The 72,089-nt window shown below is 42.3% G+C and overlaps 1 protein-coding gene and 1 long non-coding RNA gene across 2 annotated transcripts in view; one reads left to right on the plus strand and one right to left on the minus strand.

The window, feature by feature from the left end:
• Nucleotides 1–6,352: 6,352 nt before the first annotated feature.
• LOC140121989 (uncharacterized) lies at nucleotides 6,353–40,142 on the minus strand. The gene is made up of 5 exons (XR_011854234.1): nucleotides 40,071–40,142; nucleotides 39,026–39,218; nucleotides 34,966–35,055; nucleotides 7,462–7,525; nucleotides 6,353–6,703 (listed from the first exon to the last, which is right to left on the minus strand). It is a non-coding gene; the product is annotated as an uncharacterized lncRNA (long non-coding RNA).
• A 31,849-nt stretch (nucleotides 40,143–71,991) lies between these two features.
• Nucleotides 71,992–72,089, plus strand: part of GCLC (glutamate-cysteine ligase catalytic subunit) — a 21,055-nt gene continuing 20,957 nt past the window's right edge. The window contains exon 1 of the mRNA XM_072142287.1: nucleotides 71,992–72,089. This exon is cut by the window's right edge and continues 52 nt beyond it. Within this exon, the coding sequence (XP_071998388.1) occupies nucleotides 71,992–72,089 (98 nt within the window).

The following is a 72,089-nucleotide window of genomic DNA, read 5'->3' on the forward strand; positions in this document are numbered from 1 at the left end:
GGGACCTCCTGTTACTTCCAGCATCTCCCAATGCTTACTCTTGCAGTGTATATTATGCATAGGGTACCTGTCTGCTTTCCTCAGTTGTTCCAAACCAATACCTAATAAGTCTACTTGAGGGCCTCATGGCGGAGGGTATAACAGTACGTAAAAAATAAATTTATAAACCTTTGTCCATACGGTAATACTAGTACATGACCACCAGATATGCAGTAGAGATCCTTTAGGTAGGGTGCATCTCCATTAAACAGGAGATGAGTTTGGAAACATTTTGGAGAGTCTATAGGGGATAAGGTACCATCTGTATTCTGTTTTCTGGCAGTCTCCAAGTAGTTAAAACATCTAGATGCCTTACTACTGGTAATTATGGCTGTGCTCCACTGTTCATCTGTAAAATTGTGCTGGAATTCACTTTCCCATTTTTCCCTGTAGGAAATTGCAGTGTGGGTACGGAAGTCACCCAAGGTCGAGTAGGCTATTGAGATGCCCTTTTTACAGGGAATTGGGGATACGAGGAACTCCTCATATTTTGATGGGGCTAATGCATTGGAAACTTTACACTTAGAGAGAAAATGTCGCAGTTTTAGATATTTATAGAATTCCCCTTTGGGAAGTTGATATTGCAGAGATACCTGTTCAAAGGAGAGTATCTTCCCCTCTAGGAGGTCCCCCACCTCCTTAGCTCCTCTGGACACCCAAAGGTCAAAGTTTGTCTGTGGGATGATATGGTTCAGAGTGAGGACAGGGAGGTCCTGGGCCCTCATTGATAATGCCCTAGTGTCCGAGAAAGTTTCCCTAAATGTAAGAATTCCTGCTTTCATGGGGAGTCTAAAGTGTGAGTATCACATAGTCCACTTTAATGTTTTCAAGGAGGGAAAACCTGACAGGAAAACCTGAGGGAAAACCTCTATTGCCATCCACAACTTATCTGAATCATCTGTCCACCAGGCCTTGAGTTGATCTGCTAAGACCGCCTGATAGTAACCGATGGGCACCCCAACCCCCATTCCAACATTAGTAGGATAAGGACGCTCAGAGAAACTCTTGCTTTCTTCCCTTTCCATATGAAGGTGGTCAGAAGCTTTTGGATAAGTTTTAGTGCAAATTTGCACATGGGGATGGGTAAGTTTCTAAAGCAATATAAAAATTTCCCTGCAGCGATTCTGCCCAACCAAGACATGGGAAAGTTATAAAAGGATTGAAGATCTTGTGATACAGTTTGGGATAATGTATTGAGGTTTGTTAGAGCAAGTTTGCATTACCAGCTATAGTGCATAGATGGTAATGCTTTGTTTCAGACTAAAGGGGTTTATCAATGCTTGTCTGTTGTTTCAATCAAATTAGTTGAATTAATGTTACAATAATATACTTGTCTTCAGCTTTTAAACTCCCGTCAAGTACAAGTAGCATAAAATTGGCCTCAATATAAGAATGAAAGAATTTTTTTTTTATCTTTACGCTAATGAGCTTCTCTGTAAGGGGTTTGCTCGTGTTTATGGATGCTTATATTTTCTCCTCCAATTTAGGCCTATCACACTCGCTAACTGCGTGCAACTTTAACTCTCGCTTTATTACCCAATTCTGGGTACTCCCCACCCCCATTAGTTATCTGCAAAATGCCAGGTACCAAGCTAAAGCCTATTCTGCAGTCCCATTGACTTTAGACTTTGTATATAAGATGGTGGCTGATGGCATTATATAAGCTCTTATACATCTTGTGTCACCCCCTTCTTCCTCAAAACTTACCTTTCTGTATGCAGAGCTGTGTCGTTAGTCCCATGAAAGTGACCAGTGAGGAGTGGTTTCAACTTTCCCAAACCCTTGGGAAACCGCTCCATCATGCACTGATTTCAAATTTAAAGGGAACCTGTCACAGGTTTCAGAAGCTTATAACACCTGCAGTGCAAATATTCTTTTCTGCCTTTTCTAAGCATTTGCATTACAGTATAATTGTGTGTTATAACTTACTCTTGGACCCTGACAAAATCCTGGGATAGTTATAGTGGCTGGACGTTTGGATGCATTTCAAAAAACAACATGTGCCTTGTCTGTGTTACTCACTCCTCAGATCTTAGTCCCCACCTTTGTGCTCCTGTACAGCTCCTCCTCCTGCTCCTTCTCAGAGGTCACAGCCTGGTCAGCCTGACATTGGTGGGGGAGGCACAGGTACAAAGATGGAGGCAGCCTGCAGTTCAAAAAAGTCACATTTGTCAGGATGCAAGAGGAAGTTATAACGCACAATTCTATTGTAGTGCAAATGCTTAGAAAGGCAGATATGCATTTATGAACTGCAGGTGTCATGGGCTTTTACAATCTGTCTTTAGTGAAAATGAGGTCCCTGGTGACAGGTTCCCTTTTAAAAAAAATTTAAAAACACAGATTTTTCACTCTCCCATAGACTTCAATGTAAAAAAATTCATGCAAAAATTCAAGATGACCCACAAGAAAAGTAACATGATCATTATTGTATTTCCTGCACTGTGCAACAATTTCTGCACAGATAAAAAGGTATCATCAACAATACTTTTTCCAAAAAAAAATTCCTTCGTCAGGGATAGCGTTCTTTGCCTCCCTACCTCCTAATATAGCTTCTTGCCAGGCTGCTTGCTGTACTCCCAGACAATTTCAAAAAGTAAAAACTTCAATTTCACTATTTAAACCACCACAAATCCATTTGTTTTCTGCTTTGGATATCTTATTAATACAATTAGGGCCGGTTCTAGACAAATTGGGGCCCTGGGCAAAACTAAAAGTGGGGCCCCAAAATAAAACAATTTTATGACAAGTCAGTAAGTGGCTCCCTTTAGTATGGTAAAACAAACTGTAATATGGAAGGCGATAAACAGATGATTGTATGTTTGTATGTTTGTGTGGTTTTCCTCTGGGTCCTCTGGTTTCCTCCCACACTACAAAAAATTACTGGTTGGTTGAATAGATTGTGAGTCCCATGGGGACAGGGACTGATTTGGCAAGCGCTGTGTAATCTGTGTGCGCTATATAAAGAATTATTAATTATTATGATAGAACAGTGATGGCGAACCTTTTAGAGACCGAGTGCCCAAACTCCAAACCAAAGTCCATGTAATCATTGCAAAGTGCCAACACGTCTATTTAGCCTAAAATCACACCATACCACTCTACAAGGGACATATAACACTGCTACATGATGACCATTACCAGTACAACAACATAAAAACCACCATACTGATAATAAACAGACAACTAAAGAAAGTCCAACATCACTAATTATATCACCAAGCAGGAGCAAATACAGCGGAGAACACTACCCCCATCCAGTGAGGAACACTACCACCATCCAGTGAGGAACACTACCCCCATGCAGGGGCAATATGAAGGATTTTTGAATTCGGCAGGGGATGTGTAGGGTAAAGTGTGTGTTGTGTGGTGGAGGGTGGGTCTGTGGCCACACACACATACATACATATACACACTTCCCTTGGTCCAGAACTCTGGGCACCTGTGCCATGCTGTAGTAGTGCACCCCAGGGTCACTGGCAGCATGGCACAGTGACAAGAGATCTGGACCAGGGGCAGAATATATGTGGCCACAGACATGTGTCATACAGGGCACTTTGGGACACTAAACAATAAGCACCTATAGTTGTTTAGTGTCCCAAAGCTGCCTGACTGCTGCCTGTGTAATGCACACAGAGCAGCTCCTGCCCTCCTGCTGCACTTCTCTGTACTCACTGGGCACCAGCTGCTGTGTGCTCCAGGCAGTTCCCTCTCACTCTCCTCGTGTTCCCGGGCTGAAGGGGGAGGGGAAGGGGGAGGGAGTGGAGGGGCAGGCACTGACCTGCTACTGTGTCTCTAGGCAGCACTGTTGAGCAGAGAGCAGGTCTGATGCAGCCCACAGTAAGAGAGATCGCTGGAGCTTTTCCTGCCTGGCCAGTTCTACAGAGACGGCAGTGGAGATGGGGCGCGTGCCCACAGAGAGAGCTCTGCGTGCCCTCTCTGGCACGCGTGCCATAGGTTCGCCACCACTGTGATAGAAGATAAATATGAAAGATGATAGAGATTTCTAGATGCAGAACTATAAAGTAGATCATATATACTGTAGATGGATATGAGAGATAAATACACTAGAACAGAAATAGAAGATTGATTGATAAATAAATAGAGAAAAAGCGAGATATATAAATGTTCAGATAGATATATAGACAGGAGAGAGATGATAAGCATCTTCACCGGCTAATTCAACAGTCAGGTATTTCTGGATATTTTGTCGCATTGACCAGAGCAATTTTTACAATTTTGGCGTTTAAAATTAAAATCAAAATAACAGCAAAAAAAAAAAAATTAAAGTAACCCAACAAACCACATATTTTCTGAGGGCAGACACTTGCCCCATTTTCAAAATTGCATTAAAGAGTTTATAGACATAGGCGCCTTCATGCAATTTTGATTCAAACTCAAACATTTTATAAAAACAAAATAGTTAAAATGTGACCTGTTTGAGCTGCAGGCTGTCTCCATCTTTGTGCTCCTGTACAGCTTGTCCCTCCTCCACTGATGTCAGGCTGACCAGGCTGTGACCTCTGAGAAGAAGCAGGAGGTGGTTCTAGACAGGAGCACAAAGGTGGGGGCCAAGCTCTGAGAAGTGGGTAACAGACAAGCCACATGTTGTTTTTTGAAATGCATCCAAACCAAAGTCCAGCCTCTGTGACTACCCCAGGATTTTGTCAGGATGCAAGAGTAAGTTATAACAGACAATTATATTGTAATGCAAATGCTTAGAAAAGGCAGAAAGGCAGATTTGCACTGCTGGTGTCATGGGCTTTTACAATATGTCTTTAGTGAAAAATGAGGTCCCTGGTGACAGGTTCCCTTTAAACCTGAATATCTCTGGATCCATAGCACCTAGAAACAAAATTCAAGATTCATTTGAAAGAAGAGATTCTCCCCTTCCAGTGGGCCGTGGGCAATTGCCCACTTTGACAACCCATAGCGCCGGCCCTGAATACAATTACCATGTCTGATGTGTTCTATTCCAAAGAATATTGTGCCTTTAATTGAACCTCCAGGGTTTTCCTGCGTAATGTAGGGATACTGGGTGATTTTTTTTATCAACATATATCATTGCATGGGCACCTAAGCCCATATATTACCCCCTTTGTGTGGCAACTTAGACACTATACTAGACTCTCTACTTAACGTCTGAAAGCCAGACCAAACTTGACTTATGGGGAAAGCTATACTATGTGAAATACTCACCGAAATAAAAAAGAAAAAAACATTCCTAGTGTGTGCCATGTATTCTGATTGGACACATAAACTGACCAACATAGGAAAAGGACACAGGGTTAAGGAAGGAAACATTGGGCGCCCTATATCTTTGTCCTGTCATCCAGAAACCATCCGCAGATAAGAAATATCAAGTGACGGGGTGTCACAGTAACCTCGTAATTGTTAGTGCTAGATTGTGAGTAAATGTTTGGTCAACTGATTGACCATAAACCATTTACTGCCTCTCATACTGGAAGGGAACCAACTATTTAAGGATTGGAGATCAAGGCCCTCCAATGCCTGGTGAAAATAGAGAACACTGTTAGCTGACAATCCAAACATTTTTGGATCCAGATTCGGTATAGGGCAGGTTGGATCATGCATGAGAGAAGAAAGTGGGCCAGGTATAGTGGTCAGATCATGTCTCCACAAAATTATGTCCCATCACAGCAATATTACCCTATAGAGGTGTTCACACCCACCATCAAATGGGAAATTATGGGACTGCAGTCTCATGGCCCGGTCACTAGATGGAGCACGAGTTTCACTCTGATTCCAATCCTCAATCAGAGCTGTGTGTGTCTAAGACGCATGACGTCATAGTGTGTATGGGCAGAGCGCACAGATTTGGCTCTCCTAGCATTACTTCTGAGGGATCCCATGGAGAAGAGGAGTTGCAAAGGATCTACCTACATACTGGGGGGCAGTGTGTGCTGGACTACCCATATACTGCAGGTATAGTGTGTGCTATAGTGTGTGCTGGGGCTACCTATCTCCTAGGGAGGAGTAGTGTATGCAGGGCTACCTATCTACTGGGGTTGGGGGCAGTGTGTGCTGGGCTACCTATTTACTGGGGGCAGAGTGTGCTGGGGTTAACTATCTACTAGGGAGGGGTAATATGTGCTGGGCTACCTATCTACTGGGGTTGGGGGCAGTGTGTGCTGGTCAATCTATCTTATGGGGTGGGACGGGGGGAGTGTGCTGGGCTACCTATATACTGTGGGGACAGTATGTGCTGGGCCACCTATCTACTGAAAGGCATGTGGTACAATGATGTAATAAACATAAATAATAAATACTTTTATTGGATAGACGTATTTCTCTTAAAATAACTTGCTTCACAATTTGCTTTTAACCCCTTTCCAACATTTGAAGTAATAGTACTGCATGGTGGGAGGTGCGTTCCTGCATATTGCAGTACTATTACATCATGCTTCTGGCACCGGCTCCTGGATGGCAAGCGTTTCTAGCACCCGTGATCACAGGCATTAATTGCTTACAAGCAGCGTGCAAGGTTCCTGTGCGCCGAATGGCCCAGTGCCCCAGGACTGCGCAGCTTCTTCTGGCTGTAACACACTGAGCATGCTCAGTGAGTTACATGATACATCTTTATTACACTGTATTAGGTGAAGAAGAACTTGAACAAGCAATCAGAGTATCACTTGTTCAAGCCAACCTGTAAAAGTTAAAAAAACGTTAAAAACACTTAATAAAAACATTTTTTAATAAAAAGAATTAATTAAATAGTTAAAGTCCCATAAATACAAACATTCCCTATACATATCCTATAAAGTAAAAAAAAAAAAAAATCACCAAAACCCCCCACATATTTGGTATCGCTGCATCCCTAACAATCTGTACAATAACTCAGAAACATTATTGGACCCGCTTGGTGAGCGCCGTAATAACAAAACCCGAAAAACTCGCCAAAAATGTACATTTTTCATAAAATCCCTTCACAAAAATGTTCTAAAAAGTGATCAAAAAAGTTATGTGCGCAAAAATTGTATCACTGAAAAGGACAACTCAACACGCATAAACTAAGCCCTAAACCAGCACTGTCAACCAAAAAATATTAAAGTGATATCTGAAAAGATGGGGATGCAAAAATAAATTAGGTTCTTCTCTGTATTTGTTTTTCTTCAGTAAAATTGCAAAAATATGTAAAAAAAACTATATAAATGAGGTATCACCGTAATTGGAGTGATCCATAGAATAAAGATAATGGGGGTCATTTACTAAGGGCCCGAATCGCTATTTTTCATCGGGTTTCCCGATTTGTGCCGAATTGCCCCGAGATTTAGCGCGCGGGATCGGATTGTGGCGCATCGGCGCCGGCATGTGGGCAATGGAAATCGGGGGGTGTGGCTGTCGGAAAACCTGATGGATTCGCAGAATTTCTTTAAAAAAATGTGTTGCTTGACACGAGCTTACCTGCACCCAAGATAGGATGGTGAACTCCTGCCAACTCCGGCGGACTTCAGCGAAGCAGCGGCACCTAGTGGACATCGGGCACACTACCTTAGTGAATCGCCGGAAGACCCGAATCCTCTACTGAGAACGCGCCGCTGGATCGCCAATGCACCGGGTAAGTAAATTTGCCCTAATATGTTATTTTTATGGTATGGTGTACGGCCCCCACAAAATACAAGAAGAAAGGAAACCAAAATTTACTATTTTTTTTCCTACATACATTAAAGAGTTAATAAAATCTCATAAATGAGCTAATGACCCACTAAAATAAAGTATTTGTAAAGTGCATCTAATGTTGCTAAAAATAAGCTCTTATTTGTCTAAATGCATAATCTGCTCTGAATGGCACAGATTCCCTTCAATGCCCTGGCATGTGCCCATATAGCAGTTTACCAACACATATGGGGTATTGTTACACTCAGGAGAATTTGGGTATCAAACTTTGTGGAGCGTTTTGGTGTTTTAGCAACTAAGAATTTGTACATTTTTTGAAAAACACATTGATTTAAATTTCAAAATTGCATCCAATTTTGTTTTATCCCCTGTAAAACAATTAAAGGGTTAACAAACTTAAAGGAAACCTACCACTTGAAGTGGCAGATATAAGAAGGACATACCGAGCACCAGCTCGGGGTGAGCTGGTGCCGGAGCTTATTTTTGTTAGTGTTTTAAACCGCTGTATTGCGGTTTAAAACACTTTTTTAACTTTATAGCCGAAGCAGCCGAAGTGCTCCTTCACTTCCTATGTAGCCGCGCGCATGGTAAGCGCCGAGCGCGTACCTCCCTGCGCCGAAGCAGCTTCGGCTATAAAGTTTAAAAAGTGTTTTAAACTGCGATACAGCAGTTTTTACATAAATAAACGCAACACATACCAACAAAATTTTTCAACTAACATGAAGTACTAAGTGTCACGAGAAAAGAATTTCAAAATCAGTTGGATATGTTAAAGCACTCCTAAGTTATAACCACTTATAGTGACACGGGGAAGATTTGAAAAAATGGGCCGTGTCAGGAAGGTGAAAATTGGCTTCGGCGTTAAGGAGATGCATTTCTTCTACAGAACCACCAGATGTCACTATTTATCAATGACACATTGGGGGTCATTTATTAAGGGCCCGATTCGCGTTTTCCCGACGTGTTACCCGAATATTTCCGTTTTGCGCCGCTTGTACTTAAATTGCCCCGGGATTTTGGCGCACGCGATCGGATTGTGGCGCATCGGCGCTGGCATGCGCGCGACGGAAATCGGGGGGCGTGGCCGAACGAAAACCCGACGTATTCGGAAAAACCGCCGCATTTAAAAACCGAAAATGTGTCGCATAAGGACCGCTTACCTTCACCTGGTCCAGCTCGGTGCATTCCGGCGCGATGAGTTTACTTTCAGCGCAGCAGCGCCACCTGGTGGACGGCGGAAGAACTACCTTATTAAATCCCGGCCGGACCCGAATCCAGAGCGGAGAAGCCGCCGCTGGAACGCGAATGGACCGGGTAAGTAAATTTGCCCCATTATCACCTTATTGCTGCCCTGTTTCACCATAGCCTTTATATATATAACAAGTTTCATTATCTAACACTATAACCTTGTCAATAATTTTTTAAAATTAATTATCATATTAACAAACCCAGGAGCAATATCTGCAAGGATTATGTATGTCCGTCTGCCATGGGTTCATATGTATGTTCTCATTTTCCTTTGAAATATTGAACCCCTATGAGATCTGCACTTGTCACATGTTCTACAGTGGATTTCATGTATTATATTAAAATGGATGAAATCATTCGCTAGTTTGCATTATGCATTATTCAGTAAGTGGATGTAAATGTGCAAATTCTGCAACATGCCTAAAATCCTCTTCAGATAATTTACAATGAATATTAACTCCTTAATGACTTGGTCATTTTGCACCTTTCTGACGTGATCCTTTTTTTTTTATCTGACATGTCACTTTTTGTGGTAATTACTTTGGAACGCTTTAACATATGCAGGTGATTTGGAGAATGTTTTTTCGTGATACATTGTACTTCATGTTAGCGGAGAAATGTTGCCAATAGGTTTAGTATTTATTTATGAAAAAATTTAAATTTGGTGAAAATTATGAAGAAAAATTATGTTTTTGAAATTCAACATTTTACTTTATTTTGGATGTTAGGAGGCTTATAACTTTAGGTGCAATTTTTAAAATTTTCACAAAAATTGTCAAAACCTAGTTTTGGAGGGACTAGTTAGAAGTGACTTTTTAAGACCTATATGATCGAACTCCCCCCACACCATTTTAGAAACTACATCACTAAAATATTCAAAACAACCTTGGAAAGTTTGTTAACCCTTTGAGCATTTCATGAGGGTCAAAAATAAATGAAAGTGAAATTAAGGAAATGTAATTTAACAATATTTTCTTTCAACACTAAAATTTTCACCTTCACAAGGGGTAAAAGAGGTAAATGCATCTCATAATGTTTGGTGCAATTCCTCCTAAGTATGTCAACGGCCATCTTGTCACTGTACTGTATGGGCACAGGGTGGCACTTGGAAGGAAAACAGTGCTGTTCAGTTTTTGGAGGGCAAATATGGCTAAAATACTTTTCATGTGTCAGGATGCATTTGGAAAGCCAAATGGTACCAAAACAGAGGAGAAGCCCAACAATTGACACAATTTTGGAAAGTACACCCCTTGGAGAATTTAACAAGGTGTAATATGTTTATTTGCCCCAACAGGTGTATGATCATACTAGGCTCCAAAAATGAAAAAAGCTCCTGAACATAGAATTGGGAGTAAACACAGAGTAAAAACAGTAAAGGGAAAGAGTGATGTTTCATTTAGAAGCCAAATCTGACAGAAATCCTTTACATGTGTTGGAGAGCCCTAGTGGTACAAAGCAGTGTAGAACCCAAATAGTGCCCCCAATTTTGGAAAGTACACTCCTTGGGGAATTTAGCAAGGTGTAATATATTTATTGAATAGGTATGAAGAAAATCGCGGCACTCACCAGGAACGCTTCAGTATTTATTCATAACAACACAGGTGGTACAGGACGCCGGCATGCGGCAAGGCGACGGGCCGTTTCGCGCTAGACAGCACTTTCTCTAGCCTCTGACGTCATCCTCCCGGGGCATGCGTGTTTTAAGCGCCGGCCCCGGAAGGTCGTCATGGATACATGGCAACAACAAAACACTATGTTAAAAACAACACTATGTTAAAAACAACAGCATATAAGGGAATGCAGTTTGCAGGCAATAGTACTATGTAATTAAGACTGGAATGGCTGAATTAGGTCAAGTTAAGGGTACACGTACATTCTTGGGTTTTACAAAAAAACGCTCAAATCGTTGCGGTCGTTCAGACCCAAGGCGCCCATGGCGTTATACCTAAGAATCCATTTAGCTTCGTGGCGCAATAAAGCTTTTTGGCGATCCCCACCTCTTAGATTATTGTCCAGCCTTTCTATACCGACGAAGCGAAATGGATTCGGTTAGTTGGGGTGGCAAAGTCTTGCATTCTCGATCAGCCGCGGACAGCCATTCCCAGTCAAAATGGAGTTAAAATGTTCTCTAACTCTGATAAACATACTTCTAATTGAAACAGAATTGAATATGAATCAGTCACCACAGAGCTCTGTAAGGCCAAGACCGAATTAAGATCACGCCTTTCAGAGAGTCAATTTCAAATATTCTCCAAAAAACTGGAGAAAAAAATGCTTTTAACGCAAATAGAAGTGAAAAATCGCAAGAGAGACAAGTTCCTCCGCGATAAACAAGATTTCGACGAGGGGCGGATTTTCGACTGGCAGTCCAATAGTAGTACTAAAAGAAGAAGAGGAGGGAACCGCAGGAGAAACACCAGAAATAGAACCAATACAGACTTTTGGACAACGGAGTCCGACTCCAGTCCATCTGACGAAGCAGGACCGAGCAATAAAGACACCGGCCTTTTGGGCAATGAAACCACTCCAGAGGTTCCTGTCCCTTTAGGCGATGTACCCGCCGGGGCAGGATGAGGCGGTCGAGGAAGAAAAAAACGGAAACAGGTTTCCTGGCGCTAGCCGAAACAGGTGACTCTTGTACTAACCGGACTGTGGTTAATCTTACTAACACTCCCCTTAACAATAATGTAGTTTCTTTGCTCTCTAAGGGGTTAAATTATGCGATACCTAATGCCTTTGATATGTGCAATTTTGAAATTGATTTATTTAAAGCAGCACGAAAACTCAATTTGCGTAGGTTTTTCTATGACAAACCAACATCTGAGGTAGAACGCAGGCCTGGCGAGATCCCCAGCATCATTGTCCCTCTAGGGTTTAGTCCCCCCGACACCACCCCAAACATTTCGGAAATCCGACTTTTACATGACCTACACCACATGCCTGACATTGAACCTGTATATAACCACACCACACAGGTATGCATTGAAGAGTTTAGAGGGGGGCTCCCCTCCTCTTTTTGCCCACCCTTGCCGGCTGGTCATCCCATAGACATTTTCGTCCAATGCGTCACTGAAGACGTTAGAGCGCTGATTTATCCTACCACCCCTGACAATTTGTCTTCTAGTGAAAAAATAGCTCTAAAACACCTTAAGGCGCGGGATGACATAATTCTAAAACCAGCCGACAAGGGTGGGAACGTGGTGGTTATGACGCGAGACTACTACCTAGCGGAAGCTAAACGCCAGTTGGGGGATGACTGTACTTATAAACGTCTCGACCAGAATCCTACCATTAAGTACGCATCACACCTTCAGACTTTACTTAGGCGTAATGTCGAAAAAGGGGTCCTTTCTAAGAGAACAGCAGACCGTTGGTTTCCAAAAAATCCCACTTATCCCGTGTGGTATTTCCTCCCTAAGATTCATAAGACCCTTTGTGATCCACCGGGACGTCCCATCGTCGCCGGTATAGGGTCTATCACAGAACCCATCTCTCAATACTTGAATTGGTTATTACGCCATTGTTAAACGATATCCCGGCTTACCTGAAAGATACCACTACTTTTCTCCTGGCCATCGAAGATTTAGTATGGCAGGACGGTTTTCAACTTGCATCCATTGACGTTGAAAGCCTGTATACCCGCATCCCGCAGGACCTTGGCGTTGAGGCTGTCCGCCTGACTCTGCGGAATGCAGGTAAAGATGCAGACTATATCGAGTTTGTTAGCGACGCACTCACCTTTGTCCTTTCCCATAACGCGTTTATGTTTGATGGCTCTTGGTATGCGCAGAGAGTGGGAACGGCAATGGGTACACCCTTAGCCTGTACATTGGCCAATATTTTCTTGGCAGTTTTTGAATCCCGCTTTGTCCACTCTCTGGGCAACCCATTCATCAGAAATATCCGCGTTTATCTTAGATATGTGGACGATATTTTTATTGTTTGGGACAGGTCACATAACGAATTCCCTTCATTTGTCGACTATCTAAATGGCACTAATGACATGAATATGAAATTCACTTCCTCATTTGGGTGCGACTCTCTTGACTTTTTAGACGTAAGGATTAAAACAGTGGATGGCATCCTGCTTACGAAAGGTTACAGAAAACCAACAGCGACAAACTCACTTCTGCATCACGACAGTTTCCATCCCCCACACGTCAAATCCGGCGTCCCTTTCAGACAATTTCTTTGTCTCAAGAGACTTAACAGTGACAACATAAGGTTTAAACAGCAAGCGCAGGAACTCGCCACACGGTTCTTAGAACGCGGGTATCCAAATGAGGATATACAGACCGCCCTAAAAAAAGCCGAGGCTATTCCTAGACGAAGTCTGTTCTCCAATGCTAAGAAACATAGAAATGATGGAGATAAGAGATTTGCTTTCTCCTTTGAATTTAATTCTAACGATGGCGCTATTCGTAAAGCTATTAATAAGCATTGGAACATCCTCCGTCAGGAACCAAAACTGGCTGAGCTCACGGCCCCACATTGAGAACTGAGCTAGTCCAGAGTAGATACTCCGTTCCGAGACAAAATTGGCTCAGTAAGGGTGCTCCTAAGGGAAACTTAAAATGTGGGCACTGCAATTTTTGCAGGTATAATTTACAAGCCAAAACTTTGAACCTAGGAGGCGTAACAATCGACATTAAGAGCTTTATGACCTGTAGAACGACGTTTGTAGTGTACGTCCTCGTCTGTTCGTGCAATAAATTTTACATCGGAAAAACAATTAGAAGTATGTTTATCAGAGTTAGAGAACATTTTAACTCAATTTTGACTGGGAATGGCTGTCCGCGGCTGATCGAGCACGCAAGACTTTGCCACCCCAACGAACCGAATCCATTTCGCTTCGCCGGTATAGAAAGGCTGGACAATAATCCAAGAGGTGGGGATCGCCAAAAAGCTTTATTGCGCCACAAAGCTAAATGGATTCTTAGGTGTAACGCCATGGGCACCTTGGGTCTGAACGACCGCAACGATTTGAGCGTTTTTTTGTAAAACCCAAGAATGTACGTGTACCCTTAACTTGACCTAATTCAGCCATTCCAGTCTTAATTACATAGTACTATTGCCTGCAAACTGCATTCCCTTATATGCTGTTGTTTTTAACATAGTGTTAGTTTAATCACGTATTGTAATGACTATGCACCTGCATGTTTTGTTGTTGCCATGTATCCATGACGACCTTCCGGGGCCGGCGCTTAAAACACGCATGCCCCGGGAGGATGACGTCAGAGGCTAGAGAAAGCGCTGTCTAGCGCGAAGCGGCCCGTCGCCTTGCCGCATGCCGGCGTCCGGTACCACCTGTGTTGTTATGAATAAATACTGAAGCGTTCCTGGTGAGTGCCGTGATTTTCTTCATACCTATTCAAGATTACACTGTTTTCCTGCTGAGCACCACCTGTGGCTTCACCTTACTGCAATATATGCCATACGTCACCTCAACGGAACCGGGGCTCAATTGTGTCGCAGGGTGTTTGGGGGCAGTGCCAGAGCCACTTTCTTCTCTCCTTTGTGTAATATATTTATTATCAAGTGGTATGTGAGCATTTAGAACATACAGGTGGTTTTCCAAACATGATCTGCCATGGATGCCCAAAATACAAATTGCAATTATTTCTGGAAAATTTGGTGCCCATTATGTCAGCTCTCTGATTAGGAAGCCATGTTTCCTGACGTAAGAAAGACCCAACATGTAATTCTAGCCAGAAAATACAACAGGTCTCCAGAATTATAAAGCCCTGTGTCTATTTGAGCAGAACTTGGGGAATCGCAAAGGATGTGCTAACAATTTCAGAGGCTTGGAGGGCAAATAGAAAACCTAAAAAATACTGTCCAGGTCAAAGCCAGACATGAAAGCAAAAATACAGACATATGCTATATGGCCAAGACTTAATATTTTATTAATGTTAAAATACACCACAACGCAGAAGAACATCATAAAAACAGATTTACTTATTCGGGTCCGGCGCGATTCACTAAGATCGTGCGCTCCAGTTCCTGCATGTGTCGCTACTCCGCCAAGGTCCGCCGGAGATCACCTGCTTCTTCCTGGTGCATGTGAGTGCTTGATCTTGCGGCACAAATCCTTTTTTAAATTCTGCGGTTTGTCCGAATCCGTCGGGTTGTCTGACGACCCGCCCCCTGATTTCTGTCGGCGTGCAAGGTGGCGCCGATGCGCCAAAATCCAATCGTGTGCGCCAAAATCCCAGGGCAATTCAGCGCAAAACGGAAATTGAAGGGAAACCTGACGAAAATGCGTCCGATGGACCCTTTGTAAATGAGCCCCATTGAGTCTTGGTCATATAGCATATGTCTGTGTTTTTGCTTTCACAACTAAAATTTGATTACTCGGGAGTTGTATGATATATCCTGAAGTACTCTTTCTTGCAGAGGCCAGAATTGTCAGGGCAGGTCTCGCAGTGGTATATATGTCCTTCCTAACCCCCCTTTTGCAACATCATTTCTCAGTCCTTCCTTTAGAAGCAGTCTGGGGGAATTCCCTGGGAAAATGTTGTCCTGGCACAACATGGGGGGCATCTAATCCAGAGGTACAGGGGCCCTGTCCTTCCTGTCCAAATATTAGTGCCTCAATCACCACCTCTTGAAAATGGGGAAATGATACGTCATGACCTGCACATTGGAATAGCATGTAAGAGGTGTATAGTGCCATCTATACAATGTACACAGACATCTTTGTATACCATATCCTCATTTTCCATAGAGCACTGTACGGCTTCAGCACCTGATCTGACAGATTAACCCCACCCATGTATTTACTGTAAGCCAGGATGCAGTCTGATTTGGGGGAAGTGGTAGTGGTTCCGCATACATGGATGAGGGTGCTGGAGTCCCCACGAATTGTGGTCAGAACAAGGACATCCCTTTTGTCCTTATGCTTGACCAACATCATGTTCTGATTGCTGAGTGCTTGATGTCCCCCTAAGTGGCTGCTTAACAAGGGATCCAGTGAGACCTCTCTGGTTTTTGCATACAGTTCAGCACGCTGCAGTATCTCTGGAACTTAGGGATTTGAAAAGTGTAAGGCTAGTATAAAAGTTATCCACATAGAGATGTTAACTCTTATCCAGCAGTGGGTGCACCGGATTCCACACAAGTTTCCCAGTAGCTCCTAGGACAATGGGGTATTCTGGAGAGCTAATTTGTGTGTCATTTCCTTCATAAACCCTACACCTGTGGGTGTTCGCTGGTACTCTTACACAGCTTGTACATTTCGATTCCTTACCTTGCCCTCTTAGGTGGTAGGTACTAGCAGAGTTTTAACCTACCTTTGAAATGTACTCTCATCTACACAAATGTTTTGTAAAGGGGTGTATGCCAAAATGGTCAAAGGGGGGCATTGTGCATTATCGTTGTAAAGCAAAAATTTGTGAATTGCCTCAAAGCGTGGCCGTGTCAATTACAGTACATTTTAGTAAATTGGACTACTGTAGAAAACATCAGTACTCTAAGGGCCGTTCCACCAGGGCCGCATCTGAATGCGGCCCTCTTTAAAAGCGGCATTTTGCAGCTCCAATGTGGGCGATTCCGGCGCCCGCCGGCGCCTGAATCTCCCTTCAGATAAATCGCACCTGTCTCTTTAAGAAACAGGTGCGATTTACATGCGGAACGGTGCAGCGCCTTTACGGCTGCCGGCGTCGCTCCATACAGTGCAGTGACACAGGCGGCGGATGATGACGTCACGCGCCTGTGTCACTCAGCGGAGCCGTGGGTGCCAGAAGATCCGCGTGAATATGGGAGCCGCGCGCCGTGGGAGCACCCTGCCGTGAGGTAAGTATAAGTTTTATTATTTTTATTGTCCAATTATTAATTAAATATATATATTAGGGGGCGATTACTGCTGTAACGGGGGGGGGGGTGTGTCTTCTATATATACTTTTTTACTGGGGAGGCTGTGTACAGTTATAAGGGGCCAGATCCCATTTTTCCTGGGGGGGGGGGGGGGTTGTATATATTTATATGAGGGGCCAAATTCTTATTACACTGGGGGGGAAGGGGCTGTATATATTTATATGGGGGGCCAGATTCTGTTTATTCTGGGGGGCTGTATATATTTATATGGGGGGGCATACTCTGTTTATTCTGGGGGGCTGTATATATTTATATGGGGGGCCATACTCTGTTTATTCTGGGGGCGCTGTATATATTTATATGGGGGGCCAGATTCTGTTTATTCTGGGGGGCTGTATATATCTTTATGGGGGGCCATACTCTGTTTATTCTGGGGGGCTGTATATATCTATATGGGGGGCCATACTCTGTTTATTCTGGGGGGCTGTATATATTTATATGGGGGGCCATACTCTGTTTATTCTGGGGGGCTGTATATATTTATATGGGGGGCCAGATTCTGTTTATTTTGGGGGGGCTGTATATATTTATATGGGGGGCCAGATTCTGTTTATTTTGGGGGGGCTGTATATATTTATATGGGACCAGATTCTGTTTATTCTGGGGGGGGGGGGGGCTATATATATTTATATGGGGCCAGATTCTGTTTATTCTGGGGGGCTGTATATATTTATATGGGTCTGGATACTGTTTATACTGGGGGGGGCCTATAAAAATAAATTATATATATTCATTAGGAGGTGCTATATATTTACATTAATCAGGGTAGTACTCTATATAAATTCACATGTAACATAATAACTGGGTGGGATATATTATTCATAAGATACAATAGATTACTTTGCATCATGTAAAACAAATGTTTGGGGGGGGGGGTCTGTATTAATAAATAGGGGGCGTTGTATATTGATTGGTGCTGTACATGCTATAATTCCAGTAGAATATTTATATATAATGAAGGGATGTTTTATATGTGTGGAGCGTGCGGACAGTTGTGTTGTGAGGAGTATATATTATTTAGGAGCGCAGTGTTGTTATCCAGGAGACTTTATACTGTAAGTGACTGTGGTATTTTTAGGGACGCCGGGTGGAGATGCTGCACGGAGCTGAAGATATCCGGCCGTGAATTCACCTTTGATACATCATGGATTGGAGAACCCGGAATAAAGTCCTCCTGATGGAAGAGATTGTCATCTATAAGGTACTAGATGCCACTAATGACTCCCAGATCCTGTAGTCAGTCACACAGTGTCAGGGAGCTGTCTGTGGGGATGTTAATTGTTAGTAAAGTTTTCAGCATTTTCTGAACAGGGAGCAGGGGGGGGGGGCAGCATTTTAATATTCGCCTCCGGCAGCAAATATGCTAGAATCGGCCCTGCGTTCCACACTTGCGAGTGTGATGCATTGAACTCGCATCACACTCGCAACGCATGCTGCTCGGATCGCTCGGCCCGAATGCTGAACACCGGGGTCCACCTAGAAAATGATGTGGGGTTTTGTGCAACAAATTGGTGGGCATATAAATTTGTCTGTGACACCATCAGATTTATGAGATCCTCAGAGAAAAAGACTTTGAAAAACTCTATTTCAGTGAGGCCATCAGTTTAACCCCTTAAGGACGCAGGGTTTTTCCGCTCATTTCTCGCTCTCCAACTTCAAAAATCCATAACTTTTTAATTTTTACGTGTACAGACCTGTGTGACGGCTTATTTTGTGCGTAACAAATTTTACTTTCCCGTAATGTTATTTATTTTAACATGCCCTGTACTGCAAAGCTGAAAAAAAATTCCAAATATGGAAAAATTGAAAAAAAACGTGCGTCACGTTCTTGTGGGCTCAGTTTTTTCGACTTTGATTGTGCACTCAAAATAACGCCTCAGCTTTATTCTTTGGTTCGGTGCGATCGCGGTGATACCAAATTTATATAGGTTTTATTGTGTTTTAATACATTTTCAAAAATTAAACGAATGTGTACAAAAAAGAAAAAAAAAATTTGCCATCTTCTGACGCTAATAACTTTTTCATACTTTGGTGCACGGAGATGTGTGAGGTGTAATTTTTTGCGAAATTAGGCGTTTTCATTGCTACCATTTTGAGGTCTGTGCGACATTTTGATCATTTTTTATTTCATTTTTTATGTGATGTAAAAAGGTGTAAAAGTCGCATTTCGGACATTTGGGCGCCATTTCCCGCCTCGGAGGTCACCGCCGGCCGTAACCATTTTTATATTTTGATAGATTGGGCATTTTGGGACGCGACGATACCTAATATGTTTGTGATTTTTACTGTTTATTATGTTTTATATCAGTTCTAGGGAAAGGGGGGTGATTTGAATTTTTAATATTTTATTAATTTTTTTTATTTTTTAAACTTTTTTTTTTCTTTTTTTTTCCCACTATTTCTTAGACCATCTAGGGTACATTAACCCTAGATGGTCAGATCACTCCTACCATATACTGCAATACTTCTGTATTGCAATATATGGCATTTCTGCAGCACATTCATTACAATGAGCCACTGGCTCATTGTAACGAATCTCCAGAAGCCATGTAGCCTCGTGTCAAAAGATGGCGGCGCCCGCACGCCACTGTCTTTTGAACGCCGCCGGTGACTTTGCCGACCGCGGTTATTAGCGGTGGGGGTTTTCTGCAAAATGCAAAAACCCCCACCGTAGTAAGGAAGCCCGTGAGCCCTCTTCATACAATCCTTATACCTCTGCGCGCAGAGCGTTAAGGGGTTAAAAATGAATTCCTGAGCTGCTCACAAACTCAGGAATTAGGGGCACATAATTTTCAGGGGTAGGGTCCATGAAGAAACATTTGTGGGCTGGGGATCATGCTCAGTGGTCCTGGGGCACTTTCTTGAGGGCTCCTTATCATCAGAGGAGGAAAAATAAAGGATTGGGGCATCCTCCCCTTCAGAATCAGTCTCAGCAAGGAAGGCATGAGCCTCCACTGCTGAAAAAGATCTATGAGATGAATGGGACATTTTTATTGGGGTGTATGGGGGGGGGGGACTAATTTTAAGCTTTAATGCATGTAAACTTTAATCAAGGGGTTAGGAATAAATGTTGTGCTTCAACACGTGTAAACTTTATTCAAGGGGGTGTTTATGTTGTGCTTTACCACATGCAGGGCTATGAAACAATAAACCGTAACCACTAGTACTTTTAAATAAAATATATAGAGGACCAGCACTCTCCATCCCCGAGGTGCGTTGTCCGACTAGGATGAAGTCCGGCGCGATTCACTAAGATCATGCGCTCGATATCCTGCATGTGCCGCTTCCCCGCAGAGGTCCGCCAAAGTTCACCATCTTCTTCCCGGTGTATGTGAGTGCATGTCTTGCGACACAATTTGAATTTTAAATCCCGCGCTTAGTCCGAATCAGTCAGGTTGTTCTTATCACAGCTCTCCTTTAAAATATTCATAAGCACTGGTAAAATGAAAGCTAAGCTGTGATTGGTTGCCACGAGCAACTAGATAAATCTGCTCCTATGTATTTTATATTCGAATAAAGACATCGGGGCATATTAATCATACGCTGCATTTTTGCACCGGCATACATCAAGAGGCTTCCTGCTACACTTTTGAAAAGTTGCCGGCAACAGCGAGTGAGCGGGCGCGAGGACAGTAACGCCCCGTGCCTGCCCACTCTCGGCCGGCCACGCCCCCCTTAATGCCCCTTCATACCCCACTGGCGTGCAGGTGGCAAAGATGGCAAAATAATCGCAAGTGTTAGCAACAAGCTAGCATTTGCAATTATTTAAGGGCCTCTGCGACACTGGCATGGTGCAGAGGTCCTGATAAATATGCCCCATCACCTTAAACGAGAACTCCAGATTCCTTCGTGACTGCTGGTCATCTACATATTTTATTTGGAATTACTTGGCGGTCATTTCTGGACTATTTCTAGTACACCAGAGGAATTACTAATGGTCCGTCTTTCCGTAGGAGTGCTATCAGACGGGTGGGCTGGCGTTTTTTCTACACTCGCTGTAGTCTTTCAAAGCGCTAGTACTTTTACTACAGGAAAAAAAATTGACAACAAAAAAGCGACAAAAAAGGAGCAAGTGCTGATCAGCTATCAGTTGTGGCAGTGCAAACACACAAGATGGATTGTGGGAGTGCAAACTCTACAAGAAAACCCCACCTTTTTCACACCAAAAAACCAAAAGCGACGATAAAGTAGCAACCACTGATCAGTGCTCTGTCGCAATGCATACACAAGATGGATTGTGTGTTTGCAAAAAAAAGAGAAAACAGCAGTATAAAAAGTTACTGCAGAAAAAAAGGGTAGTGTGCGAGCAAAAGTGCCAACTAGTGATGAGTGTCACCAGTGGCGTAACAAGAGTCCTCTGGGCCCTGGGGCAATATCTCTAATGGGGACCCTCACCATTTACAACAGACTTGCATGCATGAAAAGTTAGCTTACATCATGCATCTGCTATAATAAAAAAAATAATGCAGCAGTATGTGTTATTTTTTACCTTAAAATAGTGAAAGAATGACAAAAGGGAACCCTCAATTCATGCACATCTACAGTCATGGCCAAAAGTTTTGAGAATGACACAAATATTATATTTTCACATGATCTGTTGCCCTCTGGTTTTTATGTGTGTTTGTCAGGTGTTTTTATCACATACAGAAATACAAGTGCAATCATCTTATTATTAGTAACAAAAGCTTTTATTGACAGAATGAGTTAATGCCGCAAGTCAATATTTGCAGTGTTGACCCTTCTTCTTCAGGATCTCTGCAATTCTCCCTGACATGCTCTCAATCAACTTCTGGACCAAATCCTGACTGATAGCAGTCCATTCTTGCACAATCAATGCTTGCATTTTGTCACAATTTGTTGGTTTTTGTTTGTCCACCCGTCTCTTGAGGATTGACCACAAGTTCTCAATGGGATTAAGATCTGGGGAGTTTCCAGGACATGGACCCAAAATCTCTATGTTTTGTCCCCTGAGCCATTTAGTTATCACATATGCTTTATGGCAAGGTGCTCCATCATGCTGGAAAAGGCATTGTTGATCACCAAACTGCTCTTGGACGGTTGGGAGCAGTTGCTCTTGGAGGACATTCTGGTACCATTCTTTATTCATGGATGTGTTTTTAGGCAAGACTGTGAGAGAGCAGATTCCCTTGGCTGAGAAGCAACCCCACACATGAATGGTTGCTGGATGCTTTATAGTTGGCATGAGACAAGACTGGTGGTACCGCTCACCTTGTCTTCTCCGAACAAGCTGTTTTCCATATGTTCCAAACAATCGTAAAGGGGATTCATCAGAGAAATTGACTTTACCGTAGTCCTCAGCAGTCCACTCCCTGTACCTTTTGCAGAATATCAGCCTGATGTTTTTTTCTGGGGAGAAGTGGCTTCTTTGCTGACCTCCTTGACACCAGGCCTTGCTCCAAGAGTCTCCGCCTCACAGTGAGTGCAGATGCACTCACACCTGCCTGCTCCTCATTCCTGAGCAAGCTCTGCACTGCTGGTAGACCGATCCTGAAGCTGATACACCTTTAAGAATGGGTCCTGGGACTTGCTGGTCCTTCTTGGGCGCCCAGCCACCTTTTGGGCAAAAATGGAACCTCTTTCCTTGAATTCCTTGATGATGCGATAGATTGTTGACTGAGGTACAATCTTTCTAACTGCGATACTCTTCCCTGTTAGGCCAGTTTTGTGCAGTGTAATGATGACTGCACATGTTTCTTTAGAGATAACCATAGTTAACAGTAGAGAAACAATGATGCCAAGCACCAGTCTCCTGGATTAATCTCCAGCCCTGTCCTCATCAACACCCACACCTGTGTTAATGGAGAAATCATTGAAATGATGTTAGTTGCCCCTTTTAAGGCAGGCCTGCAATGAAGTTGAAATGTGTTTTGGGGGAAAAAGTTCATTTTTTAGGCAAATATTGACTTTGCAATTATTAGCTGTTAAGCTGATCCAGGGCCGATTCTAGCATATTTGCTGCCTGAGGCGAATATTAAAATGCTGCCCCCCCCCCCCCACTCCCTGTTAAGTAAATGCTGAAAACTTTACTAACAATTAACAACCCTACAGACAGCTCCCTGACACTGCGTGACTGACTACAGGTTCTGGGAGTTATTAGTGACATCTAGTACCTTATAGATGACAAGCTCTTCCATCAGGGGGACTTTATTCCGGGTTCTCCAATCCATGACGTATCGCGGCTGAGTTCATGGCCAGATATCTTCAGCTCCGTGCAGCATCTCCACCCGGCGTCCCTAAAAATACCACAGTCACCTACAGTATAAAGTCTCCTGGATAACAACACTGTGCTCCTGAATAATATATACTCCTCACAACACAACTGACCGCACTCTCCACACATATAAAACATCCCGTCATTATATATATATATATTCTACTGGAATTATAGCATGCACAGCAGCAATCAATATACAACACCCCCAATTTATTAATACAGACCCCCCCCTAACATTTAGTTTAAATTATGCAAAGTAATCTACTGTATCCTATAACTAATATATCCCACCCTGTTATTATGTTACGTGTGATTTTATATTCAGTGCTACCCTGATTAATGTAATCATATAGCACCCCCTAATATACATCCCCCCAGCTTAGTAATATACAGTATCGCATATACAGTTCCCCCGCTCAGTAATATACTGTATCCCATATACAGCCCCCCCCCCCAGCTTAGTAATATACTGTTTACCCCCCAGCTGAAATCTGGCCCCATATAAATAAATATATCAAACCCCCCCGACAGTATAAAACAGTTATGGCCCCATATAATATATCAAACCCCCCCCCCCCACAATATAAAACAATTATGGCCCCATATAATATATTAACCCCCCCCCCCACACACACACACACAGCTTAAAACAATTGTGGCCACATATAATATATCAACCCCCCCCCCCCCCAGTATAAAACAATTATGGCCACATATAATGTAAACAGCACCCCCCCCCAGTATATGACAATTATGGCCCCATATAATATATACCCCCCCACACAGTATAAAACAATTATGGCCACATATAATGTAAACAGCACCCCCCCAGTATATGACAATTATGGCCCCATATAATATATACCCCCCACACAGTATAAAACAAATATGGCCACATATAATGCATACAGCACCCCCTAGTATATGACAATTATGGCCCCATATAATGTATACAGCCCCCCCCCCCCACACACACACACAGTATAAAACAAGTATGGCCACGTATGCGACCCCCCCCCCCCCACACACACACACAGCATATGACAATTTTGGCCCCCATTCCCCCTTATCAGCCAGATTAGAATTAATGAAAGTGCATGAAAAATAATAAAATCCTACTCACCTGCAGGCAGCTGCTCCCTCGGCGCGCGGCTCCGGTCTTCACGCGGCTCTCCTGTGAGCTGCGGCTCCGCGCAGTGACACAGGCGTCGTGACGTCGTGACGTCATGACGCCTGTGTCACTGATTAGAACGGAGCGACGCAGCAGCCGGAAAGGCGCTGCGCCGCTCCGCATATAAATCGCGCCTGTGTCTTAAAGAGACAGGCGCGATTTATTTAGCTGGTGGACGATTCGGGCGTTAATGGACGCCCGAATCGCCCACTTTAGAGCGGCGAATTTCGCCGCCCTGTACAGGGACCCGCAATCTGCCGCCTGAGGCGAGATTTTCATCTCGCCTCATGGCAGATGCGGCCCTGAGCTGATCACTCTTTATAACATTCCGGAGTATATACAAATTTCCTATATAAAACCTGATGACCAGTAGAGTCAACAAACCAGTAGAGTTTGTAAAAATTAACATTTGCATCATTCTCAAAACTTTTGGCCATGACTATATTGTTAATGATAGCAAATGCAACTGCCCCCAGTGCACATTACCAGTGTGCAGGTTACTCAGTGACTACAGTGCAGATAAGACACGGCTTCACCGTTGGGTACAGAACATAGTGACTTTGCCTGTCTGTTACTTATCACTGCTACATGTATAAACATACTGTGCCCCTAAATAATGCTTCCCCCTCACACCACAACTGACCACGCTGTGTTCCCCACAAATACATTTAGGACCGATTAAATACTTTTATTTTATGCAGTGCCCCTCGTAAGTAAATTATAAATCACAGGACATCTAATTAATAATAATAAAATACAATTACTAACTTAGGGGCATTTTGTATTTTAATTTATTACACACTAGTAATCAAGAGCCCCCATTATAATATTATAAATATTGGCCCAGATATATGAAAACTGGTGCCTTCTGCCTTAGTGCATTTTGCGCAAGATAATCCAATAGTGTTGAACTCTCTTTGTAAATCCAGTCTGTTTTCAGGATGCAATACAGCTGTACATTTTTCTTGGTACTTTGCTTCATGCTGTTGCGACAGAATTGTGTCCCATTCCATTAATAAATGTGCCACAAAATAAGCCCCACCACCCCCCTGTAGGGGTACAGTTTTCATTAGTGTCGGACAAAATGCAACCATGACAGAAAAATGGAGCAAACAAATGCATGTGCAAGATCCAAAGACACTTTTTGTATTTAAAATAACTGCCTCGACAGAATGATAAATTTGACCCACAGTATTCACTGAATAAAAGAAAAACGGGACATAATAAAATATAACTGTTATTCACTAATTTAAAATCCGGGGATACTATATACAGTATAATGTGATAACTTCAACCTGATGGAGAGCCCAGATTCAGCACAAGGCTGAAGTACATTATACTGTATATAGTATCCCCTGATTTTAAATGAGTGAGTAAAAGTTATATTTTATTATGCCCAATTTTTCCTTGGTTTTTAACAGAGAAAAATAGGTATTATAGCCCCCTAAATAAATTAATTCTCCCAAATATGTTATAAAATTATACTGCTCTCTTATCAGTATTCAGAAATTGGCATAATAACCCACTACAAATATGTTGTGAAGCAGCTGAGCAGCTTCTAGTTGATGTTTCTTCCATGGTCAGGTGTTGTGGCAGCATCCAGAAAATCAATTTTGAAGTTAGAAGTAAATTGGTTTTATGAAGTCAAGGAGGCAGAGAATTTAACTCTAAAGTTAAAGGACACGTGTCATCAGGTCTCTGTCACTATTTCTGTCACCTCTACCTGTTGGAGCAGCTCACAAGGATTCCATCCCAGCCTTTATCTAGTCAATTCATACATTTATAATTATAAAATCATCTATTCTTTATTATGTAAATGAGGCTAATCACATGGTCAGAGGCAGTGATGTCACTCCTGTTACCCCTCCCCTCTCCTCCCCCTGCTTATGTCTGTGTGTAATGTATAGTAATGCATTGCTGGTGTCTGTGCTTTACCTGCTGACATGCTCTCCCTCCTAATACAAAATACGTGAATCTGATATGTTCTGCCATAATATGGCTGCCTGGAGCTGTTGTATCTCTCCTATACACACACAGGCTGCAGGGGGTGTGGCCGCCAGCACCAGGAAGCACATGGAGGAGCCATTATACCATTATAACTCACATCATTATACAGGCTGTCAGTCATGTGTATAGGAGTATCTCATACACACAGGCTGCAGGGGGCGCCAGCACCAGGAAGCACATGGAGGAGCCATTACACAATTACCTCACACTATTATACAGACTGTCGGTCAAGCTCGGGAGAGGGGGGAGGGGTGGGCTGTGCCACCCACTCAATAAGCTGGACAGCTTGAATATGATAATGACTCATTGGACATCTCACAGGTCATTTGCATAAAGCTTTAGCACCTCATTGCTTAAGTTTACAGCCATGTAGAGAGACATTGAAGGGATAGAGGCAATGCTTTCTAATGGCAGTTTATGAAAATATATTTAGTTTAGGGGGTTAATTTGCCTGACGGGTTCTCTTTAAGCTTTCCCTGCCTTAGAACGCCCCCTTCGCTGTAATTATGGTCCTGGGTTAAGGGATATCATTGACCAAATCTCCTGAAGTCCACTGCATATTGCCAATAACAGGGGAGGAGGTGTTCAGAGGCAGGGAAAGCTTCAATGTTAAACTCTCTGACTTGATAAAACCAATTAACATCTCCCTTTAAAGTTGATTTTATGGATAATGCCACCAAGCTGGGCCATAAAAGAAACCTCATCTGGAAGCTGTTCAGCTGCTTGACAACATACTGCTATTAGATTTTAGGCCAATTTCTGACAACAGGTTCCCTTTAAAATATTATAATTCTGTTACGGAAGTTAAATTATTGAATTTGTATGTAAGTCGGAACTGTATGTTTTATAATTGTAGCCCCAGCCAAACTATTGGATTTTAAAAATGTTGGATTGTCATCAGAACCAGGATTAACAATAAAGCTTTATTAAAGATACCTCTGATAACTGTTACAGCTGTTTATTGTAGCCCAAGGCAAAAGTACAGTAAGTTACCAACATCTAGAGGTCCATTTGTAACTAGGGGTCGTCTGTAAGTCGGGTGTTCTTAAGTCGGGACTGCCTGTATACAGTTAAGGACACCCGACTTAGAGATGACCCCTAGTTACAGACAGACCTCTGTGCCCACTGTGACCTCTAGGGCAGCACTCTGGATGCTTTACTTTAGTCCCAGGCTGCAATGATTAGCTGTAAGGTGTCTGTAAAGTTTTATTGATAATCCTTGTTCCCATGACCGCACATAATTTTGAAAATCCAAATGTCACAGAAACAAAAAATTTTTTTCTGGAGTTACAATTATAAAATATCCCTGTTCCAACCTTCATACAAATTGCTGCAGACTCAAGACATTACTTTCTATTTCTCTCTCTAATGTCTTTCATCATTGGGTGGTCAGGATCGAGTACAAGTTCTGAGGGTTTATTTGAATGAATACTTTGGTGACTGGGCTGGGTAAGGTGTAATTTTTGTAAGCTGAGCTGACGTTGTTATTGATTCTATTTTGAAAACTGTAAAACCTTTTTAACCCCTTAAGGACGCAGCCATTTTGTAGCTTAAGGCTCAGCCCGATTTTTTGGATTCTGACCTGCGTCGCTTTATATGGTTATAACTTTTGAACACTGTTACTTATCAAAACGATTCTGAGATTGTTTTTTCCCCACATGTTGTACTTCATTTTAGTGGTAAATTTTGGCTGATAAGTTTTGCGTTTATTTACAAAAAAAAAGAAAATATGATAAATTTTTTGAAAAATTTGCCATTTTCGAAATTCAAAATCATTGCGTTTTCAGGCAGATAGATTTACCACCTAAATAAGTTGCTGAATAACATTTCCCATTTGTCTACTTTACATTTTCATAATTTCTGAAATGTCTGGATAATTTATTTTGATGTCACGCGGCTTACAAATCGAATAGCGCTTTTCCAGATTTTCAGAATTGACTATTTTGGGGATAAATACAGTTTTGAATGAAATTTTACATATTTAGCATCAAAACCCCCTATATAATCTACCCATTTTCAAATCTGCACCCCTCAAGCTATCAGAAACCGCTTTTACGAAGATTGTTAACCCCTTGAGATCTTCATAGTAATTGAATCAAAATGGAGGTGAAATTTAGAATGGTCAAATTGTTCCCTTATACGTTCATTTAGCACTAAAATTTACACATTTCCAAAATATAAAAAGAGAAAACCCACCATACAATTTGTTCTGCAATTTCTCCTGAGTACAAAGACCCCCCACATGTGGCCGTTACTTGTGTTATGGGGGCACAGCGAGGCGCAGAAGGGAAGGAGCACCCTGCAGCTGCCAGGATTTTAGTTTCCTCATTGGCCCCTTTTGAAGGCTATAAAATTTTCGCTTTTTCGTTATTTGGGCCATGTGATGCCATTTTTTTTGCGCGATGAGATGCTTTTTCCATTGTTACCATTTTGGGGTTGGTATCACCTATTGTTGAAAATTTAGGAACTTTTTTTGAGGGCAGGAGTAGAAAAGCATCAATTCTGTACTGGATTTTTTACTCTTTTTTTTTGGTGTTCACCGTATAGACTAATAATCATGTTATCTTTATTCTATGGGTCGATACGATTACGGGGATACCAGACTTGAATATATTTTCTTACGTTTTACTAAATTTGTAGAACAAAACCCTAATGTGGGGAAAAATCTATCATTTATGTATTGCCGTCTTCCAAGTGGCATAACATTGTTACTTTTTTGGCTACGGAGCTGGTTGATGGCTTATTTTTTGCGGGACATGTTGTACTTTACACCAGTATCATGTCGGAGTACACATGGTTTTTTGATCACATTTTATAGCATTTTTTGTGGGATTGAATAGCTAAAAATCATAATTTTTGGAAGGTTTATAGCAGCTTTTTTTACGGCGTTTATCGTGGGGGTTCAATAATGAATTACTTTTATTCTACGGGTTGTTACGGACGCGGTGATACTATATATGTGGGGTTTGTGTTATGATTTAGACTTTTTTTTTAGTTATATGTCTCTTTATATGTTTTGGGGGTTTTGGGCATTTTTAGTGATTTATTACTTTATTTTTTTATTGAATAACATTTTTTTTTTTACTTTTTCACTTTTATACCATGGGACATGAAGGAGCAATCTTCTGATTGCTTCTTCATGATAATATTCTGCAATACTCATGTATTGCAGAGTATTATCAGTGTCAGCCTATACACTTGCATAGGCTGGCACTGTGCCAGTAAGATGACGTCACAGACGCCATCTTACCGGCAATTCTTGCAGGTAACTCTGGGGTCCAGATCGGACCCCAGAGTTGCTATAGCAACGATCGGCGCCCCCCGAAAACGGTTCGGGGGGGCCGATCGTGGGGGAAAGACCCCCCAGAGGCATGTTAGATGCCGCGGTCGCGCTGACCGCGGCATTTAACGGGTTAAGCACCCGCGATCGGAGTCAACTCCGATCGCGGGTGTTACACTGGGGTGCCGGCTATCAGTCACAGCCGGCACCCCGTGTTTCCCGATGCCGGTTCGGCTCAGATCTTGAGCTGAACCGGCATGGGCTCAGCGTCCGATATATCGGACGCTGAGCGCTAAGTCATTGAGCTCAGCGTCCGATATATCGGACGCTGAGCGTTAAGGGGTTAATCAAATTCATATGGGTGGAAAAAATTATCTAAGGCTACATTCATACACAATGTGTGCCTGCCGTAACGTGGCACGGTGGGCACAGGGCGGCGCTTGGGAGAGGACACACCCCTGCCCCTCTCCATAGATTAACATGGGGCATGTCGCCGTATTCCCAGAAAAGATAGGACATGTCCTATCTTTTCACTGCTACGGTACGGTGCCACACGTGTACTGCACCGTAGCGCTACATACGGCGCAGCGTGCCCATTGCCGGCCTATGGGGGACGTATATCCGATGTATACACGTCGCCATATATACGTCCCCCAACAGCCATGTGAATGAGGCCTAACAGTATAAGTTGAAGTATCGCTATGCAGTGAATTTAGGAGCTCTATAGACCCGGCAGTCACATGAAAAACAGGGTCGGGTTAACCGCGGCATTTAACATACCTTTGGGAGGTCTTTCCCCGACAATCAACCACCCCCTTCCGCACCGTCTTCGGGGGGAACTGATTGTTGCTATGGCTGACACAGTTAATACCCTGCAATACATCAGTATTGCAGAGTATTATCATGAACAAGCAATCAGATTGCTTGTTCATGTCCCAGGGTGGAAATAGTAAAAAAGTTAAAAAAAAATGTTATTCAATAAAAAATAAAGTAATAAGTATATAATGCCCCATAACATATAAAGATACACATAATGCTTAAAAAAAGTCTAAATCATAACACAAACCCCACATAGTATCAACGCGTCCGTAACAACCCATAGAATAAAAGCATATAATTATTGAACCCGAAAATCGAAGCGACACATGTCAAAATACAAAAAACGTGGCTGAGCCTTAAGCCATAAACTGGCTACGTCCTTAAGGAGTTAAAATTGAAAAAAAAAAAAAGTAAAACATGGCTAATCCTATGCACGATGGCTAATCCTATGCAATGATAATAATAACATAGAAATAGTACAGTTTTGGGTTGGTTTGCTTGTCATACACAGCTTTGTATTCCCTGCCTAATCTCTGAAATAAAAGTTGTGTTTGTCTAGCATTTACCTTGCATTAAAATAAAAAGGGCAAACCTTGATTTTGGCACTGAATTTTACAATAACAATGAAGTATGTAATTTTCTTCTTATTAGCCGGAAGGGTGCAGAGTTCATTTAAGTTAACTTATTTAACTTATGGGATATGTTATAGTAATACACTTAATAAAAATGCCCAGCAGATAACATAAAATAAGGATAAAATTACTTTTGTATAAAAATATGTATGGTTAACTCTTTAAGGCAATAAAAGGGGTTGTCCGAGACTGTATAAAAAAAAATGGTGGCCGGGAGGGGGCTGCTTAAAAAATAAACATTTACTTACATCCCAGCGTCCTCCCGACATCCTGCAATGCCATAGCTCTGGTCCGTGCCTCAGATAAAAAAACAGAGTCACATTCCGCTTCTACGCCCATGCGTCGCTATTTCGAGCGTTGTATATGCGGGGCAGATGGTCATGGCCAGCCACCTCTGCCGGCCAGAAGCTGGATGCAGGGTGGCTTCCGTGCCTCTGTTTGTTTACATGCTGCACGGCCTGGAGCGATGGCATCGCGGGATGCCAGGAAAGAGTTGGGACGTAAGTAAATGTTTATTTTTTTAAGCAGCCCCCTCCCGGCCACCATTGCTTTATTCTATACAGTATCGGACAACCCCTTTAAGCTTCCAATAATGATAATGGTCACTTATTAGAATGAAGTTAATTTGATGATACATAATTTCAATATTTAATTTAAGCCTTCTCTTATGCATTTTCTTGTTCTAGTGTTTGTACCATAGATAATTAAAAAAAAAAAAAATCGAATAATGTCTTTACCAAATGAGGGTTACTTAAATACTTAATCCTTTAAACCTAATGTGACAAGGGTAAAATGTTTTAAAGTTGTGACTTTTTGGCTCCATATCTCAGCATCCACTACAACTTACAAAGAGCCTGCCATACTTTTATAGAAAATCCTCTTGGTTATCACATAAAGAAGTTGGATTTGCAACTATTTAGCAAATGCTTAGTTATGCAGTTGCTTGGTGTCAGGGTTCGGGTTCAGTGAACCCTCTGGACCACCATGGAAGGTGGTACTAGGCGACTCCTGTGACCTGAATCTAAGTGGCAACTGGTATTCACCAGAGCCTGCCGCAAAGCGGGATGGTCTTGCTGCAGCAGGGTGCCACCAGGTCGTTCCACATGTGCGACTAGCCCGCAGTGGCAGCCGAGGTCGAGGTACCTTGATGGAAGACAGTCTCGTGGTCGGGTCCAGACACAGTGTCAGGGCAGGCGGCAAAGATGCAAGGTCAAGTCCTATCCGGGGTCAGCAACGGGAGGTCAGGCAGATGGGAATGGGAACTCAGGCACTCGGGAGACAGGAACACAGCAATGGAGGAACTCTGGTAACACAGGAACACGCAGGGACTCTGGTAACACAGGAACACGCAGGGACTCTGGTAACACAGGAACACGCAGGGACTCTGGTAACACAGGAACACGCAGGGACTCTGGTAACACAGGAACACGCAGGGACTCTGGTAACACAGGAACACGCAGGGACTCTGGTAACACAGGAACACGCAGGGACTCTGGTAACACAGGAACACGCAGGGACTCTGGTAACACAGGAACACGCAGGGACTCTGGTAACACAGGAACACGCAGGGACGCTGGTAACACAGGAACACGCAGGGACTCTGGTAACACAGGAACACGGAGGGACTCTGGTAACACAGGAACACGGAGGGACTCTGGTAACACAGGAACACGGAGGGACTCTGGTAACACAGGAACACGGAGGGACTCTGGTAACACAGGAACACGGAGGGACTCTGATAACACAGGAACACGGAGGGACTCTGGTAACACAGGAACACGGAGGGACTCTGGTAACACAGGAACACGGAGGGACTCTGGTAACACAGGAACACGGAGGGACTCTGGTAACACAGGAACATGGCAACACAGCAACACAGGACTCAGGAGCAGGAACACAATGTAATGCAGGAATACTCAGGAATTGTCGCAAGGAAGCTTTCTCAATGGCATAAGCAAAAAGATCCGTCAAGAAGTGTAGGAAGAGGTAGGATTAAGTACTTTTCCAGAAATTGGGCAGCGCCAATTAATGGCACGCTGGCCCTTTAAATTTACTGAAGGTGGCATGCCCACTCTAGGAGACGGGGGCGTGCGCGCTGTGCTGCCAGAGCCGCCGCTGGATCGCGGCGAGTGACTTGCCGGGGGACCGGTGCAGCTGAGATAGGGCACGGGTGCGCCTGCGACCCGGGCGATGGGTCGCAGCAGCACCCGTGACATTTGGCAAGTAAATGCATTGTTATTATTTAGCCCATCACGGTGGAACAATCTTTTTCTTCTTGTATGCAACAAATTACAACCTGTTCTTGCATTCCCTTATACCTCAGTGTATCATTAGCTTGATTCCTAAGTGAAAGGTCACTGGTCTGAATAGAGGAGCAGCCATAAAGAAGATTGAACACAGAGTTTGGAGTGGCAAGATAGACTGGGTTTTAACGGGTCTTGAATATTCAAAAGAAAAGATGAATAACAGATCAAGATATTGAAGTAACTGTCAGGTTCAATGAGGGAACCCTGTTGATTTGGTATTATTTCACAGCCAAAGGCATTGGGTACATGATCAGGATTGATGGGAGTCTCTTTACTGAGCTATATGCGAGTATCCTACAATAGGAGTTCTGCATACAGAACTATGGGTATGAAAAATATGACAGGATGTTCCAGCAGGACAACAACCAGAAGCATTAAAGGGGTATTCTCATCTGGGCATTCACATTCAGTTTCATTAATTTGCCATATGTAAACATTTCTTCAATTGGATGTTATTAAAAAAAATGTTCCTGTGTGAAGAAAATTTCCCATAAATGTAGTCATATGGTCCCTTAGAAACGAGATAGCTTCCTCGGATATGGCCACCTCTGCTGGAGGGATTGCACAAAGAAACAAAAGGTTATTGCATATGAAATATCCGGGAGTTACTGCATGTCGCACAGCCGTCCTGTGGTAATGATTGCTGAATCCTGGTGGTCCGGCTGGACTCTATAGCGCAAGTCTGGCCACCGCTGCCAGAGTGTGACGTGGTCGTATCCGAGGAAGCTATCTGGTTTCTAAGGGACAACATGGCTACATTTATGAGAAATTATCTTCACACAGGAACATTTTTTTTTATTAACATCCAATTGAAGAAATGTTTACATAAGGCAAATGAATTTATTTTAATGTAAATGCCCAGATGAGAATACCCCTTTAATTATGATTGGCAAGGAAACGGTTCAATGACAATGAAGTAGAATTGCTGAATTAACCCACACTGTCCCTAGACAACTAACACTTGTAGGTAGAGTTGAAAAAAGCACCATCATTGGGAAAGTGTAGAAGAGACCTGGGATCAAACTTTGCTTGAGATGTGCTTGAATCTGATTAACATGCCTAGAAGGATTCATGCTGTGTTCAAAGCCAAAGGTAGATTACAATAATAACAATAATAAAAGTAATAGAATATTAAAAATCTGTTACATGGGAAGAATCAGTATAACTAGGCATATGTTAAATAGTTGCAAGTCAAATTTATATGTGAGATAGCTAAAGCAATTGTCTAGAAAATGATGGTAGTCTCGAGTTCAAAACTTTAGTGGATGGTAAGATAAGAACCTGAAAGTCAAAAGTTCAAAAGATTTTTACACGCTTGTTTGTCACTGTACATCTATGGTAAGATTTTAGAAAACCTTATGCACCTTTTATAACATTATATTCAGTATCGGTCTGTCTATAAAGAAATATGATTGATCTAGAATGTTGAATGTTGACAACAGGTTTTTTGTTTTACATGTTTATATTTAATTCTACAGCAATTCGCAATATTTGTTTTACTGCAGAGGGTATTCTACAAAGACGACTACATCTTTCTCTTCTGTAAAATGTCACTGATGAAAACACTTCGGTCTTGTCTCTAATACCCATCAGACATGTATAAAGTCAGTCATGATTTTAAAAACTTTATAATGACATATTGATAAAATATATTGTTTTATATATATACATATATAAATGTAATGCAATTCTATTAAAGAACAAATAGTGTATTTTACCATTCCATTTGGCCTTTGTGACAGTTACATTGAACATTCTTGTATTCTGGATTATTTCTTCCAACTTTTCAATTGTTCAATGCTTCCCTCCTGAAAAATATGATAAAAATATATTGTATTGTCATGGGGAAAAATACATACTGTATGATATGTGTCTCATGACATTAAAAAACTTGTATGTGCACATTCACGAGGCATCAAAGTTCACTTCCAAACAAACATTTTCAAGTTCAAAGACCAATATCAATTTGACCTGAAATAAAAGGACAGGGAGTGATCTGGAGCCAAGATACTACCACTAAAAGACACCAAAACTAGTACAAGATTAAGTCCTGGGAAAATAGAAACAGACATTTCTTTCTGGTAATGGATTGATGGTTTCATTAACTTCACGCAGCAACATTTCTCACTACTAATTTATCTTTGAATATGCCAAATATGTATGTGATGGTAAAATCCCCTCTCTGAACCTGAAGAGTTTGACTCACAGAGAACAACAGCTTTGATGGCCAGTATACCGGTTAAAGTATTCAAACATGTTTTAGAATCTCAGGGTCAAAGGTTAAGATCAATAATAGGAATCATATATACAGCTGAAGAAAAGCTGGTTTTCAAAGCACTGCTGACAGCTAGCCCTAACAAAGAACAGGGTGAGAAAATATGATTTCTAAAATAACTAGGTACATGTAAAAGCTCTTTGAGAAAACCAGCTGAAATTGCATAGAAATTGGTAATTTATGGGGGTAGTCTTTTCAAATGAATACAGGGATCAAAGGAACAAGCCTGGGAATTGCATGTTATGTAGCAGCACAATGTATAAGGTGTAAGGAAGTGTAAAAAAGAAAATGACACACGCTTTTCCAAAAACGGAAAAGTCCCCTAAATTAAATTCAGTGTGTGAAATTGCCTTTAGCAGTCACCTAATAAGTGTATTGTGTAATATAAGTAATTTGCTCTCAGTATCACTATAACTGTATTGTAAAGGCCTTAGCTCAGTGGTGGTGAACCTTTTAGAGACCGAGTGCCCAAACTACAACCAAGTCCCACTTATTTATGGCAAAGTGCCAGCACAGAAATGTAATATGTGATTTATACTCCCTTCTCTGTCACAGTTGTCATTCATATCAGTTCCCTGAAGACACTAATAAAGCAGATAATAGAAGAAATTTGGATGATCATTGTAGCTTCCCTCCAGGGTCCCATAAACAGGAAGAATTGTCAGGGCCGGAGCAGGAGCTACAATGATAATCCAGATCTGTCCACACCTTCCCACTGCTCCGGTAGTCCCAGGTAGTCCTGTCACTTTATAATAGCTCTGTGTACAGCAAGTCCTGGGCTGTCTGGGACTGCAGGAAGATACCTGGAGTCATCTCTGGTGATGGCCTGAGTGCCCACAGAAAGGGCTCTGAGTGCCACCTCTGGCACCCGTGCCATAGGTTCGCCACCACTGCCTTAGCTTTATGAACATTAGTTAACAAAATGCATCATGAAAACAATGGTATATACAATCTTTTTGATAAATTGCACTGTATGTACCCCTACCAGCACCTTTCTGATTGTAGCAGGGTAACTACAGGTATAGGGTAATCGTAGTGCTACTATATAACCTAATTTTCAGATGACACCATATCTATAACGGAACACTTCCCAGTCTGAATAGGTGGACACTGATTACCATTGTTCTCCATCCAGAAGGGATTTCGGTGTATTTGAGACATTGTTATAGCGTTACATTGCTATAGGGTTGCCCCTAGGCCAAGGCAATCATTTACCTTTTTTTACATATTTAACATAAATTGGTATTTTACCATAAACATTAGTGATATGTGTTCAAGTGTGTTGTATTGCAATGTATGCATTATTTCTGATTTTATATGTACCAGTTTTCACTTTATTAAGGTATTTAGAAGTACACCAATACCACGATAGCTGGGCGAGTACAGGCAGTCTCCGGGATTGTTTGTAAGTTGGAACTGTATATTTTACAATTGTAGCTCCATTTAAAAAATGTTTTTGCCCCAATGACATGCGTCGGCTGATGTCACGATGCCTGCAACGGAGTTAGGGTTTTTCAGCACATTTTTTGTGCTGAAAAACTCGGCTTATACGCGAGTATATACGGTAATTTGCTACCAGCATACTCAATTGATAAGTATCCATTTAAGAAAAAGACGGTGCCTGAGATTTTGTTTTCAATTTTGGATTTTTTCTACAGAATGGCACACGGCTTAGTCAGAGCACATCTCTAGTAGGTTGGTACTTATTCTCAGTGCCTCTTCTATCCAAATTCACTACAAGTCTTCTCTCTACTCATCTTTCTATATGTCACTCAGTTAGCTAAATGAACGTGTCCATTTTGTGGGTGACAATCAGTGGGTCACTTCCCCGCTGATGTTTATAGAAACTTACTGCCCGGGAAGCAAAAACAGACAGGAATAGGACCTGTCTTATCTTTTGCGGTGCAGGCAGTCGGTACATTTTGTTTGTGCGGCTAGCTCATGGCCAAAGCACAGGATCACATGTACGAGGCCTTATTCTGAGGCTCCCAAATCCATGTGAAAGTGGATTCCATTGCGCTGCATTGCATCTGGATCAGGAAAAAAAAACTTTGCTATAAAAGTTTAAATTAAAAGTTTAAATTAAAGATTTCAATTAGTTTAGGCAAATTAATCCCCTAAACTAAATATATTTTTATAAACTGCCATTAGAAAGCATTGCCTCTATCCCTTCATTGTCTCTCTACATGCCTGTAAACTTAAGCAATGAGGTCCTAAAGCTGTATGCAAATGACCTGTGAGATGTCCAATGAGTCATTATCATATTCAAGATGTCCATCTTATTCATGAGTTGGAGGCACAGCCACACCCCCCAGTGCTTGACTGACAGCCTGTATAATGATGTGAGGTATAATGATGTGATGGCTCCTCCATGTGCTTCCTGGTGCTGGCGCCCCCTGCAGCCTGTGTGTATAGGAGAGATACAACAGCTCCAGGCAGCCATGTTATAGCAGAACATGTCAGGTACTGGTGTAGCTTATGTCTGTGTTTCACACATGTGTATTAGGGGGGAGAGCAGGTCAGCAGATAAAGCACAAACCCTAGCAATGCTTTGCTTTACATTACACACAGACATGAGCAGAGGAGGAGAGGGGAGGGGTAACATGAATGACATCACTACCTCTGACCATGTGTCCAGCCTCATTTACATAATAAAGAAAAGATGATTGTATAATGATTTAATGTATGAAGTGACTAGATAAAGGCTGCGATGGAATCCTTGTGAGCTGCTCCAACAAGTAGAGGTGACAGAAATAGTGACAAAGACCTGATGACAGGTGTCCTTTAAGTTACAATTTATAGAAAAAGTAAAAAAATATTAGATAAAAGTTACCTCCTTAAGTCTCTAAATCTTTAGATGATATCGTAAATAACACTAAGATAAATGCACACTCTCACGTTCCCACACTCCCTTAGATGCTTTTTTTGTGCCAAACAGGCTGCTCTTGAAACTGAACCGTAGTACTGAACACATATTTGCCTGTCCACTTGGCACCACATGCCTGGCCTGGTACTGCATACCTTCCCTGCTGACCAAGTCTTGCCTGTCTCCTTGAAACTGCAGGCCACTGTCTCTTGTGTCTAAATGTCAAGATAACCATACACAAGTTAAAAGATGAATTCTACAGTATCACAGTATCCCCCAGGTCAGGGGTGCACAACCTTTTGGGGTCCAAGGGCCGCATTGTCATACCTCTACCGTTCAGGGGGCCACACTATTAACCAAAACCCTAGATGCGCCAAAAACTGCAGTTCTGCCCCCTATGTACAAGAATATAACTACTGTAATACTGCGCCCTAAGTAGAAGAATATAACTGCTATAATACTGCCCCCTAAGTACAAGAATATAACTACGATAATACTGCCCCTTGTGTACAATAATGTAACTACTATAATACAGCCACCTAAGTACAAGAATAATATAACTGCTACAATACCGCCCACTATGGACAAGAATATAACTACTATAATGAAAGGGTAACCGGTATAAGTGCTCACACACCTGGACATGTAGTCTGTAATCCAGTCTCCACTAGCCTAGTCCGCCAACCACGGACACAAATTGTGAAGATTCAAGTGCAAAAAATGGCTCAGCATCAAATGGTGAAAATCCAGTCTTCTTTATTTCATTTAGATTAAAAAGTCCATAGCAAACACCAACGCGTTTCAGGAGTCTTCCTTAGTCATCATCCGACCTGTCACAATAAAGAATGGATGTGCACCATTATATCTATATTGTCCTGCACATTGTCCAGCATGTATATAACACATACTGTGATGTATATATGCAGTATCTGTGATGTGTATAAGGTGTCTGTATACACTGTATGTGAGCATGTTGCATATGACACTGTATGTGTGTGTATATGTGATGTGCACATGAATGTATTTATATGTGATTACAACTCGCATGTGTGAGTGTACTAATATGTATATTTTTAAGTGGGAAGGGGGGCCCCATGCAGTAGCCTGCTAGGGGGCCCTGTCTCTCCTAGTTACGCCACTAAATGCATTAAACATTTATGTATAACATTAGTATAACTTTTGTCAAATATAATTCATGCTTTCTAACCCCTTTTTAATTTCAGAGTTTAAAAACACTTTTAATAACCCTGTATTTTGGAGTTGCAGATTAAAGGTAATCCTCAACTTGATAACTAGGAGTATGTATTGTGAGACACTGAAGGGGTTAACTGTGGATGGGCGGTATGTTTCCCCTAGGTTTTGCTTCTATGCAAGGCCTTAGTGCTGAGGTGGGTTTGTCCAGCACCTTGGACACAGGTGATGGGTGCAGACTAATGAGCCTGCATAAAATGACTCAGCAGAGTTGAGTGTGTTGTCTCTCTGTGGAAGGAGGCTGAGAGGACACAGCCCTGACATCTGTGTCTGGAGCAGCCACGTGAGCTTTGTATAGTGTGAGTTAGTGGACTATTTGTATAGTTAGTACCCTGACGGATAGGTTTTTGTTTGTTTATTCAAATACCTGAATGTAAAGGCTGGTTTATTTTTGCTGCAATAAACGCAGGCGAGACCTGTTTGGACTGTACCTTGGTGTCACTGTCTTGAACTGCATCACAGCACCCCGCTACCACGGTCTCTACCGGGCCAAATCTTCCACATATGGTGCTTCGGATTGCGGGCAGTTCAAAAAGACATACACCTGAAAGGCTCGCTACATCCTGCAACATTGCATGGCCTGGGTGAAAGCAGCAGGCAAAGTGCAGGATAAAGCCAAGATGGAGGACTTTATTAAATACCTGCAAGAGGAGGCCAGAGCTAATCGGCAGCAGCAGCAGGAAGAGTCCCTGGCTAATCGGCAGCTGCAGCAAGCCATGCTCCAGCAGCAGGAGGAGAGGTCCCGCCAGCAGCAAGCCATGCTCCAGCAACAGCAGGAAGAGTCCCGAGCCATGTTTCAGCTGATAATGGAGAAGTTTTCTGGCATTATGGCAGCACCGCGAGCGACGACTACTGAGGGGTCCCATACTGGTCTACAAGGGTACCCGGTTGTCCAGCGTTCCGCACGGGCTGCAGTACAAAAGGCGTTACAAAAAATGGCGACAACCGACGACGTGGAGGCGTATCTCACAGTGTTCGAGCGAGTAGCTGAGCGAGAGGAGTTACCGGCTGAGCAGTGGGCAGATGTCCTGGCACCGTTCCTGACCGGCGAGTCGCAGAAGGCTTACTACGACCTGAGTGAAACGGAGGCCCGTAAGTACCCCCAGCTAAAGGCGGAGATTCTGTCTCGTCTTGGGGTCACCGTTCAAGTTCGCTCCAGCCGGGTCCACCAGTGGGCTTACTCAGAAAAATTACCCCCACGCTCCCAAATGCATGACCTGATCCATCTTGTCCGGAAGTGGCTACAACCAGAGGACTGCACCCCCGCACAGATGGTAGAGAGAGTGGTCCTCGACAAGTTCACCCGTTCTCTGCCATCTCGGCTCCAACGGTGGGTTGGACAGGCCGGTCCCACAAAAGCTGAGGAGCTTGTGTCCCTAGTAGAGAGGTATCGGGCTACGGAGGACCTTCTACTTACCTCTCCGACACGAAGCAGTGCCAGTGACAGGGTCACCAAACCAGCTGGTAAGACTGCTACTGCGGAAAAGGGGAGACATGTCAGGTTGGGAGGGGGTTCATTGGGGGGCGTGGATACCCAGAAACCCAGTGAGGCTCGTGACAGAGGTCATGGCCGTATCCAGTGCTGGCGGTGCCATGAAATGGGCCATATTGCTGCCAACTGTCCACTGTCAGTGGAGCCAATGGACTGCAACCAGACCCGGCGAGTGTCACTGTTCGCCCGGCCAGTTCTGGCGGCTGAGTCAGTCACGGATGCAGAACCCCAAGTATGCATGGTCACAATCGGTGGTCACACAGTGGAAGCCTTGCTAGACTCAGGAAGTCTGGTCACCCTGGTGCGGGGAACTTTGGTTGATCCTGGACTATACAGTGGGCGGAGAGTGGGAGTGTTGTGTATACATGGGGACACTCGCGAATATCCCACTGCTGTCATCAACCTACATACCCCTTGTGGTACTGTTACCCATGAAGTGGGGGTGGTGGGGACCCTTTTTCATGAGGCTATTATCGGCAGAGACTTACCGGTGTTTTGGGACCTCTGGAGACGAAGACCCACCTCAGGTGCTGTTGCAGATAATGGACATCAGGTATGTCCGGCCTTGGCCCCTGAACCCTTTGAGGCCGATGTACACACACCAGCAGTAGGGGTGACCCCATGTGATGAATTCTCTCCCCTAGAGGTCCTAGCTGGTGAGGTCGAGGGCCACGAGGAGGTGGCCGACATGCTGGACCTTGAGATTTCCCGTGAAAATTTTGGGGCTGCACAGCTACAGGACCCTACCTTGGTTAAGGCACGGGAGAATGTTAAGGTGATAAATGGGGTACTCCAAATACCAGGGGCTGATAAAATATACCCCCGAATGGTGATTATTGGGGAACTGTTGTACAGGGTCAACCAGATACGGGGTGAGGAGGTTGAGCAACTTGTAGTACCCCAATCTCACCGTAGGCTGGTGCTAGAGTTGGCACACAAACATGTGCTGGGAGGGCACTTAGGTGCTGAGAAGACCCGAGAGAGGATCCTGCAGCGATTTTTCTGGCCCGGGGTGTGGGAGGAGGTAAACCGGTATTGTAGCTCCTGCCCTGAGTGTCAACTTACTGCCCCGGTCTCCCACTTCAGGAGTCCTTTGGTCCCGCTACCAATCATAGAAGTGCCCTTTGAACGGATTGCAATGGATCTGGTTGGCCCCATAGTCAAATCCTCCAGGGGGCACCAATACATCCTAGTTATCCTGGACTACGCTACGCGGTATCCCGAGGCGATTCCATTAAGGAACACCTCCTCCAAAAATATTGCTAGGGAGCTGTTCCAGGTGTTCTCCTGCACAGGCCTCCCCAAGGAAATCTTGACTGACCAGGGTACCCCATTCATGTCTAGGGTAATGAAGGAGATGTGCAAGTTATTACAGGTAAAACAGCTCCGCACCTCTGTGTATCATCCTCAGACAGATGGCCTGGTCGAGAGGTTTAATAAGACCTTGAAGGGGATGCTTAAGAGGGTGGTCAGCAAAGATGGGAAGGACTGGGATTGTTTGTTGCCCTATTTGATGTTTGCCATACGGGAAATCCCCAGTCCTCCACGGGTTTCTCACCCTTTGAGCTGTTATATGGCCGTTCCCCACGTGGGCTTTTGGATGTAGCCAAGGAGACCTGGGAACAGGAGAGGACCCCCCACCGTAGTGTGATAGAACACGTCTCCCTTATGCAGGACCGCATAGCGGCGGTAATGCCCCTTGTAAAGGAGCACATGACAAGGGCACAAGAGGCCCAGTCTAGGGTCTACAATAGGTCAGCCAGACTCAGGACCTTTAACCCAGGCGACAGAGTGCTAGTTCTGGTGCCCACCGTGGAGAGCAAGTTCTTGGCCAAATGGCAAGGACCATATGAGGTCATGGAGAGAGTGGGGAAGGTAACCTACAGGGTATCTCAGCCGGGGAGGAGGAAACCCGAACAGATATACCACGTGAACCTCCTAAAGCCGTGGAGGGAAAGAGAGTCCCTGATGGCCATGGGAGTAGAGAAGGCGTCTGTCTCCAAGAAGGGGACACCGGAGGAAGGTGTACCCGATGCCAAGGTGCCTGAAGTACGGATCTCGGAGTCCCTCTCCAGGGCCCAGATTCAGGAAGCGAAGGAGTTTGTGCTCCGAAATGTGGATGTGTTCTCTAAGTTACCGGGACGTACTTCAGTCATCAAGCATGACATCATAACCGAACCCCACATCCGGGTACACCAAAAACCCTACCGGGTCCCTGAAGCGCGCCGGCTTGCCATATCCGAAGAAGTCAGGCAGATGTTAGACCTGGGGGTTATCGAGGAATCTAAAAGTGACTGGTCGAGTCCTATTGTGTTGATTCCCAAACCTGATGGTTCCCTACGGTTCTGCAATGATTTTAGGAAGTTGAACGAGGTGTCCAAATTTGACTCCTATCCCATGCCCAGGGTTGACGAGTTGATAAAACGACTTGGACAGGCTAGGTTCTTCTCCACCCTTGACCTGACGAAAGGGTATTGGCAGGTACCCCCGACTGACAGGGCTAAAGAGAAGACCGCTTTTGTTACCCCTGATGGGCTTTTTCAGTACGTGGTACTCCCCTTTGGGCTACATGGGGCTCCCGCCACATTCCAGAGGTTAATGGATCTCGTGCTAAAACCTCACCGGAGTTATGCCTCGGCCTACTTGGATGACATCATAGTCTATAGTAACGACTGGGAGAGTCATCTAGCCAAAGTACAAGCAGTGGTAGACTCCCTGAGGGCAGCAGGGCTGACAGCGAACCCCCAAAAGTGTGCACTGGGTCTGGAAGAGGCCCGTTACCTGGGGTACCGTATTGGGCGAGGGGTCATCAAACCCCAAGTAAATAAAGTAGAGGCGATCCAGCAGTGGCCACGACCTTTGAGCAAGAAGCAAGTGAGGGCTTTTCTGGGCATAGTGGGCTATTATCGCCGATTTATCCCCGATTTTGCGACAATAGCGGCACCCCTGACTGACCTGACTAAGGGTAGCAGGGCAGTGATGGTAAAGTGGAGTGAAGAGGCTGAGGGGGCGTTTCAGCGACTTAAGACGGTTTTGTGTGAGGGACCGATACTGATCACCCCTAACTTCACCAAGACCTTTATTGTGCAGACTGACGCTTCTGACGTGGGCTTGGGGGCTGTCCTGTCCCAAGTAGTGGGGGGTGAGGAACATCCTGTAACATTCCTGAGCCGCAAACTCACACCTCCTGAAAAGAACTATAGTATAGTTGAGAGGGAGTGCTTGGCGATCAAATGGGCTCTGGAATCCCTGAGGTATTATTTGGTAGGGCGGCAGTTTACGCTAGTGACTGATCACTCTCCCCTAACCTGGATGAGTCAGGCCAAGGAGAGGAACGCCAGGGTCACAAGGTGGTTCCTAATGCTCCAGAATTTTAAATTCACGGTGGAACATCGAGCAGGAAAGCTGCATGGGAATGCCGATGCCCTATCCCGTACCCACTGTCTGATGGCCAAAAGTGTTCTTCCCCACAGGGTCAAACAGAGGGGGAGGGTATGTGAGACACTGAAGGGGTTAACTGTGGATGGGCGGTATGTTTCCCCTAGGTTTTGCTTCTATGCAAGGCCTTAGTGCTGAGGTGGGTTTGTCCAGCACCTTGGACACAGGTGATGGGTGCAGACTAATGAGCCTGCATAAAATGACTCAGCAGAGTTGAGTGTGTTGTCTCTCTGTGGAAGGAGGCTGAGAGGACACAGTCCTGACCTCTGTGTCTGGAGCAGCCACGTGAGCTTTGTATAGTGTGAGTTAGTGGACTATTTGTATAGTTAGTACCCTGACGGATAGGTTTTTGTTTGTTTATTCAAATACCTGAATGTAAAGGCTGGTTTATTTTTGCTGCAATAAACGCAGGCGAGACCTGTTTGGACTGTACCTTGGTGTCACTGTCTTGAACTGCATCACAGCACCCCGCTACCACGGTCTCTACCGGGCCAAATCTTCCACAGTATATTCAAAGCTTAGCAAAATGTCACATAAAAGTACCTGTAGAGACATTTTAGACTCTTTTATCATCATATGACATTAATTATACATTTTTCTATGATTTAGCTGTCTGTAGGTATATTTTTTCATGGGTACATATCATTTATTGAGTAGTAAATATTATAGTTGTAAAGGGCATGCAAAAAAAATTGCATTACATCGTTATTTGGCATAGCTGGTGACCACAGGAGAGGGAACAATTCATGGATACAGCAACCAGTAAAAACATTATATTCACCACAATTTATATCATGTACTTTTCTAATGGGCCTTGAGAATCAAAATTTTCGTGGAATTGCCATTTTAATCCCTTAATGACCGCCCTATTGGGATTCTACAGCGGTCATTAAGGGTACTTCTTCTGACGCGACGCCTTTCTACGGCGGTGTGTTAGAAGAAGATTTCTGGACATCGGGTTTAGCTGGTGCCGGTGTCGAGCTGTGAAATCACAGCCCAGACCCGACACTAACACCGGGGATTGGAAAAACTCAGGCATGACCGCAGCATGTAAGTGTCCCCACCATGGATAGGACCCCGCCCCCGGTCTGCTTACCGGGGGATCCGATCCCTTCTGCCGCTGCCCCGCGGTCCGTCGGCTTCTGTCCCTGCCGGGTTCAGCCTCCCGGCATGCCCAGCATGCTCAGTTACTTACACTATAAACTGCAATACAAGTGTATTGCAGTGTAAAGGCTTGAACAAGCGATCGGGTCAAGAAGTTGAAATGTAAAAAAGTGAAAAAAAAAAGATAGTCATTTTATAATATGATTAAATAAATAAAATAAAAGTCCTAAAATCTCCCCAGTTACACATAAAATGCAAATAAAGTATATAAAACACAAAAAAAACGTACATATTTGGTATCACCGCGTCCATGTTAATCTGTACAATAAATGTAAATCAATATTGAACCTGTTCGATGAACGACGTAAAAAAAAACACGAAAAACTTCCCGTAATATACAATTTTTCATCAAACACCATCACAAACAAATTTCTAAAAAGTGATCAAAAAAAGTTACGTTTCCTAATATGATACAATTGAAAAGAACAACTCTTTTTACAAAAAATAAGCCCTCAACCAGATCTGACAACAGAAAAATACAGAAGTTTGGCCCTGAATAGTTGTCGATAGTAAAAAAAAATTAGATTTCCTCCAATATTGGTTTTGCTCAGTAAAATTGAGCAAAGATAATAAAAACTAAACAAATGAGGGATCACCGCAATGGTAGTGAAACAGAGAATAAAGATATAATATTAGTTTTTCATTACAATGAGCGGGGGGAAAAATTGCTAAAAATCCAAAATAAAAATTGATGATTTTGTTTGTGTCCCCCGTGAAATAGTTAATAAAATCTCATGAATAAGCTATAGACCCCCACAATTAATTATCTATACAGGCGGTCCCCTACTTAAGGACACCCGACTTACAGACAACCCATAGTTACAGACGCACCCCTCTGCCCACTGTGATCTCTGGTGAAGCTTTACTATAGTCCCAGACTGCAATGATCAGCTTAAAAGTGTCTATAATGAAGCTTTATTGATAATCCTTGGTCCAATTACAGCAAAAATTTTGAAACTCCAATTGTCACTGGGACAAAGGGAAAAAAATTGTCTAGAACTTCAATTATAAAATATACAGTTTCGACTTACATACAAATTCAACTTAAGAACAAACCTCCGGACCCTATCTTGTATGTAACCCGGGGACTGCCTGTACATTGTATCTGATCCCGCAAATAATAAGCCCTCATATGTTCGCATTACCAAAAGAATAAAAATTTATAGCTTGTACAATGTGACAATACAAATCTGCTGTGAATGGCGCCTCCATTCATTCTATGCCCGGCCGTGCGCCCATACAGCAGTTTACCACCACATATGGGGTATCATTACACTCAGGAGAAATTGGGCATCAAATGTTGCAGAGCGGTCATCATTTAATTATTATGAAACGGTCAGTTTTGGCCTAAATTAATGTATATTCCTAAAAAATTTAAAAGTTTCTAAATCACAGGTCCATATTGTTTTAACTTATTTGAAATACTTAAAGGGTTAATAGACTTAATAGAAGTTGTTTTACATACGTTGAGGGGTGAAGTTTCTATAGTGGGGTAATTTATGGGGTTTTACTATTATTTAGGCCTTTCAAAGTCACTTGGAAGTTGAGCTGTCCCTCAAAATGTGAGTTTTGGGGATTTCCATAAAAATGAGAAAAATCGCACCTAAAGTTCTGCGCCTCATAACATCCTAGAAAAGGTGAGGATGCATAAAATATCATCCAAACATAAAGCAGACATTCTGTAAATGTAGTTTTCCTTTCTAGAAAGCAGATCATTATAAACTTGGAAAATGAAGAATTTTTACGAAGTTTTGCCAAAGTTTCACTTTTTTCAGACTGAAACGCAAAACATCACTTTAATTTTACAACTAAAATGAAGTGCAATGTGTCACGAGATAACATTCTCAAAATCATCTAGATATGTTAAAGTGTTCCGAAGTTATAACCAATTATCGTGACACAGGTCAGATTTGAAAAATCAAGTCTGGTCATTAAGCTGAAAACTATTGTCGGTGATAAGGGGTTAACCTTTAGGCGCACCGTGACGTGACTGTCCATCACAACAGCCATACAGCACACAAGGATGCATAGTTACTTTGTGGTGCTTGCACAGACTCAGAAGCTGAACCGCAAGATTGTAACAGGATTCTGGCACATATTGAAAGTCATGTAGAAGGCCCCAGCTTTACCATTGTTAACCCAATATTAAATTCACCACTAATTGAAATAGTTAACCGCTGATGTCTGCTCTATGATAGAGTCCTGTGAATCTAGGTCTGAGCCCTCTCCATTCAGACTTAACCACACCATGGATTATTATATATCTTACATAAGGATTTGAACAATATATTGTTATATCTCATCATTTTGTGAAATATATATGTGATTTGTTGTAAAAAATCCAATTTTGTTTCATTCTGTCCTTACTAGTCTAAACACTGGTTTACTCCTTTCCTAGCAGGTTTAATTGACTTTCACCACACCAGTCTATCTACTGTGGACTTTGATCTGGTTTGCAAAAAGCTAATTAAATGTGATAGACAGAATCTTCATCCACTCACTTTTGTGCCATGTCATGTTTGAGAATGGACCAATCATCTTCTGTAACAGGACTCTTACATCTTATAAAAGGGTTGCTGGCTAATTTCCACTTGTTTGCTATAGTCTTTTTTCTGAGCTAGCTGCCATTCCTTTTGACTTCTGTACTACATTTTTGTACTAAATTTGTAATCCTTGTTATAATTATTAATTAAAGAGCTCCATTAATTTCATGGTGCTGTACAATCAATAAGGGATTTACATACATTACACTATAACCTGAACAAATGCAAGTACAAAATACAAAAAACTACAGAGATCTGTCAGGGTCGCTAGGGAGAATGCTGGGACTTCTGGTTCTTCTGCTGGTGCCAGCAGCGTCCCCCGGCGCGTATCCGCGCAAACTCCACCTCTCGTCCCGGGCAGCGGCTACTGAGATCTCGCGCTGTCTAGGAGTTGTTTTCTGTACTGCTGGGACTTGTGTACCTCTGCATGATGCCTGGTTGTTCTGCACCATGAGGGGTTAATTCCCAGAAGCTGTCCAGCTCCTATCAGGTTCTGGAGGTGGAGTTCTGGCTGCATAAATTGCAGCTTCACTAGTCACCTGTGCCAGTGTTTGAAATCCCTTCTCCACTCGCTCAGCATTAGGTTTGACTTGCTCTGTATCTGTATCGTTGTTGACCTCGGCTCGTTTTTGACATTTGACTCTTTGCCTACTGATTTTGCTATTGACGTACCCTCTCGTTGTGACTCCGGCTAGTTAACCATTCTTTGTGTTTTATGTTTGTCAGTCTGTTTGTGTTTTCCCTTCCCACACGTAGCAGTGTATTTCGAGTCTTCAAGTAGTCGCCCCACGGTTTAGCATGGGGGGCTATAGGAAGGGACAGGGGTTGGGGCAAGCTCAGGGCACACTATCCCCTGTCGTTTGTATTACCCAATCCTAACAGATCTGAAACAAGTAGAAGAAGCATCCTGCCCGTGAGAGCTCACAATCTACATGGGAGGGTAGATGGAGACACAAGGTGTAGGAGCAGAGCAGTGCAGTTATTGTGTGTTGTAGGCAATCCTGATGGATTTGCAGGTTACGTTTGAACGTTTGGAAGGTGGGGGGCAGTGGGACATTTTGGTTCTTACCCTTGTCGTTGTTTGTTTTCTCCTGCCTTTGTCTCCGTGTTTGCACTTTGACTTAAGAAGGGATTTTTGACATATCTGTTGGTTTTGTAAGACTAGCCTTTTGAAGGGACTATAACTGACTAAAGTGTATTAACTCTTTCAGGGACTAAAAACAAACAAAAAAGGCATATATTATTAATTAAAATTTGTTGCAGTTCAACATATAACATGAAAAAAATTTTTTAACCTTATTCTTAATGAATAACCATTTTTATACTTGTATCTGTATATTTTTTGGGGAAATCATGTTTTTGCCCCAATATTTTCTAAAAGCGAAAAACTGTTTTTACTGGCTCTACTAGTTGAGAATTTACATTATGTAGTTAAAGATGTGCATATGATCTTATGATAATTTTTTATTTAATTTTCGGGTGTCCGGTGGGGATCACAAAACCAAGGATTAGTTTTTAAAGCCAAAATGTTAGGTTTTACCCCTTGCAGGATTTAAGACAAGGTTAAAAATGAAAGTACCAGAAGACTTGCCTGTAAGACTACACTGACATAACCAATATTCCACTGTTATGCCCTGTTAGAGGAGCAAAATAATGGAAATAATGGCAGACATTAACTATCATTGGATCCATTGGATTTACATTAAGGAGCCCAACATTTAACCAGACAACTATAATACAGGGACAACAAACACAGCGATGTCACACTCCAGGCAAAATTAAAGGGGTTGGCCACCATTAGGTTTTTTCCCTAAATAAAAATCATTCCATCTCTTATTATCTTATTATCAGATTAGCTCTGCCAGTCCTAAGAGCAGGTGCTAAGGCCACTCACCCGATATTTTACAGTGGTGCATGCTCATCTCCTTTTTTCCCTGTGGCTTCCCAGAGTGGGCAGAAGCAGTGGGCGGGCTGTGGAACAGCATAGGGCAGCTACAGAGGGGGAGCACACAATGGACAGAAAGGAGGATCAAGTGTTCTTATAGTGAGGGTGGTGACACGGATGACCATGGACTAAAATATAGCAAGGGAGGATTGGGACCAACAATGAAGAATTTGAAATGAAGGTAAGTGGAACAATTGACACTCAAACTGCCCCAAAGCCATAGGTAAAATTTAGATTAAAGTAGCCAACCACTTTAATACTGTACTGTCACTGTAATGAGATAATATACATAATAATATATATATATAATACATTGTTATCATATAGCAAAGTAAAAAGTAAGCAGTGATGGAACACAGAAAAAAAAATGATGTAACATCTCACTAATAATATATAGAATCCTGTCACAGTTCATAGATTGTGGACAACATGATATCACAGTCTAGCAATAACAAAAACAGTTAAGTCCACAAATTCTGTAAATTACATGATCTGAAAACAAAACAGTATAATCTTATTACTTGCAGATGTAATTCCTACAGTGATGTTAAATGCAGGTAAAATGTTGCACAAAAAGTGAAAATGCAAACAACAGAGAAAACCATGAGTCTCAACAGTAAAACCTGTAAAGACAGTAAAGACAAATATAATAATTTTCAGAAGGAATGTAAATGCACTATTCTTCTTCACATGACACAAATGTAATCACTGAAGGGGGTGCTGCAGTGCACACGTGCGCCACATTTATTATGCAGAGACTGACAGAAGTGTTGCCCATGCCGCATGTTAAAGGTGCACAACAAAAAAGTTGATGCACTCTGTTGGAACATTGCAGAGGACACCAGATTCATGAAGGACGAGTGCCACAAGTCATGAATCTGGCAACCTCTGCACACTACACAGACAAACCACACCTAGGGGCACATTTACTTACCCGGTCCTGTCGCGATCCCCGATCCGGACTGTTCAACGAGGATGAAGTCCGCCACAATTCACCAAGATCGTGCGCCCGATATCCTGCATATGTCGCTTCCCCGCTGAGGTCTGCCAGAGTTCACCATCTTCTTCCTGGTGTATGTGAGTGCATTGTCTTGCGTCACAATTTGAATTTTAAATCCCACGCTTAGTCCGAACCAGTTGGGTAGTCTGACTGCCACACCCCCGATTTGTGTTGCATGAAAGTCGCGATTGCACCAAAATCTGATTGCGTTCTCCAAAAACCCCTGTTAAATGCAGTGCAAATCGGAAATAGTCGGGAAACCCCACGGATATGCGGTCCGCGGACCCTTAGTAATTGTGCCCCATAGTGTTTTTAGTAAATGTGCCTCAATGTGTGGAACAATAACTCAGAAAATGTGAACATCTTTCCATTATACTTTTTCTCTGTAGAATTGACTTCAGAATTTGCCATTAATACTTATACAAAATCCAATTATATACTGTTGTGTAAAAATGGCCATACTGAAAGAAAATAACCTGAAAGGCTAGTGTTAAAGGGGTATTCCCATCTGGGCATTTACATTTAATTTAATTAATTTGCCACATGTAAACATTTCTTCAATTGGATGTTATTAAAAAAAATGTTCCTGTGTGAAGATAATTTCTCATAAATGTAGTTATATGGTCCCCTAGAAACGAGATCAGATTCCTCGGATAAGGCACATCACATTTTGGCAGCAGTGGCCAGAAATGCGCTATTGAGCCATGCCTGACCTCCTGGATTCAGCAATCATTACCACAGGACGGCTGTAGTATATACAGTAACTCCGGACATTTCATGTACCAAAACCATTTGTTTCTTAGTGCAATCACTCCAACAGAGCTGGCCGTATCCAGGGACACAGTCTGGTTCCTAAGGGACCATATGACTACATTTATGAGAAAATATCTTCAAACAGGTAAATTTTTTTAAATAACAGATTAATCAAACTGAATGTGAATGCCCAGACAAGAATACCCCTTTAAAGGAAACCTACCACTTTGGATAGGGCTTATAAGCAGGACAGGGTGAGCTGGTGCCGGCGCTTATCTTCGTTATGTTTTTAAACTGTTTTAAAGCATTTAATCACTTTATAAATGTTTATATCGGAAGTAGCTTCCCCGCACCGAGGTCCGCGCTCGGCGCACCATGCACGCGACCGTGTGTGCGGCTGAATAGGACTGTGTGCTCTGTATAAATAAAGAATTATTATTATAAGTGTCATTAAGTGTCACTTTGTTTCAATTAATTTTACATGAGTTAGCTCAAGTTATTTTGAGGGGGTTTAATGAATGATATAGGTACACCATAGAGAGGACATTTGTAAAAGGTATTAGATAGGACATCAATCAATTCAAGATAAGCCTTCTAACCAGACATGAAAAAGGATTTGTTCAAAATATAAAAGTAACTGTAAGTAGCAGTTTTATTACACATATTGCTTTATTGATACATCTATAAATATTTAGACAAAAGAGAAATTAAAAAATAACAAGGTTAGAATGTTTACAATAGCGAGGGGTTTCAGACGTGTTTTATTCTTGTTTAAAATATCAGTGCCATGAAATGAAAACTCTCCCATTGATGAAAACTAGCAAATGTTTATTTTTGTTTCCATAGCTATGATAACATCATTTGGACAGGCTACGTGAGTCCTCATATAACCTTTATACATACAAGCTTCACTGTAAAAGCATGTTTGAATAAGAAAAGCAATCAGCCACTGGCAAACAGGCATCATTTTTTTCTTTGTGTTTAGTGAATAGAACAGTGTTACAGCAATAATTTCAAGGTCCAGGGTTGGATCGTGACAAGCGTTCCCCACTTCAGTATCAAGCTGTTGCATGCAATGATCTATATGCATTGTCAACATAACATGTGAATAAAAATAATCAACACTGACTATATATCCAAACTTTTTAATACCGTATATACTCGAGTATAAGCTGAACCGAGTATAAGCCGAGGCCCCTAATTTTACCACCAAAAACTGGGAAAACCTATTGACTCGAGTATAAGCCGAGGGTGGGAAATGCATTGGTCACAGACCCCACCAGTATATAGCCAACCAGCCCCCTATAGTGTACAGCCTGCCCCCAGTAGTATACAGCCCAGCCCATCTTGCCCCCAGTAGTATACAGCCAGCCCATCTTGCCCCCAGTAGTATACAGCCCAGCCCAGCTTGCCCCCAGTAGTATACAGCCAGCCCAGCTTGCCCCCAGTAGTATACAGCCAGCCCAGCTTGCCCCCAGTAGTATACAGCCTGCCCCCAGTAGTATACAGCCAGCCTGCCCCCATGTAGTATACAGCCAGCCCCATGTAGTATACAGCTTGCCTCTTCTATCTTCACGTGCCGGCACGACGCGACCGGGAGCTGCCGCCGAGGACCGAGAGCCGGAGGGTGAGTATTAATTCTTTTTTTTTATTAGTATTGACTCGTGTATAAGCCAAGATGAGGTTTTTCAGCACATTTTTTGAGTATATACGGTAATTTTTTTTTTTTTTCAAGATGCTTTTCCTCATCTGCACTCCATCCTTAACTGGCTGAAGCTATCTCTACCTGAGTGAAGTTGGCCCCCCCCCCCCACCTTGTTCAAATCAAACAAAATTGGTGTCAAACGTTTGTCCTACGTTTGTGCTGGTTTGTGCAGCAGAAATTTTCGTTTGTGCCGCTATCGTTTTCTAAGATTTTAATGAAAGTTTCCAGAGGTCATCAGAGGTCAACCAGCCCTCCCCCCCCCCCCCCACACACACTGCCCAAACAAAACAAAACTGGGGCCGAACAACTCTGCTACGTTTGTGCTGGTTTGTGCTGCTCAAATTTTTGTTTGTGCTGCTTTTGTTTTGAATATATGAACAAAAAATGAAAGGTCAAAAGTTCAAACAGCCCCCCCCCCCACACATTAACCGAATCAAACAAAACTGGTGTCAAACATTAGTGCTGCGTTTGTGCAGCAAAAATTTTCGTTTGTGTCTCTATCATTTTTAATATATTCAGATTTTTTTTGCAGAGGTCATCAGAGCATTTCTTCCAAAGTACAATGTGCTTGCTAGCTCCCCCTGGTGATCAAAGCAGGGAAGTGTCACTAGGTTTGTTTTTTACCAGTTCATCCTAAACACCTTAAACACCTGAACATACCTTAAAAATGATAGCGGCACAAACGCAAATTTGTGCTGCACAAACCAGCACAAACGTAGCACTTACATTTGACACCAGTTTTGTTTGATTTGAACAAGGTGGGGGGGCCAACTTCACTCAGGTGCTATCTCTGCCTTCCAAGAAAGACTTTCTCGCATTTAGTGAGCTATCATTGCTGTACATTACTTCTCTACAATGTCCTACACCTCTGAATGAGTAGAGAAGCAATTCCTATTGTTTTCTTGACGTGCCATGTATGGAAGTCTAACATCTGGCACTCCCACCTAACAAACGTTTAAAACGACTAAAGCACCATATATTACAGGGTTGCACAACCCGCTGGTTGTTTGTGGCCTGCAGAGACAAAGCTGGAGAGGTGAGTGTTTTTATTTTTTGTCTGATCTGAAGGCCTTCTGTATTGTGGTCAGCACTGGGGGAGTCCACTATTAATCCTTTAACGACGCAGTTTTTTTTCACTCATTTCTCGCTCTCTTCTTCAAAAATCCATAATTTTTTAATTTTTCTGTGTACAGAGCTGCGTGAGGGATTATTTTGTGCGTAACAAATTTTACTTTTCCATGATTTTATTTATTATTCCACGTCGTGTACTGGGAAGCTGGAAAAAAATTCCAAATGTGGAAACTGTGCGTCAAGTTCTTGTGGGCTCAGTTTTTACGACCTTCACAACGCGCTCCAAGTAACATGTCTACTTTATTCTTTGGTTCGGTACAATTGTGGTGATACCAAATTTATACAGGTTTTATTGCGTCAAAAATTAAACGAATGTGTACAAAAAAGAACAAAATTTTTTGCCATCTTCTGACACTAAAAACTTTTTCATACTTTGGTGTACAGAGCTGTGTGACGTTTTATTTTTTGTGAAATGAGCCGAAGTTTTACTACTGTATTGCAATACATGGCGTTTTTGCATAGGATTCATTACAATGAGCCACTGTAATGAATCTTCAGAAACCATGCAGCCTTGGGTCTGACGAAGACCCGAGGCTGTAGTATTGGAAATGAGATCCAGTACTCAGAGTGGGTTTAACAAGTGGAAATTTTTAATATAAGTCTAAAAACACAATGCGTTTCGGGGTTAGGGAAACCCCTTTATCAAGTGAACAGAGGCTGAGCAAGATAATGACACAAAAGAACATATAAGGAAGGGGGATCAGAAGTATACAACAATAATTCATTTAGTTGATGTTTCTGATTAAGTTATTCATAAAGATAAATAGATACATATATGTGTGTACAATAAAATGTAGAATATCTAAATATATCAAACCATTTTTATCAGGCTTATAAACACATGTATTTATGAACGATACGGATTAGAAATAAATAAATAAAATATAGTTGATATAATAATATAGTTAAAATAGTTGTATATATTGAGCAATGTTGCTAGCAATCTACACATATGGTGGGAATAGAGGCCACAATGAGCTGTTTACTGGACGTTAGAATTAGAATAGATAAATAAATTAGATAATGAGATAAGACCCTTATGACAAAGCTTTTAAATATACAGCCTTTTTAGGAGATAGCCGGCTGTATATTAAGTTTTTTTTTTTTTTTTAAGTTAACCTATAGCGGAGAAGTGAATCGGATGCTCCGATTTCTTGAAGGATGCGGCTGTATGTGTCGGCATTTATCTGGTTCTAACGAAGACCCGAGGCTGTCATGGTAACCGATCGCCGCCCCACGCTGACGTTCGGGGGAGCGTCAATCTCAAGAAAGATGGTGGCGTCCATTGCCGGCGGCATCGGAAGGGTCAATTGCTGAGATCGGTGCAAGCACCGACCGCGGTTATTAGCGGTGGGGGTTTGCTGATATATGCAACAAACCCCACCTGAGTATGAAGAGGGCTCAGCCCGTGAGCCCTATTCACACATCCCCCGCACCTCTGCGCCGTAGAGCTACGGCGCAGAGCGGTAAGGGGTTAAAGATCTGCTTTGGTGGTCTCCACTATTAAAGGTCTGCTCTGGGGGTTACCAGTATTGCATGTCTTCTCTGTGGGTCTCCTGTATTTTTGTTCTGGGGGTCTTTAGCATTATTCATCTGCTCTAGTCTGGTTTGTGTACTGTATTTGTCTGCTCTGGGGTCTGTATTGGTTATTGTACAAATGCTGCATTTGGTTTTTGGGACGTTAGTCATCCAGGTAGATGCTGGCATTCCCTGACATGGGTAAGCACTTTACTGCTTGGATTTATCTAATTTTTATTGTATTTATACCTTACAGGTTTTGACTGCTTTTCTCATTTAACTTTGGCTGAGAGAATTTACTGTGCCTTTTTTCTGCAGAACTCATCATATGTGTGGTTTTGTGATGGATTCCCATGTCAGCTACACCAGGGTCCCCCTAATGTTTGTGTGTCCCTCCAATGAAGTGTGTTGCCTGCCTCTGCCCTAATCTGTAATTTAATAATCCTGGAACCCAATCTAGCAATATGTAAATTAACGGCATAGGCTATTGGGGCATGTACTAGCCTGGCCGGGCACTGGGAGCTTAGGCTGCTCGACGTCCCAGCGGCCTCTGCCATTAATTTACATAATACTAAAATAATGTTTTTAACAAGTTGGGTTAGGTTCCAGGATTATTAAATTACAGATTAGGGTAGAGCAGTGATGGCAAACCTTTTAGAGCCTGAGTGCCCAAACTTCAACCAAAAGCCACTTATTTTTTTGCAAAGTGCCAGCGCAGCAATTTAAGCAGTAATTTATTTCTCCTTGTTCTTTGACAACTTTCAGTCATTCAGCCTCCCAAGGACACCAACACAGTTGAAAGGAGGAGGGAAAATTCATCTATCATTGTAGGAAGATTCTGTAGGAAGATTCTTTGAGTCCTGTCTGGTGAACTTCATTCTGGGGTGATGGCCTGGGTGCCCACAGAGAGGGCTCCGAGTGCCGCCTCTGGCACCAGTGCCATAGGTTCGCCACCACTGGGGTAGAGGAAGGCAGGAGGAATCTACCATCAGATCCACTTCTGTAGCTTCCTCATGGTAGGTTTCCTTTAATAAATTTTATATTTTTGTATTTTATATTTTTGTAATAATTCTTCATGTGAAAGTTTGGCTTATCTTTCTGTAGGTTTATATGTCTATTGCCAATGGAGGGGCTTCATACAATATTAAGATAAAAATTAATAAAAAGAGATAAATCAATGTGGTTTTGTTCCATTTTTGCTCGTAATAATTCCTTCATTGTGTAGATTAGGCAAGCTTGGACAAGCAATCAATGTTATGGTTTGGATTTTGCTGTATCATTTTGCATCTGCATCTTTTACACTACACCTTTCATAGTAGTGTACTTTCTGAATGTCCTTTTACATGAGACAACAGGAGCTGAAACATGCACAGATCACACTTAAAAGGGAAGTACCAACTATTTAATTTATTAACTTAACCCAGCAATTGGGAGTCCCATTCTCAGTTTTAAATAAAAAATATGCAATATGAGCTTGTGAGCTGAGTATAAACAAGTATGAATCTTGGATTCCTTTTTTGGGAGTAGTTTCAGTGACATAAAAAAATATTTTATTTACAGAACTAGTGATTATTGTAAGAAAATATCTTTAGTCATTTTACTTTTTTTTTATTTTAATATTTTGGTTTTTATTATATATTTTTAAAATTGTTATGAAATCATCCCACACCAATGTCACATGGTTCAAATAATCGACAGATGCCTGCTGCCCAGAAATGCATACTATGTGCGCAAGTAGTCTTTCTGGTAGTTAATGTACATGGTAGCCTGTAGGTTGTTGATGGTGCTTTGGATTTATCTCTGAAAGTGAAAGCTTCCGTGTCAGCAGCATCTCAGCACTGTTTTAGAATAACACTAAATCTATACATTTATCTAAATGTATACATAAATTACTGTATGTAATGTTTCTATAAGTATTGATCTTTCACACATAGCATTTATAAGAATATTCTTACTTACAACTCATACATACTCAATACATACATCACAACATACTTAAGATAGACCAGTCATCATAAAAATGCAGTGTCATTTGCAGTCAGCATGTTATAGAGGATAATGACCTAAAGTGACTGATTTATAGATCTTTGGGAAAACATTCAGTATAATTTTTCATTTCTATATATCTGTTCTTTCTATGCTAAGAAGTCAAGGGAATGGGTCCAATGATAGATTGTAAGCTCTTCCGAGCAGTGCCCCCTTTTCCTATTGTTTCATCTCTAGAAGTTATTACTCTGTAATGTATTATTTTATTTGTACAGTATACATACTACATGATCTGTAAGCATTGCCGAATATGATGGTGCTATATCAAAAAAGATTTATTATTATTTATCAGTGATTAGCAGCAGATACAAGAAAGGAAATCAATAAGTGAAATGATAGTCTCGGCTAAGTATTGAAAGAGAAAATACATCATTGAATAAGTAACAAGTTACACTAAGTCTTTAAATCCCTTGCCTCAACTCTTCCTGCGCTATGTAATGCTGAGTCATATTACACTGCATTTTTATGGTGGCAAGAATCTCACACAGGCAAAGGGAGATAAAAAAAAGTCAGTAATGTTGTTAAATTCACTGTTTGTGAACATAAAAAAGAATATTACATAATTACGCAATTACATGTTACAGTTAACAGCAGTTTTTGGTATACTGTACTTATAAACTCTTTCACTTGGTATCAGAAAAGACAATGATGTATAAACACGTCATTCTGCTTCTCTATATGTAGCCATTGTCTAGGTTAGAGCTAGAATAATAATTCCCTCTGATAGCAGATAATGTACCCTTATATTTCTCACATGTAAAATTTTTATAGGAATTAAACCTTATTATACAAGCAGAACAGGGGAGTACAATTGTGTGGATTAGGCGAGCCAGGACAAGCCATCCAAATTGTGTTTTGGATTTTGCTATGTCATTTTGTATCTGCATCTTTTACACTACACCTATAATTCCATAGTAGTATATTTTCTGTTTTATGTTCTTTGAGATTGAACAATAGAAGCTTAAATGAGCACAGAACATACTTAAAGGGATTTTACCTGTCACAGGTGTCCCCGCAATCCATGTCAGAGATTGCGGGCACACCCGTGCCCCTCTCCGTGGCGCTGCCTCCCCGAACTTACTTTTCCACTCTCTCGCTCCTGTCTGGCCTAGGCCCAGAGCGCGTCCCCGCTCCCTAGGGCGCGCACGCCCGGCACTCGGAGTTTAAAGGGCCAGCACACATGTGATTGGCGCTGGCCACTTCCGGGTCTGCTAATTAATCCGGGGGCTCCCATCATTCCCCGCCACGATATAATGGACATTGTTGTAATAGACCAATATGTGGGTTTTTTTGCATTTTATTAATTTTTTTAAAAAATTACAGTTACTTATACATCTCTATCGTTCAAATTAAGTTGTGTACAGCCGGTGGTGGTGCTACAGACATAAAATGCAACAAATTATTATAAAATTATAAAATTTTCATTAAATGATCAGCATTTGATAAGAGCATAGTTACTAGAGTGCTATATTTCATGGGAATTGAGGACAGTTTAGAAATTTGAATCATATTTGTTCTATCTATCCAAGTCCTACATTCCATTTTGTTTTAACCCTTATAAAACACCTAAAGGGTTAACAAACTTCTACCAAAAAATCCAAAAGGAGAAAGTTAAACCATCTGTTTGTGACCTCAATCTGAAGTGCAACTGGGTTATGCAGACGGACATTGATCCAAAACACACCAGCAAGTGTCAATGACCTAAGAAAAATAAATTAAGACCAAATTAAGTGGCCAAATCAAACTCCTGACTTTAATCCAAATGAGCTACTGTGGTATCACCTTAAAAATGTATTAATTCTCAGAAAACCTCCAATGTTGGTGAATTGCAACAAATAAATCAGATCACCAAAAATAAGTGGCCAAAATTCCCCCAGAGCATTGTAAAAGACGAATTGTGAGTTATCACAAACGCTTGACTGCAGATGTTGCCCCCTAATCCAGTTAAAGGGGTATTCTCATCTGGGCACTCACATTCAGTTTCATTGATCTGCCATATGTAAACATTTCTTCAATGAGATGTTATTAAAAAAAAATGTTCCTGTGTGCAGATAATTTCTCATAAATTTAGTCATGTTGTCCCTTAGAAACGAGATAGCTTCCTCAGAGCACAAAGAAACAAAAGGTTATTGTATATAAAATGTCTGGGAGTTACTACATGTCGCACAGCCGTCCTGTGGTAATGATCACTTAATCCAGGTGGTCCGGCAGGACTCTATAGCCCAAGTCTGGCCAACGCTGCCAGAGTGTGACGTGGTCGTATCCGAGGAAGCCATCTGGTTTCTAAGGGACAACATGACTACATTTATGAGAAATTATCTTCACACAGGAACATTTTTTTAATTAACATCCAATTGAAGAAATGTTTACACATGGCAAATGAATTTCATTAAATGTAAATGCCCAGATGGGAATACCCCTTTAAGGATTAAGGGGTGTCATGGGTGGTCCTGCTACCCATATCGCGGGTTCACCCGTGCTCCTCTGTCCTTGCCACGTGCTCGCCAGCTTCTTTAAATTTAAAGGGCTAGCGTGCCATTAATTGGGGCTGGTCATTTCCCCAAAATGCTATATAAGCCTGCCTCTTCCTGCAGGCCCTGCCGGATCTTTGTGCTTCACAGTCTTAGAAAAAGATCCCCAGCGATATTCCTGCGTTCCAGTGTGTTCCTGCTCCTGAGTTGCCGTGTTTGTATTACCAGAGTCCCTCCGTGTTGCTGTGTTCCCGTTCCCATCTGCCTGGACCTCCCATTGCTGATCCCGGATATGAACTTGAGCTTGCATCTATGCCGCCTTCCCTGACCCTGGACCTGACCACGAGACTGCCTTCTGCTAGGGTACCTCGGCTGCCAACGCAGGCTAGTCGCACCTGTGGTAGTCGTACCTGGTGGTACCCTGCCGCAGCAAGTCCATCCCGCTTTGTAGCGGGCTCTGGTAAAAACCAGGTGTTACTTAGATTCCGGTCCCAGGTGTCAGCTAGTACCACCTCCCGCGGTGGTCCAGAGGATCCACTGATCCTAACAAGGGGCAATTACATTTTCATACAGGGCCATGTAGGTTTTCATTACTTTTTCCTTAAACCCTTCAAGACGCAGACTGTTTGTACGTTAAGGCTCAGTCCTTTTTTTTTTATCCTTTTGAACACTTTTACATATCCCTGTAATTTTGAGATTGTTTTCTCATGAGACATTATAGTTTATGTTACTAGTATAATTTCATTGATCAGTTACTTAATGGGGTGGGTGGGGGTGGGATTCCATAATTTTGAAAATTTTGAAAAAATACAAATTTTCAAAGTTTCAAATGTTCTACCTTTTAGACAGAAAGTCATACCACACCTTTATTTTTGTAGAAACCTTTTGCCATTCGTCTTCTTTATGTTTCTATAACAGTAGAAACCCCTAACAACTGACCCTATTTTGGAAACTAAACCCCTCCATGAATTAATCTAAGGGTATAGTTAGCATTTTAACCCCACGGGTGGACCACAAATAAAATGCATAACAGATAGTGCATAGTAAAGAATATTCATTATGTCACATTGTACCCATCTCCTGCCACTGGAGAGAAACACCCCAAATATCATGATGCGTGTTCTCCTGTGTACAGTAATAACCCATATGGGGCAATAATCTACAGGCTGGGCAGGGACAGGGCAGGGCTTATAAGAGAAGGTGCTGCATGTTAATAACCACCTCTTCCAGGAAAGTTCCCCTCTGGCCTGCACATCGATATAACAGGTAAGAATTATATAGTGCGATCTGCGTGATGTGCATGGCCAGCATGACACTAGTCCAGCAGTTGATGTACCAAATCCCCCACTTTCTTCATAGTAATACCCAGGAAAGGGGGGCATTCTGGGGGCACTATATTGGAGTCCATTCCTTCATATACCCTGAATTTGTAGGAATACCCTGATGTACTTTTGAACAGCTTATACATCTTCACACCACACCTTGACCTCTTAGTGGGCAGGTAGTGGCAGAATTGAAGTCTCCCTTTAAAATGCACCAGCGGCTCGTTTATGACCACATGTTTCATGGGGGTATATGCCTGGTCAAATTTGGCACTAAAATGGTCTAATATGGGCATAACCTTAAAAAAACGGTCATAACTGGGGTCATCTCTGGGTGGGCAATGTGTGTTGTTGGTGTACTGCAAAAAATTATGGATGGCTTCAAAGAGCATCCTGCTCATCACCATGCAGAAGATTGAGGTGTGTTATAGAATGTCTGTGCTCCACTAGTCCCTGATTGATTGCTTCATTACCAGCCCCATAACAAGTATTATGCCCCAATACCAAACTACAGGTATACCTATGGGCGCTCTGGGAGAAAAAAAAACTAAAAACTGCGCAACAAGGCTCTACAAATGCACCCAGCTTGCCCTTAGACACCCTAACTAACACTGAAGATACTGTGCAGTGCTATTCACACAGCACACCGAAAAGTGTGCCCAGTGCAGAACAACACTACCACAGCGCACTGAAAAGTCTGTTTAGGTTCAGAAGGAACAAACAGGAGATGGGAAAAATGGAGGACAAGTGTGATCACCCAAGGTGATCACACAGGGAATATACAGGACACGGGAGGGAACAGATAGGAATCAGACAGTGTAAAAGTGATTTCGGTGTAACAGTAATGCTCAGCTCCTCTCTCCAGCGATAACTAAACAAAGGAGGTAAGAGATAAAACATAAGCCCCAAAAAGCTGCATCTATCAGCAGGCGGTACCGATCCAATTAGCTAGGTCAAGTCAGTAAGAGGTTCTCCTGCCTCCGTTTCCCGATTCCTATTGCGGTATCCACATGTCAGGTGACATGGTTACACGCAAAGCAAGGGTGTGCTGGCGCGAATCACAGGAGCCTGTGGCATAATAGTATGGCGCAGTGTGCCAAGGGGTTAATAATAAAGGCCTTCATTTATAAAATGGCCCAGATATATGAAAACTGGTTCAATCTGCCTTAGTGCTGTTGCACATGGGGCACATTTACTTACCTGTCCTGCAGAGTTCACAGAACTGCCATGATTCATTGAGATAGGGCACCCGATATCCTTCATGTGTCACTTCCCCGCTCAGGTCCCCCTGAGTTCACCTTCTTCTTCCTGGTGTATGTAAGTGCTTGATCACAATTTGAAAGTTAAATCCCGTGCTCATTCCGAATCCGTCGGATTGTCCAAAGGCCAGTCCCCCCGATTTCTGTTGCATGAAAGTCAGCGCAGCCGCGCCACAATCTGATCGTGTGTGACACAACCCCCTGTTAAATATGTCACAGCCGTGCATAACCTGAAAACGTTGGTAAGTCCAACGAAAGTGTGGCCGAGGACCCTTAGTAAATAAGCCCCATTGTCTTTTGTATTTACTCATGTTTGTTTGGAACACTTGTGTTACAATTTAAGTGTGTTTGTGTCGCAATTAGGTGTGACAAACATCGAATAGAGATTAAGAAATAAATTAGGGGGCAAATACTTTTTTCACATCACTGTACAAACACTAAATGTCCCTGGGTTACGTACAAGATAGGTTCTTTAGGTTTGTTCTACAGTTACATTTGTATGTAAGGCAGAACAGGTACATTTTATAATTGTAGCTCCAGACAAAATGTTTTTTTTGTCCCAGGGACAATTGGATATTATTTGGTATAATGGGAAAAAGATTATCAATAAAACATTACATTACTAAAGTAAAGCATCCAGAGAGCATCACCAAGTGCCACAGTGTGCAAAGAGGTCCATCTGTAACTAGGGGCCGTCTGTAAGGAAAAGGTTAATGAGAGGGAAGCTAAGGCACTTAACTCATTTTGTTACCACCCAAGGAGTCTTAAAGACAATTACTTTTTTGATACGCCCTATTGAAACTTCCGCACAGATCACAGGATGTTAAATATCTTCTGTTGTCACCTGATGAATGTATGATTGCTCTGCCACAGCACAGACAATGTCTGTTTTCAGAATTGGCCATTCAAAACAGAATGAATCAATCCCTTTCTTATTTAGACTGTAGCAATGTAGGATTTAGTTTATCACTGTGTTAGAAACATGTAGATCTGTGGAGACATTTTTTCAGAAAATTCAGTTGTAATAATTGTCCAAATAACATTTTATAATTGAAGTCAAAAGTAGTATAGAACTGAATATTGGGATAGACTGAAATCACCTTGTCAAGGGTGCCCCTGTGACCCGGGTCGCAGGCATACCCGTGCTCCTGTCTGTGCCCCCACCAATGAGCTTACATCTCTTGCGTTCGCGCGCCGGCTTTCAGGGATTTAAAGGCCCAGTGTGCCGATAATTGCCACTGGCCGGCTGCCAATTCTGATAAATTCTCAGACCCTTCCTCTCTTCCCTGACGGATCTTTGTGCTTTGTTGCCATTGAGAAAGTTTGTTCCTATGTCCTCTGCGTTTATAGTGTTTACAGCTGTTCAAGGTCAGCAACTTGGACAAGTTACCGCCATGTTGCAGCAGTTGTTGTCTATGCAGCACCAGCGTCTAGTACCTGCGGTACCTCCTGTTACTGCAGCTGTGTTGTCTACTGTTGAACTGTGTCTTTCTATGCCCAGTGAGTATGAGGGTGAGGCCCAGTTATGCAGGGGCTTCATAACTCAATGCTCCTTGCATAGTGAAATAATGCCTTCACAGTTCACCACAGAACAGGCAAAAGTGGCTTTCGTGATGAGCCTTCTTCCCGGAAAAAGCCCTGGCATTGGCTACTCCTTTCTGGGACAGGAAAGATCCAGTCACGGCTACTCTCACCGCATTCTTCGCTGAATTCTGGTCTGTCTTTGAGGAACGTGCCTGAGCATCTTTTGCTGAGATGGCACTGTTGAACCTGCATCAACGGGACACCTCTGTCGAAGACTATGCGGTCCAGTTCCGTACTTTAGCCTTGGATTAAAATGAGGCAGCCTTGCTTGCGACTTTCAAAAAGGGACTGTCTGGTGCGCAAGGGACCTCCCTTCTACGCTGAGTGATCTAATCTCTCTGAGATTTAAAGGGCCAGCGTGCCGATAATTGGTGCTGTCCGACTGCCAATTCTTATAAATTCTCAGCCTCTTCCTGTCTTCCCTGCCAGATCTTTGTGCCTCGTTGCCATTGGGAAAGTTTGTTCTTTGTGTTTACAGTGCTTTCCCGTTGCTTCCTTGATTCCGTTCCTGACTCCAATCCTGTGCTGCCTGTCCTGACCTTCCGCTACGTCCCTGACTCTGATTCCGTGCTGCCTGTCTTGACCTCCTGCCTGTCCCTGACCACGAGTTTGTCTTACGATTCTGTATTTTGCGCCTGCGTAACAACCTGGTGGTACCACGCCGCAGCAAGTCCAACCTGCTTTGCGGCGGGCTCTGGTGAAAACTGGGTGCCGCTTAGACTCCGGTCCCAGGTGTCGGCTTACGTCATCAATCCACCATCACTGATCCTGACACACATGACAATCAAACTCCACACATGAAGGACCAATCTTCATAAAACGCAGAATTCAGGTAGGTACCAAAATGCGTTGCTCACAATCACAAAAAAATGTGTACTATCCCCATAAAGCTGAAAGCGTAACTGTAAAGTTACTGACAAAAAATAGCTTTAGCAAAGCTGGAGAGAGCCTTTAATAACAATTCCAACTAAACCTGTATCATGCTGCTGGCTTCTTCCTAGCCCAAGATATACCTGGTATATATAAAATTCGATTCAGATTCTGCTAATTCTGATGTCGGTCGGCACTTCCTGGTTGTAAATCAGCTCCACCCACTGATGACAGAAGAGGAGAGCATGTTTGTAATTGGCCGATCTGAAGCATGTGATAAATCTCATGCTTGTGACATAACTACAGGTCCTTTGCATCAAACTAGGTCTTTTGAAAAGAGGATTATTAGAGCTTGGCTATTGTGGGAAAAGGTAACAGTTACATTGGTACTATTATAAAGTGTATCTGACTTTGATAACTTACTAATATATATTTTTGAGAGGTAGGAAGCACTAAAATTGCTATTTTTAATTATTTTTTTTAATTTTATACCCTTTCTAATACAGGTGTAATAATGTAATATCTATCCGGTCAAGGTCGCTATGCACACGTTTTACTAATTTTGTGTTTAGTTTTTTAACACAATATAATTGTATGTAGGGAAATAGGTGATTTTTTAGCTTTTTTATGTTTATTTTGTAGAAAAACTTTTTTTTTTATTGTCCCACTAGCGGACTTGCACTGGAGACACCTTGATCCCTCATACAGTACATGACCTTCCAGCCCTTTGATGTACAGTTCATATATATCATACAGTGAATAATATGGTAAGAATGACGATATTGCCATTTTTCTGATCATACCCAGCTGCAAAAAAACCCCCAAACAATTAAAACCTATAGTACCAATGTAAACTTCACATACAAAATTCAAAATATATTATCTTATTTACATGTGACGTATCTGTACGTCACACGTCTGTATGTTTTTACTCATAAATAATTTTAAAAAAGTGAAAAAAAATAGAAACAGGCGCCAAACAGTATTTTTTTAAAACACAAGCTCTATGGTCACAAACTTCTATCTACAAACCAACCCTTGGGAAGTTTGTTAACCCTATGAGTGTTTCATGAGGGTGAAAAATAGATGGAAGTGAAATTACATAAAATGTAATTTTATCTAAGAATATATTAATTGAACACTAAAATTTGCACCTTTACAATGGGTTAAAAGAAAAATGCATTTTACAATGTTTAGTGCAATTCCTCCTGAGTATCCCAATGCCCATTGTGTCACAGGGTGGCATTTGGAAGGGACAAAGCGTTGTTCAGTTTTTGGAGGTCAAATATGGATAAAAAAGAAACACCATTTTGGAAAGTGCACTCCTTGGAGAATTTAGCTAGGTGTAATATGTGTATTTGCCCATAAAGGTGCTTGAATCACTTAGGCCCAAAAAAGGAAAAAGGTTTTTTTTTATAGCCACAAAATGTCATAACCTCCAAAAATGTGTAAAAGTATTTCTCCCGAGTGTAGAAGTACCCCACATGTGCATGTAAAATATTGTATGGGAAAAAAAAGGGATCTTTGCCTTTTAGAAGCCAAATTTGACAGAAATTTTTTATATGCATTTGGAGAACCCTAGTGGTGTAAAACAGAGGAGAACGCGAAAAGTGACCCTTATTTTTGAACGCACATATCTTAGAGAATTTAGCGAGGTGTAATATGTGTATTTGCCCGTAAAGGTGTATGATCCAATTATGCCCTAAAAAGGAAAAATTTTCTCATTAAGGTCAAATTTACCCCTAATTTTTGTAAGCCAAAAGGGATAAAAGATTAAATAACCAAAAATGTGTAAAACTTTCTCCCTGATGTACCCCACATGTGTATATAAAATGTTGTATGGGCACACATTAGAGGGAAAGAGGGATGTTTGCCTTTTAGAAGCCAAATTTGACACAAATCTTTAACATGTATTTGGAGAGCCCAGGCGGTATAAAACAGAGGAGAACACCAACAAGTGACAACATTTAAGAAAGTACAACCCTTAGAGAATTTAGCAAGGTGTAATATGTGTTTTTGCCCATAGAGGTATAATTTAATTAGGCCCTAAAAAGGAAAAAGGTGAATATTTTCCTATAAAGGTCACTTTGACTACTAATTTTTGGAAGCCAAAGAGATAAAAGATGAAATAACCCTCAAGATTGTGTAAAACAATTTTTTTTCGAGTGTAGAAGCATGTGCATATAATGTATGGGTGCACAATATAGGCCTTTTAGGAGCCAAATTTGACAGAAATTTTTACATGTGTTAGGATGCATTTGGAGAGCCTTAGTGGTATCAAAACAGAGGAAAACCTGAAAAGTGACCCTAATGTTTAACCCCATAGCGCAATAAGACGTACCCTTACGTCTTACTGCGCATGGGGGAGTATGAAGAGGGCTCACGGGCTGAGCCCTCTTCATACTCACCGGGCATTTGCTTCATAATGAAGCAAATGCCCGTCGCTAACACCCGCGATCGGTGCTTGCACCGATCGCGGGTGTTAACCCTTTGATCGCCGCCGGCAAAGCTGCCGGCGGCATTAAAGAGCCGGCGGCGCGTGGGCGCCGCCATCTTGGCTCCGATCGTCACTCCCCGTGACGTCACCGGGGAGCGGCGATCCGTTGCCATGACAGCCTCGGATCACACAATGATCCGAGGCTATCATGTTTTAGGCCATCTATTACAATGTGCGATCTGCACATTGTAATAGATGGTATGCAAAATCCCCATATACTGCCATACTGTAGTATGGCAGTATATGGTAGGATCAATCAGACAACCTAGGGTTAAAGTACCCTAGGGAGTCTGAAAAATGGTGAAAAAAATAAATAAAAAAAAGTAAAAAAAAAAAAATTATATTAAAAAAACATAAAAATTCAAATCACCCCCCTTTCCCTAGAACTGATATAAATATAAATAAACCGTAAAAATCATAAACACATTAGGTATCGCCGCGTCCGAAAATGCCCGATCTATCAAAATATAATAACCGTTTTTCACTGCGTTTAACCCCGTAGCGGAAAATAACGCCCGAAGTCGCAAATGGCATTTTTTTGCCATTTTGAAAAATAGAAAAAATTCTATAAAAAGTGATCAAAAGGTCGCACAGTCCTAAAAATAGAAGCATTGAAAACGTCATCAGAAGTCGCAAAAAATGACACCACTCACAGCTCCATACACCGAAGTATGAAAAAGTTATTAGCGCAAGAACACGGCAAAATGAAGAATTTTTTTTCTGTACAGGAGGTTTTAATTTTTGTAAATGTATGAAAACATTATAAAACCTATACAAATTTGGTATCCCCGTGATCGTATTGACCTAATGAATGAAATAGACCTGTCATTTGGGGCGCACAGTGTAAGCTGTAAAAACAAAGCCCACAAGAAATAGCGCAAATGTGTTTTTTCATCATTTTCACTGCATTTAGAATTTTTTTCCCGCTTCCCAGTACACGGCATGGAATATTTAATACCATCACTACGAAGTGCAATTTGTTACGCAGAAAATAAGCCATCACATAGCTCTGTACACGGAAAAATAAAAAAGTTATAGATTTTTGAAGGTGGGGAGTGAAAAATAAAAACGCAAAAACGAAAAAGGGCCTGGTCCTTAAGGGGTTAAATGTACACCCCTTGGAGAATTTAGGTGTACTATGTGGTTTAGTGTAATATAAGTGGTGAAAAGAGCATTTTGAACATACATGGGGTTTCCAAATATGATGTGCAATAGATGCCCAAGATGAAAATTGCAATTATTTCTAGGAAAGTTTGGTGCCCATTATGTGATGCCCAGTTTGTGTCACTGTCATGTTTCCAATGTGAAAAAGACCCAACATGTGATCCTAAACGCTAGCCAGAAAATACAGCAGGACTCTGCAATGATAAAGACATGGCCCCTTCCATTGATGATTGGTGCTGTCCTAGACAGCAACAATTATTGCCCTGTGTTGCTCCCATTAACCCATGTGATGTCCATTGAGACTCATATTTCTGCTATAGGCTGGTCTGCATCCACCAGCCAATAGCAGCAAACATGGATCAAGGGGGGGGGGGCAGCAAAACCTGCCTGGACCAAGAGGCAAAATGGATGGCCAACTTTCCCTGATCACTGTGTGTCTTAACCGTTTTGGCAAGTCACTTCCCGTAGCACCGTTCTATGACATGGAATGCATCGGGAGGGGGTTTATAGGATATACACTCTTTAATTTTTTTTGCCAATATGGACAAATAGGGGTTTATTTTTTGTGAGATTAGATATCCTTAAAAAAAAACCTTCATTTTAGTGGGTCTTAAGCTTATTGATGAGATTTTCTTAACTCTTTAATGTGTGGAGAAAAATTAAATTATCAATTGTTTGCATTTGTTTTAGTATTGCCATTTTTGCAGCAGCATTTTTTGGTGCTTGTAACTTTTTTAGATCACTTTTTAGAACATTTTTTGTAAAGGATTAAGGATTAATGAAAAATTTACTTTTTTGACAAGTTTTGTATGGCAGTATATGGGGATTTACCACATCATTTATTACAATGTGAAAATCGCACCTTGCAATGAAGGAGTTAAAATGAGACAGCCTCGGGTCTTCGTATGACCGGAGGCTGTCAAAGCAAAAGAACGCCGACCCCCTATTACCTCACAGTCGCCAGGATTTAAATGCCTGTGCCAAAAATACATGGTTAATACCCGCGATCGGTGCCAGCATGGACCACGGCTGTTGCAGTTGGGTGTTGGCGAGGGTTCAGCCCGTGAGCCCTTTCCATACACCCGCAGCTGTCCTGTTACATACTATTACATCACATGTCGGTAAGGGGTTAAAGGATCAATAGATTTCAACCTTATTAATCATATATAAGGGAAGTAAGGCTACCTGTACACCAACGTCGCAAAATCAGCCATTAACATCTTTTTTTCATGTCCATTCATCATGGGCGATTTGTTTCATTCTGGCATAATTTTCTCATGGATCCTCATAAACTATAGTCTACGAGTGATCCATGGAAAAGGGTCTGATAAGGACATGCTCTACGTGTGCAATAAGCACATCCGGCTAGTGCTGAGGGTGAGGCAGTATAACAGTCTGTAAAGCCGGATATCATGGGGTCTCTGTTTACAGGGGCATGGAAGCTCCGCTCTGACAACTTCCGACTGTACACGTCCACCCGACCACTGTTGCAGAGTTGTATCGGGTGCTGGGACATGGTGACAGGTGAGCGTGCCCAGCCAGCCACAAGTAGTCGGAGCGGAGCTTCCACACCCCCGTAAAAATACAGGGGCGAGGCTTTGACGCACTACACCTTGATCACCAGATGGGGTAAGTACTAGTTCATTTTATTTTATACAGCCCCATCCCCGGCCACCTCATTTATTTCAGTTAGTCTTGGGCAACCCCTTTAACCTCTTAACGCTCTGCGTTACGGGCTACGGCCGGCAGTGACCTCTGAGACGGGAAATGGCGCCAAATGTCCAAATTGCGACTTTTACACCTTTTTACATCACATAAAAAGTGGAATAAAAAGTGATCAAAATGTCACACAGACCGCAAAATGGTAGCAATGAAAACGTTGGCTCACGTCAGCTCCGTACCCTAAAGTATGAAAAAGAAATAGTTTCTTCAAAGGTTCAGCTATGCTTTAGATATTTGAATTACATAAAAACCTTAAATACTTGTTCTAATCTTGGTATGTGTGGACTTGTCCTGAAAAGGCTTACCTTCGCATATAATTAATGGTTTGGTCTATTACCCTACTAGGCAATAATTTAGTAGTCAGGGATAGAGGGATGCGCCTGTCACAGAACATCGCTTATGTAATCACAGGCGCCATGTGCACGACGGCGGCGGCAGGGTTAACCTTCACTCATAGCCTGTAATAAAACTGCCAAGTCACTGTGGGGAGTGACGCTCAGCCCCGCCCACACGACGAAGAGCCGCCCGAGCGCGCCAGCCCGCAGCCTGTGAGGCGCAGAAAGAGAGCACGAGTCACGTGGTTTCTATGTCGCCGCCTCATAACAAGACTGCTGTGGGCGGAGCCATGTGACAGACCGGTGAGAGACGAAGAGGGCAGGGAAGACTTTACTAGTACGGAGCTTGCAGTGCGCGCACTTGTACAGTCTCCAGGCGTCGCAGCAGCAGTTATGGGTCTCCTGTCTCACGGCTCGCCGCTCAGCTGGGAAGAAACCAAGAAGTACGCGGATCACGTGCGGCAGCACGGCATCACCCAATTCCTGAACAT

This window comes from Engystomops pustulosus, chromosome 3 (genome assembly GCF_040894005.1).
Source record: "Engystomops pustulosus chromosome 3, aEngPut4.maternal, whole genome shotgun sequence".
Taxonomy (NCBI): Eukaryota; Metazoa; Chordata; class Amphibia; order Anura; family Leptodactylidae; genus Engystomops; species Engystomops pustulosus.